Source organism: Propithecus coquereli, unplaced genomic scaffold (assembly GCF_000956105.1).
Source record: "Propithecus coquereli isolate 6110/MARCELLA unplaced genomic scaffold, Pcoq_1.0 Scaffold68, whole genome shotgun sequence".
Classification (NCBI taxonomy): domain Eukaryota; kingdom Metazoa; phylum Chordata; class Mammalia; order Primates; family Indriidae; genus Propithecus; species Propithecus coquereli.
This window is the reverse complement of record NW_012152840.1, coordinates 7,505,092-7,577,180: the sequence shown is the minus strand read 5'-3', so window position 1 is coordinate 7,577,180 and position 72,089 is coordinate 7,505,092. Positions and strand designations below refer to the sequence as shown.

Sequence of the window (72,089 nt, the reverse complement as noted above, 5' to 3'; positions counted from 1 at the left end):
AAAAGCAGCTGTGTTTTCTTTGTGTCTGTGAATAGTCATGTATGAACATTCTCAACCCAAAACAACTACCAGCTTTAATCTGAACTTATTTTCTGCACACGGGAGATAAGGAGCAAGACTGAAAGGGAGTGATAATCTCCCTCTATCTGCTTACTAAGAAAGTATCAGTATCCACACACTGGGATCCCTGAGTAGCAAACAGCAGGGCCTGTCAAGGGTAGGGGGTCGTGGGGTGGGGAGAACACAGGTTTTCACAGACTGCTCAGAATGAGGAATAACTAAGAGGACCAAAACTGTGATTCACCAAAGTGCCTGTATCTGACCGGAACTATGAATCTTTTAAAGGATAAAAATGGCCACCGGATTCTAGGGAAATGAGCTGGTTCAGTTTATAAGTAAGCCACAGAGTTAAACATTCATCATATATTGCGTCGAAAACCGATAGCTGGTACAAGCTGGTACCGTGTATTCATTTCTGATATGAGAAGCTAGACACACCTGCTATTAACAAATAATGACACGATAGTGTGAGAAATACTCAAGAAAACATACCAGAGCTGTTTAGTCACATTGTTTCATCATGCTGGTAATTATTAATGAACTCCTCACTAAGATACTTCAGAATCTTCTAAACCAGCAGTTCTCGCCGGGGGGCCTTTTTGTCCCCAGGGGACATTTGGCTATGTCTGGAGACATTTTTGGTTGTTACAACTGGAGCCGGTGCTACTGGCTTCCAGTGGGTAGAGGCCAGGGATGCTGTGCTGCAATGCATAGGACAGTCCCCCACGATAAAGAATTGTCTGGCTCAAAATGTCTATAGTGCTAAGGAAGAGAACTCTGCTGTAGACTCCAAACCACTTGGCATGAAAATGAGTATGCTAAAATCATTCACCCCGTACATCTGACCTGAATCCCAAATCATTTCTGAAGATATTAGGTGCAATCATTGTACGGGAATCCATGTCCAGCCTAACCACGTGGTTGTCACATAGAGGATTGTGGCCTGAATTCACATCCTCATTTGACTGTTTACTGAATGATCTCAGCTTGTTTTACCCCGTTGTGCCTCAAGATCCTCATCGGTAAAACGGGGATAATCATAGTAACTATTTTATAAGGTTGATGTGATGTTGAAATAAACAAACTCATGTAAACTGCTTAGAACAGAATCTGGCCCATGGCACTAAAAAGTGCAAACTTTTGTTATCATTATTGTCGTTATCCTTATTACTATTACTTGGTGCAAAAAGAAATTTAAAGATTTGCATTTATCTAGACCAGTTTCCAAAACCTCAGTCATTTGAAAAATAATAAGATTTGAGTATCATCTAAACTATCATTTACTCAAGACTCTTTTTTAAATTGTTGCACTTCGTATATATCTTCTGTGTCATTTATGGGTTTGATATCCTGTTTGTATTTTCCTAATACATATAAAATAATGCAATGCCATCAAAGTAAAGTTTTTTGTGGCTTCCACCAAAAATCTTCTCACATGTTCCACTGGTAGACATGCAGCAATTATTGGAAATCACTGGTTTATAGAGCCTCAGATTTGAAAAGGAACTCACATAGATATCCAACCCCTTTTTAATGGACTTTTGCCATTCATCTTTTTTTATTAAGGAGTGTGTGAGGAGGGTTCAGCTTCCTTGTTTTTTTATTTGTTTGTTTGTTTTGTTGAGACAGAGTCTCACTCTGTTGCCCTGAGTAGAGTGCAGTGGCATCATTGTAGCTCCTCCAAATCCTGGGCTCAAGAGATCCTCCTGCCTCAGCCTCCGGAGTAGCTGGGACTACAGGTGCACACCACAACAACTGGCTGATTTTTTTCTTTTTGGTAGAGATGGGGATCTCACTTTTGCTCAGGCTGGTTTCAAACTCCTGAGCTCAGCAATCCTGCCTCGGCCTCCCAGAGTTCCAGGATTACAGGCGTGAGCCACCACGCCCAGCCCCTGTACTTTTGCTTGCATTGTTTCATCTTCTCTTATCAACCCCACTTTGCCTGACTGTATCTTACTTTTCTTTATAAACCCTATTCCAGGGTCACCTCCTTCTGGAAGCCTTTCCTAATTTCATCTCCCCAACCCCTCAACTTATTCACCTTAGGTTAGGTTTCCCACAGCACCCAGGGATAATATTACAGATATTTAGAAAACATTATGTTAGCCCAAATTCTCTAGAAAATGGATGACTAAAGTTTACATGCTAATATATTAATAGGGAGTACAATCTCAGGACAGGAAAATTGAAGGGGAACAATATGAGACAGGAAAGAACAAAAAGCAAATACAGGTCAAGCAAATATCATGTTACTAAGTGGGCCATAGCTTCTCAAGAAAAGTCAGCGGATCAGTCCTATGTGACACGTCTCAAGAGGCAATATGAAACTACTACACCTCAAAACAATGGGGGAAGGAGGGCTGAGGCATCTATCTGTTGGCACCTTCCTGTCCTCAGCCTCCCAGTGGTCAAGATTTGAGCCATGGTATAGTAACTCCCCCACACCAGAATGAGTATCCTGGTGCACACAGGCCTAACAGCAAGTTTGCCGACATCATAGCTCCTTTCACATTGTATGAAATGATGCTCACACACCTTTTTCAACAATGATATCATAAATGGCATAAATAATGTCTGTATCACTTAAATCTTTAGCATCTGCATAGTGCCTACATAGGAGGGAAGGAGGCAGGTGAATTTGGTTTAGTTCAATAGACATTTACAGGACACCTAGAAGTTAGCAAGTGAAAATGAAATGCAGAGGTGGGTAACCATAACCTTGAAATACCAAACCTGTCTTTCAACTCAGTAGTGCAGCTATAAGGAACCTTGCCAACTTCAGGCACACTGACTCCTCGCCTTCACCTCCATCCCAGCCACCCTCTGGCAGCTCAGGCACCTGGATTAGCTACCACAGGGCAACCTCACCTTGGGAGGTTTTTCTACACAAAATTTCACCAAATTAAAATTCAGCATCATGTTTGATATTAATAATCAGGTACCCGGGTTTTAATATTGTTGATATTGAGCAGGATTCGCATGTCTATACAATGCAGTTGATTTTCGTACAAGAAAATGTTTGCATATCTTTTCAACCAAATAAAAATCCAAATATAACCAAATAAAAATAAAAGATCCTTTTAATGGTCTTTTTTGTACTAATTAATTTTAAACAAACCTTGCCCCAGTGGGACTCTCCTGAACCCCAGAATTCCCCTGATGACCTGAATCAACAATAAATGAATATCTTTTTGTAGAAAAGGGCTCCCTGAGGTCCATCCACATTGTCTCAAATAGCAGGATCTCCTTTTTTAAGGGTGAATAATACCCTCTGTGTGTGTGCATGTGTGTGTGTGTGTGTGTACGTATATACCAAAATTTCTTAATGCATCCAAATAGGGATGCACACTAAGATTGTTTCCGTATCTTGGCTGTTGTGAATGATGCCTCAGTGAACATGGGAGCACAGATGTCCCTAAGTGAAATAAGCCATGCACAGAAAGAAAAACACTGAATGATCTCACTTATATGTGAAATCTAAAAAAAATGTCAGATACATAAAAACAGAGAGTAGGTTACCAGAAGTGAGGGGAATGAGGAGATATAGGTCAAAGGGTACCAAGTGGCAGTTATGTAGGATGAATAAGTCTAGAGAGCTAACATACAACATGAGCACCACAGTTAATAACATTTTATTGTATACTGGAAATTTGCTAAGAGATTAGATTTTAGGTACTGTTATTACACACACCTAAAAGTAACTCTGTGAGGCCATCATATGTTAATTTGCTTGACTGTAGTAACCATTGCACTGTGTATATCGAAACATCATGTTGTACACCTTAACTATATACAACTATAAAAAAATGTTTAAAAAAAGAAAGAAAAAGAGTCCCCACTGATATGGGGATTTTTATATTTGCTGGGGGAAAAAGTGCCTTTTCAATTTTTTGTCAATGTTCATTTTGTACATCAACTTAGCACATACTTACTTTTTGCCTCTGTGTGTGTTTGTTTTCTCACCTATCTACTAAACACCTACTGGGTACACAGCACCCAGCTAGACATCTTTGCTCACTGATGATTTAAGAGGCTTCATGTTTTTTAGCCACTTAACATGCACCCGAAAGTAAGATGGAAAATCGTTAACGTGCTCCTCTCAGGGGACTGCCAAGCATAAGAATGTGACTAAAAAGGAGGATTTAAAAACAATCAATTCTGGGAAATAAAATAAGTCACTGGATCTAAATGAATTAAATTTCCAGTAATGCTTGATGCCATTTGTTATTTTAAGAATTCTGTCCCCAAAAGTAGTCTTGACTGTCAGGAAAGGTTGGGAAGCCTTAGTTATTTGCTAAAAAGTGATGCATAACCTTCATCACTTCACTCTTAGGCAACTTCCTTTCCTAAGGGCGTATTAGTCAGCTGGTAATTCATTAATTAGCTTCATATTCTATTAATCATTTATCTTTTATCACTATGCATGATGTACACTACAATTTTCTACAGCCTTTATTTAAAGACAGTTGGGAAATATCCAGGAGATCTGAAGCAGACTGAAAAGAGATTTTTATGGGACTGTATTACTTGATTGTTCCCTTTTGCCACTTGTAGGTAATCAAACCTCAGTCAGACAGACTCCTGAGTGCAGCCCAGACAGGCAGTGGTCCTTGGTAGAGCAAATGACCTCGCCACAAATAACTTTCAACATTGATGTTCTTTATAGAAAGTTCAGATCTTGGAGTCCGCCAGAAACATAGAGCCAAAATATGGGGAAGTTCAAAAGTCGAGGAAGTCTTATATCTGAGGCCTCTTGGTTGTAGTGTGCCCTCGTAAAGGAAAATGCAATTTATAACATAGAACAGGCTTTAAGATGCCGTAAAAATAATAAGAGTCTGAAATAAGGATCTTGTGTCCTGCTACTGACACTGCTTTGCCTGGAGTCTTGAAAAGTCAGAAACAAAAATATTCTTTTGCACATTGATGCGAGCAACGCTAACCTTAGGCAAAATTTTAGAATGAAAAGAAATTTTTGCATTGATGTTAATACATTTTAATAAGAAAGAGCTGGATAAATGCTCCTAGTTGGGATCACAGAATCAGAGCAGTCTTAAGACAGAAGCTATCTGGTCTACTCCCTCACTTTAGAGTTATGAAAATGGAAGCTCATAAAGAGGAAGGGACTTGCTCACAGCCACCCAGCTAATTATAGAGAAGCACAGTCACGTGGTGAGGTAGCCAGAGAGGCCTGGAGGTCCCTGGGGTGACCTCAGAGCAGCCACCTTCTCTCCCACATCCCAATCAAGCCGACTCTGATACTAATCAAATCACTTTGCACAAATTAAATTAAACCAATCAATTTTAAAATTGAATTAAACAAGAATTTATTTATATTAATTAATTAAGAATAAAATTACCTGAGAACAGATTGCTTCTGTTCATGTGATACATATGTTTCTGAAAATCTATGAGGTTAATTTTTAAAAATAAAATATATTTTGGACAATTTGCTCTCTTCAAATTACTCTCAGGAGTATTCAATGTGGTTGACTACTTTCCTTCTTGAACCACTCTTATCTTGCCTTTCTAGATACCACATTCTTCTAATTTTCCTCTGCTTTTAACTCACTATTCCTTCTCTGCCTGCAGTTCCCTTATCCAACAGATAAGTGTTGACACACACCTGAGGCTGCTCCAAGGTGCCCTTCCCTCCCCTCCCCTCCCCTGTTCTCCTCCCCTCTCCTCCCTTCTCCTCTCCTCTCCTTTTTTCTTCTATTCTCTCTGCTCACATTTCCCAGCAGCAATCTCAACCCGGCTTATGACTCACATGTGTGCTGATACCTCCCAAATGCCTGTCTGACCCAGGCATCATCCACACCCAACTGCCAGTTTGATGTCTCCACCTCAGTATCTAATCAAAGTCTCAAACTTATCATGATCAAAGCCAAAATCTTCATCCCCCTGCTCCACAATCTCTTCCCTCCACCAAGTCTTCCTCTCTTCAATTAATAGCACCACTCCTGCCGCCCAGGTGCTTGGGTTCAAAATCTGGAGAGACATCCTCGATTTTCTTTTGCTCTCTGTCTCCACACCCAACCCATCAGCAAGTCCTCTTGGTTCCACTTCCAAATCCGCCCCAGCTCTAAGCCCCGCCTCTTCAGTCCACACCACTGTCATCTCTCCCCTGGTCTACTGCGAACACCTCTTCACCTGTCTTTTCCACTCCGCCCCACTGAAACCCATCACCTATATCCAGCTGACGCAATCTTTTCAACACTAACTCAGATCAGATCATGCCACTCTCCCATCTAAAACACTTAGACAATTTCATCATTCTCTACAAATAAACTCCAACCCCTTACCATAGCCTACCTATGAGTCCTTCCTTGATCTTTTCCCTACCACTCTCCACCCATCATCGGCCACACTGACATCTTTTCTGCTCATCATTCTGCCTCGGGACCTCTTGTCCTCTGTCTGAAATTGTTCCCCTAGTTCTTCAAATGACTGCACCATTCTCATTCTTCAGGTCTTAGCTCCCCCCATGCACAAACAGGCCTCTCGTCCCTGCCTCAACTACAGTTGGCCTCCCCAACTGCTTGCCCTCGTATCGCCCTGTTTGTATCTGCCACAGCATAGCTCTTCTTGCAATCTGTAATTATGTTGTTTGCACCTTTGTGTACTTCTGTCTGTTTCCTCCTGCAGAATATAACCCCCACAGGGGCCCAGACTTGGTCTTGTCATCACCAAATCCCCAGTGCCTAGCAGAGCTCCTGCTAATAGACTCTCAATGCGTTGTCTGTTTAATTCACTAAACAGTGATTAGAATGTGCTAATGAATCTCCTTTAAAAGAATGCAAGTGGAGAAGAATTTTAGAATCACAGTATCACTCACACACACACACACACACACACTCATTCATATTTGAGTGTGTAGGTGACAATTTCAGTCTTCCTGCCCTGCACTAGTGAGAAAAATCTGCTCACGGTCACACACCTGCACGCACACACTTGCATGTGTGTGTTTTCCAGCCATGCTATTCATTTATTTATGGAATATTTTCACGAATCAAATTCCTGCTCAAGAAATTTCTGTATCCCTTGGAGTTTGTCATAACAAAATCTGGCCTATGACAGATGGCTTTTTAAAGAATTCAGTTACTCATTCAACAAAGACATCTTGTACGTCTGCTGCCATTATTTCCACATGAAAAGCGCCATAAAAGTCTTTGGTCAGAGAAAAGGGAGGAGGACATAGTCACTGTCCTTGGGGACACCTAGCCTCAGTGAATTTGTGTAAATGGGGAACAATAAAGACAACACAGTGTCAGGACTGGTGTGGAGGGAGGCAGCCTTCACTCCTCAATGTTAGATATTCAGGGGGTGACTTTATTTCATTTTGTTTGTGTTCTATCACTTTTTCTGATGGGTTTTCTGATTTCTTTAAAGGCCTCTTTGTTCTCACAACCTCCATATATGCTTTCTCAGGCCCTGTCCTCAGCCTCCTATTCTCTTTCTACATGTTCCACCTTGGCACACCCACCCCTCCAAGACTCTAACATCCCCTGTGTGATGCCCCCAGTCTGGTTCTCGTCCCTAACTTCTCAGCCAAGCCCGGCCCTCCTCCCTCCTCCTCCACCTGCCCTCAAAACTCTTCCCTCTGGGTCCTTCTGGCACTTCGGCTTCACGCTTCCCTCCCGGAGCAGCTCCTTCCCTGATTTCCCCGGTGTTGAAGATGCCAGCACAAAACCCCAGTTGCTCCAGGTCAAAACTGTAGGTTCCCTTTGACAGCTCCCCCTCAGCTGGCAGCTGAGTCCAGCGTTCTCCTTGAGATCGACCCTCACCTCATTTCCACGTCTCCTCCACTCGGCTTCTCCCCTGAACACACACCCCCTCTGATCACCCCCTGGTCATCCCCCAGTGGCATTTGCCACTTCCAGTGATCTCTTCACCATGCCCTCCCCCAGACCACTTTCAAGTTCTTGCCACTCCACACATCCCAGAGTAAGGCCTGAGACCCCCAAAGCCTTCCTCATTCCTTTTGGCCACCACATCTTCTTTTCCAACTTCTATAATAGTCATATAATAGTCATTTGGTACTTCAGTTATATCATGGCTTCCAATTGCACTTTTTAATATCTTATTTCTTACAAATAAATTTTAAGTTCTTAGAGGGCAAGCACTCTGTTTCTTACCTCCCTTTCTTCAGCCTCATGGTGCAGAAGCTATAACACCCCACACTTAGTAATCAATACAGATGTGTTAACAAATGAGTGCTGGGTTCTGAAATTCTGCAGTGTAGGCCAAAAGTGGTGATTCCTCTTCCCAGAAGCACTGACAAAGAGCTTTGCCCACTAACCAACCAGCAATGAAGCCGAGCTCACAATGACAAAGTCCACAGGGCAGAGCAAGTCAGAAGCAGACACTGTTGGGGTGCACGGGCAGCCGTTGACTGTGCTCATTGCAGTGGCCGGCCACAGGCAGGTCAGCCCAGAAGGACGCACAGCAAGCTGCACTGGAAGTGAAAGCTCCAAAGGGAAGGGCACTTTCCTCCTCTCTTGGTGGCTCCAATTCTCAGCCTCTGGGATACTATTCCTACCTTCTCCCATCCTCGTGATCTCTCCTTTCCTTTTCTCTTTTCTTTCTCTTCTTTCCTTTCTGTAGTGGACATCTCTTCTTTGGCCAGCCTACTATCACATTCACCCTTATTTTACTGAGAGCACCCCAATTTTCTCTGGGCAGCCACCCTTCCCTCACTCTCAGTACACATGGTTTGGGTGGGGTTCACTCTTAGCTCTAGATGTGGGCATGTAATCTAGTCCTCAAAAGCTCCTCCCCAGCTATGGTGACCACTTCTGAGATGAGTTTGAATCCCATTTGGGGCCAGAGAATCAGACCAGGATGTATATCGATACTTACGTGAAAGGAAATCTCTCATTTCCTTTTCATTCGTTTTGGAATTGCAGGGATGAAAACATGGATTCACCAGCAGGCAGCTTGCCTTTGAGATGGGGAATCCCTTGAAAAGGAAGAAAGCAGCACTGAGAAATGGAGAGAGATAATGGGTCCTGGAGATATACTTGGAGTAGCTGGATCCAGCTATGCCTGAAGCTAGCAACCTTTTCCTATTATGTGAGCAAAAAGTTCATTGTGGTCAGGTTTTTGGTCACTTGAAACCCAAAGAGTCCTACCTGATATACCTTCCTAAACCCAAATTATTCAAAACATTTTAAGTCTGGAAGTAAATGTAGAGATGAAGTCCAAATCTTATATTTACATAGCAGAAACCTGAGACTGAGAGAGTGAGTGACTCTGATGTAATCACACCCCTAGGTTGTAGCAGAGACCAGCCTAAAACCCAGGGCTTGGCTCTCCCAGGGCTGTGGTTTTCCTGCCACAAAATGAGACATGAAATTAACATATGGTTTTTCTTACATGGATGTTTTATTTCCCCAACTAGAGCACAAGCATCTGAGAGGGTGGACTGGGAGCTGTGCCCCATATTTTCCACACACCCTGCAGCCCACCACAGTGCCTTGCAGGTGGCAAATATACAAGAAGTACTTGTTAACACATCCGTGAGTTGAAGGTGACATTTAGTTCTGTGAGGTTTTTGTTTTTATGCCTGCAAAATGAAATGTGTGACTTTCAGGGGTTTTGATACTGGAAAAGTATAGGAGTATAGGAATATAGAAATAGAATTGCTTTCAGCAACTATAATAGTTTCCTGCACATTTAAGTCTTTTTGTCTTAGTCAAGCAACAACTTTTATGAAGTAGCCACCATATAGAGACACTGTGGGGATTTGTCGAGCAGTCCTGTCTCTGCTCTTGAGAATTTATTAACTAATGTGGGAAAGGGGACTATAAGCAAACGTGACAGAAATACTAACATTTTTGCTTTTGTTAATGTGGAAGAAAATATCAGTCTAACAATCAACTACAATTTTAGGGTTCTATCTAAATTCCATTACATAAATGAAATACTATTAATTCTCCCTGCAGAAAGAAAGATCAGGCAAGTGTTTAGCTTGATTGTTATATATAGAAAATCAGTATCTATATGCTTTTGTTATTTTAATTAATACTGTACGGCTATAAAAGAGTATGAAATACTTGTGGTCTTAATATCACATAGTATGCTATTTTCCCCAAAGTATTTCAAAATGGAAATTTTATTAAATACAAATTATATAGCATTACATATTTGCTGTGATTCTCACAGCAACTAATCAGTTTTTTCGTTTTCGTTTTCGATATCTTGGTTTCCTAGGGCTGCCATAATAAAGTAACACAGATTGAGTGACTTAAAACAACAGAAACGTATTATCTCACAAGTCTGGAAGACAGAAGTCCAAAATGAACATGCCAGGAAGGCCATTCTCCCTTGGAAACTTGTAGGGGAGAAGCCTTCCTTGCTTCTTCCTGGCTTCTTGTGGTTGCTGGCAATCTTGGCGTTCCTTGGTTTGCAGCTGCCACACTCCAATCTCTGCCTCCGTTGTCACATGGCCTCTTCCCTGTGTGTCTGTGTCTTCACATGGCATTCTCCCTTCTTCTAAGGACACCCATACCACCATTCTGCTTTTCACTTTCAGTATAGTATTCAATAAATTGCATGAGGTATTCACTTTTTTATAAAATAGGCTTTGTGTTAGATGGTTTTGCCCAACTGCACACTGATGTACGTGTTCTGAGCACATTTAAGGTAGGTGAGAATAAGCTATGATGTTCAGTATGTTAGGTGTATTCAGTGCATTTTTGACTTAACAGTATTTTAAACTTACGATGAGCTTATCGAGACGTAACCCCATGGTGAATCAAGAAGCATCTGTACTATATATTCTCATCCCACCAGCTTTTCTACCAACTAGCTGGCTGATGTTGCATAAGTCATTTAGCTTCCCAGGACCTGAGGTCTCCAGTCTGTAGAATGAAGGCACTGGTCTAGGTGACTTGTCTCTTCTAGTCCTGCTTGTCCGTTTATATGTCCTCCAACTTCCATACTTTTCTGGTGTCATGATTAAGCTTATAGCATTGCAACTGTCAGATTTTACAGATTTTAAATGCTCAGGAGTGCCACAGAAGTTCGCTCTTGCTCTTGGTTTGCAGCTAGAGCCCTATATAGAAGGACGAAGGAAGGGGGAGGGTCTCCCAGCAGGTGTTTCTCAATGGGAGCGGCCACTGTGGGCTTGGGGGCTGGACAGTTCTCTGTTGTGTGGGAGTGTCCCATGCAGAGCAGGATGTTTTTATTCGGGGGCCAGGCTCTACTCCCACCTCGCCAATCATTCCGGCAACCCAAATACTCCTGTGCACGTTGCCAACTGCCCTCTTTATGCACAGCATTGCCACTTTCAGAACCAAAATCCAAGAGATGCAAATAAATATGCCCAGTCTAGTAGAGGAATCCATTACATGGCACCTGTTACAATTTATAATCACTAAATATTTATAATGATATAAAAAAAAACTACCTCTCCCATCACTCTTCTTATGCCCTCTCTTCGCCCATATGGGATCTCCTCACTCTTCTTTCCCAGACAGTTCCTCTCCTTCTCCTCTCTGAGCCTCCAACCATCACACCCTCCACAAATGGCCCGAAGGTGCAGAAATGCCCCTTCCTTCCCCAGGCTGCTGTTGCTGGAAATCATCCTGCCACTTTCCTAAGTAGTTGTCCACCTGGGAAGGAAAACAGGAGGAGAAGACACTAGGGATAGCTCTGTTTCAGTCAGATCAAAACTTGACTATGGGTAAATCTAAATAACTAAGAGATGCCAAGGGGGGTGGTGATATAGAAAACTAAAAGGCGTGTCTGCCTCTCAGCTTCCTCTCTTTCACCACCCCAGAGCCATAAAACTATATCTCTTCTTTAACTAGGCATTTCCTGTGCTCAGTAACTCACACCCTTGAACAGGACTTATCTCCACAATGAGCAGTTCACGTCAAATTGCCCTGACCTCCTGACCTCTGGGACATCACTGATCAGGGTTCCTAGGAGGGGCCAGTGACATAGACGTGGGGTAGGGAGGACATGGCCCTGAGAAAAAGTCTGGGGCTGGCAAAAGGAGGCAGGGGACCGTAAAGCAGAAATTAGACACTAGGGAAAAAAATAACAACAAGTGGTCAAAGCACTGGTTCTTAACCTATGTCTTTTTATCTTCTTGCCCATTCCACTGCCAATTCTTGGAAGAAGAGATGATATCTTGTTCACCACTGTATCCCCAGCACCCAGCACCCTGCCTGGCACCCAACAGTCTCCAGTATCTCTGGCATCTTTCATTTCCTCCCATTTGTAAAGTTCTTTCCTATTTTGAGCCTTAGCGCGAGCTAAGAACATCGAATCTGTAACACTTTCTCTTTTCAAATGATGGACTCCTTTTCATCCTTTAATTCACAGCTTAAATGTTAGCTCCTTGAAGAGCTTTATCTCCGTTTAAAGTACACATACATGCACACACACACAGGTTAATCTCTGTGATAGCATCTTGCTTATCTTCTTCATAGCCCACATGACAATTTATAATTATATATTTGTTTCTTGCATAGAAATTTGACTGTATGTTTTAGGAAGAAAAAATTCATATCCATCTCGTTCATTGTTGTAGTTCCAGCAATTAGCATATCCACGGAATCCAACAGATAAAGGTTAAAATTAGAACAAAAGAATAAATACATAAAATCGGGATTTAATAAACCTATATACAATTTTAATATTTATAAATTAAAATTTAATTTCCATATGATTTTAATTATATGAAAACTTAGCATCGAATAAAAGTAGCATCTTAGACCAATAAAGGAAAGATGAATTATTCAATAACTCTCTACAATTGACTGAGTAATGAAAACTAAGCTGAATCCCTTCCTTCCTTAATCCATATCGAAATCAATTCCAAATGGACCAAAGATATAAGCATTAGAAAATGAAGCCTTTAAAAGAACTTGAAGAAAATATACAAGAAGATTTAAGCATCTCAGTGCAGAAAAGGGTTTTCTAAGCAAGTAAAAGAAGAAAAGATTGATATATTTGAATACATAAAAACTAATACTTTATTCACGTATGCATACACACTCAAAACATAGAGACCAAAGACAATGAACTGGGGAAAAATAGTTGTTACACTTGACAAAGGCCTAGATTTTATTATGAAGTGTTTTACAGATAAACAATGAAAAGGCTAATAAATCAAAAGAACAATAAAGGGCATGAACAAGCAAACTACAGAAAAATTCATATAAATGGCTTTTAAGGAATGGGATATACAATTTTAAGGATATCAAATGAAAGAAACATAAATTAAACAACGAGATACCATCTTTATCTTTAAAATTGGCAGAAACAAAAAAGTTTGATAATATTTAGTGTGGGCCAATATGTTGAGAAATGATTACTGGCATATTATCATAGGTGGGTATAAATTTCATCTTTCAAAAGTAAGCCTCACAGGTCAGCTGGTTTTGAGAGTGGTCCAGTGTTTTATATCTGTGTGGAGGACAACTTAGCAACATTTATCGGAATTTTAAATGCACATACTCTTTGGTCAGTGATTCCATGCTAAAATTTTATTCTACAGACAAGCAAACATATGCTAAGATATGTATAAGATATTCATGCAAAAAACAAAAAACAACCTTCAACAGTGGGCTGATGAAATAAGGTTTGGTTCATACCCATAATGGATTACCATGCAGCCACTGAAAAAGAAATGTGCCAATGTCATGAAACATACAAAGCATGAAACAGAATGCATTGTACAAACCCATTTGTTGAGGGAAAAAAAAGGTCAGAGAGAGGAGACAGAGTGACAGGTAAATGGAGAGACAGACAGACATGGCCATATATGTATAGATCATTTCTGGAAGGACTCACAGAAACCTTTGGCAGAAGTGACAGGAGGTCAGTAGGCTTATTTTTCATGGTACATTTTTGTATTATTAGAAAAAATTTACCACCTGCACATATTACTTTTTAAATTTAAAAACTAGTTAAGTTGTAAAAATGATCTAGTATAACTCAATGTAGCCTTCAAAAAAATTCTCTGTAATAATAATAGTTATGTTAGTAAAATAGTAAGGTTTTTTAATCTATTTGGATAATGTTTTTATTATTAAAAGGTATAAAATTTTAAATGAACACCCAAAATATAAAAGCATAACATTTTCAATAATCAAAAGTGAGGTAGTTTTAGTCTTTGAGTTGTGAATAAGTTATTCAACTTAAAAAGCCTAAGCTTTAATTATTACAAAATATTTTATTTCAAAAAGATGGCCTCCCAAGGCAACTTGGGCAGTTTCAGCTCATTTGTCACTAGGGCCACTCCCTACCCATCTCCAACAATGTATTCAAATTCAATGCCAAAAGTTACTTATTAAACGCAAGAGATATTATGCCCTAGGGAAACCATCATAAACTGTGCCTGTAGGAGGACTCGTCTCTTAATGAAATACAGAACAGACATCTTAGAAGAAAGAAAATGGGCAATCGTCATGTGAGTATTCATTGCCTTCGGGAATCACTTTTGATTTTGGTTAGCATGTGGAAGAATTTAACCTCTGAAATCACGACTGATACTTTTATACTTTATCAATATGATTATGCTTTTTTTATTAGTTTTAGCAACAGCATAACCATGCTTTTAAAATGAATTTGGACTATATTTTCCTCCATTGGTCAAAAATCTCTTAGAAGGAGCTAAAGAGAAAGAAGTGTTTAAAATGAGGCAATACACCGTGCTTTGCAGAGAGCAAATGGTTAATATGTATCTGTGGAATGTATGACTAAAGCTGTTAGTTTGTAGCAAAGCTGTGTAAAACTTTCATAGACTGTGCTCATTCAGAGTTTCCTGGGAAAGAAAGGTTCATGTAGCAAGTATACAGTAGACCAAGGTAAAAATACTCCTATAAAGCCATATAACTTGTATTAAAAAGTAAAAATATTCCAGTATTATTTCTGAACTGCATCAAACATTCAGATATTTGCAAATACTCATGGAAGAGACTTAATACTTTTGAAATGTTTAGGCTGGTGAACGGTGTGTCTATAAATTGTTAATGATTAAAAACCAACTAAAACGGTACCATTTGGAACCAACTACGCACAAGACAGATCAGAATTGAATCTTGATTTTTTAATATTGAAAAAATGCATATCAAAGCTATTCCAGGACGAATTTTTATAAAGTTTTGTGCACCTACTGCAGCTTCCCAAAGTAAGAATGATATAGTGCATGTACACTAGCAACAAAGAGAATAAAACTCCGGAATCTTCTGTAAACTGTTACTTTATCTGTAAGGTTTTTCCTTTGCTATATATTAAACCCGTGCTCAGAAGTTTACAAAGCTACAGATATTTTGAGGAGAAGCATTATTTTGAAAATCATCTGTAAATAATATTTTCATACTAGTCACAGTTATGAGCCATCCATTCAGTTTATCTTTCAGAGAAATTGAAATCTGCTTTGGAAATAACTTCTGATAGATGCAGAGGACCTCAGGCATAAGAATTGGCCGCTGCATTAGTCGCTTAGGAAGACAATTTTGTCTTCCTAAGTCACCCCCTTGAGGCAGCTGGCCTTTGAGAATGGACCAGCATTTTTATGTATTTCTTTTTTGAATTCTCAGAGCCAGTCTTACTCCCTCTCAGAAGGCAGTCGCCAGTTGCCCAAGAGGGACACCCCACCCTCGGCAGTCGTGCAGCCTCTCAGCCACCCATCAGGGAATGGAGAGCCAGAGGCCTCACAGCCTGTAAGCACTTTTATTTCCCTCCAAATCATAGGTATGACCTGCTCTCTCGAGGGCCCAGTATTAGTCACCCATGACCTGTCATGTTGGACCCACCACCAGCCACCACCTCAAAATTTGATCATCGGGCATGACTTCCAAGCAGGGAAATTTTGCCCTGGAAAATGTATGTCACAATACCTGCAGCTAATGTAAAAATGTAATCTTCTAGGGGCTCAGTTTATGTTCTCAACGGTGTCTTATTAATAGCCCCCGGGATCGAGTGTATGAGGCTACACTATAATAACCACTAGGACATTTCAGAAAATAGTAAGGGAATTTAACATATGCACAAGGAATGAATACATGCTTAAAAAGTAAATGCAAAACCTTCTTAAAGGACAAAAAATTGTCCCAGTAATGCTTAAATTATTTGCATTAGAAAGTTACTTGAATATGTACAAACTTAAAAGTAGAATGCTGGTGGTTTTGAAACAACTACAGAACCACAACAAATTTACAAACTAAATACTAATGAAATACAAGTCGATGGTATTTAAATGTACATTATTAACTTAGTGTAGTAGACAATGTTATTTTATTGAGATTAAACGGCTATGCTCAATATAAAATGGTCTTGATTGCTCTAATACTGGGTTTTTTGGTTTCCTTTCGTGTTGACTTGATTTGACTTTTTGAATCTCAGCAACTCTAAAATATGATGTGGTCAGTGAGTTATTAGTTCTGTCACATTTCTCCATTCAATCTACTGAGAAACTTTTGTTTGTGACTCCTTATAATGACAATGAGCTTCCTCTTGGCTCAAACACGTGATGTTTCTATCAAACCTCCTCTGTTCTCTATTCTTATATCATTAGCCTACAACAATTAAAGTCTGGCTATTTGCATATAAACAATCATGAACAGAAACACAAATGCAGGCATTGAACTCATATACCAGCACTTGGTCATCCTGCTAATCTGTATGTTTTATATTAATTTTTAAGTTATTATTAACATTAAATACACTTTTGAAAGTCTCCTAGAAAAGTTTTGATTTCCCAGGAATATGTCCACAGACCAGGGTCTGTAGATAACCAACAAATATTGCTGAAAAGCCATTTGAATATTGGCCAGGAAATTACATTTTCTAAAGTATTGTGATCTGGAATTCTAGCCAATCCTGAAATTAAAAATTACTTTTATTTTGTGCTTTCTCCAATTCTTCCATCATCATTAATGATTTTTTTTTAACTGAAGACCGAGTGTTTGTGACTAACCTATTTGGAGCAGTAATAACCAAGAAACTGGGTTACTGTCATTTGCTAGCTCACAATGTTCAAAGAGTTTACTTAGCCTGGAGGACATGTCCTTGTGCTCAGTGAGCTTTGCAAATAGTGTGTATAAGCAGAAAAATAAGATTCACAGAAAAATCCTCTTAGGTTTATCTAGATGACTGTTCTATTATGTGGGTTGTTTTCAAGAGAATCACTATCGGAAGAAAATGGAGAATTGGGATCAATATTGAGATTACTTTTCCATAGGAATGTGGCTGTAGGATTACAGGCAGAGCAACAGGGAGGGAGCAAGACCAAGAGGAGCTGTTGATAAATGTGGACATCATCACAAACTCAAAAGGACTAAGGATTTCTAGGAAATGATTTGCAAGGCTAATGAACAGGAACTAGAAGGGACTACAGCCTTGCTCCTCAAAGTGTGGCCCTTGGACTAGCGGCAGCATCTACATTGCCTGGGCATTTGTTAGAAATGCAGAATCTCAGGTCCTTGCAGACCTATGGACTCGTAATCTGCATTTTAACAAAATCCTCAAGAGATTCTCTTGCACATTAAAGTCTTAGAAGCACTGGACTGGGGAACAAGTTCTCAAACTTGCCTGCACATTGAAGTCACCCGAACAGTTCTAAAAGCCACTGATGCCTGGGTCCCACCCCTAGAGAGTCTGAATTAGTTGGTCTGGTAGTTGTCTAGGCATCAGGAGTTGTAAATGCTTCCCAGGTGATTCTAATGTGCAGCAGAGTTTGAGAAACACTGAATTGGAGCATACGACTAGCCATACAAGTACAGCTCTGCACACCGCTGACAAAAACAGGTGTCATCGCGCATGCTCATAAATGAAAACCAGTGTGTAAATGTTAGGACATCTGTTCAGCGGTCTGCCACGGTGTTTGTGAACATGCCAAGCTTATTAACTGTTTGTGCCAATATGTAGCCAACATAAATATTGTCCCAAATGGAGAACAGTTTGGGACTTACGGCAGGTGAACACCAGGAGAGCTCAGATGAAGGTGGACCAAGGATACCTGGGAGCTGCAGGGCAGGTGGGAAATAGGTCCAGATTCCTGAGAAAAGGGAGGCTCTGGAGGCAAGTAAAAATGTGGCTGGGATTTTGGAATCAAAGTAAGCATGGTCTTAACCAAGAGTGTGCATTAAACTGTGATCCCAAACCCAAAGAAAACACAGTGAACCCTGAGTGGAAACCAGCATAGACCATGCAGTCATACCTTCGTTATCAGGAAATCTTTTCTCCTGGAAAGTTAGTCCTTCAGAACACCACCATGAGTACAGGAGGAAACAAAGACGGCCTCTGATGTCGACACGTGACATGCACTAAAGCGTAGTTTCTTCATTTAAAGACAAGTCCCTCATTTAAAGTCTAGCTATATTTTAGACACAATTATACAACCTTGGCTTTTTGGATTTCCTGTCTATGGTAGATAAAAAGCAGCCATTTTAAAGAGGTGGTAAGACGTCTGCCACTTCTTACACTGATACACTGATAGGACAGATACACTGACAGAAGGAAGAACATGCAAACTGAAACATCTACAGGAGAATTCTACAGTCATAGGTGGCTGGGGCCACTTAGTGTAGAGATGGAATGCTGTGCATCCCAGCAGTGCATGCCTGCATTTTTGTGCATGAGAACCAAAATTAAAACCCCCAGTGATGATGGCTTAACTGGAGGTTTAAATGAGACCTTCTGAAATGCTAATGATAACACCTGACATTTACCAAGTGTTTAGTAGACCATGAGATATTTTGAGGACATGATCCAAGGTCCTGGAAGTTTGAGCTCTTCACCCTACCAAGCACTTCACATACATTACATCATTGAGTCCTCACAACAATCCTAAGAGGGAGATATTCTTATTATTCCCCTTTTAAATATGGGTAAGGTGAGACAAAGGGAAGTTAGGTGCTTTCTCCAAGGTTGGACATCTAGTAAGAGGTAAAACATGGAATTGGATTTAGGCACAAATTTTTGACAATATGCTTTGGGTTCAATAAAGTTTCATATTATAACAAATAGAAGCTAGCCTATTGGGAATTCTAAAACTACTGAACTGGATCGTCACCTTATCATTTCCTCTTTACCCTCTTCCCTGAGCCTCCTTCTCTTCCACCTCCAAGCTGGATTGGATGCTCTTCCTTGGGGCTTCCATAATGCTCTGTGTGTAACTCCATTGCTCCACTCCCATGTGGTTTTAGAGCCATTTGTTTAGTATTCCTGCCCTACACTGGACGGATAGTGTCCTGAGGGTGGGTCTTGTTTGTCTTTATACCCCCATCACCAACACAATGCCTGCTGCACAGCAAATGCTCGGTAAAAGTTTGATGAATTCCTCCATTTATTGCATTTTCTCAGTGAGCATTAACCAACTAGTGTTTTGCTCAGTTGGAGTTCAAATTCCTATACCTATTCACAGTTCTAGACCAATTCACGGATGCGGCCCTGGCATCTGTATTTTTAAAACTCCCCCGAGTGATTCTAATGTGTTTGCAAAGTTGAGAGCCATGGGTGTAATGGCAGGTATTCTTCTAGTGCAGTGGTTTCCAAATGTGGTCCCCCAAACAGCATTATTGGTATAACCTAGGATCTTGTTAGGAATGCAAATTCTGAGGCCTCACCCCAGATCTACTGAATCAGACACTCTAGGGATGGGGTCCAGCAACCTGCATCTGAACAAGCCCTCCCGGTGATTCTGATGTATGCTCAAGTTTGAGAACCACTGTTGAAGCATAAACCTCTCACAGGCCCCTGCTATAGCTATACACCAGCCTTGGCTACAGACCATTCCCACCCCCCAACCTGCAGGGATGCCCAGATGATGGTATCAAAAGCCTACTTATCTCCACACCTTCCTCTTACCCTGAATGCAACCCAGGGAACTGCCCCGTTCTGCTCCCTCCCTGCCTACCCATGCTACCTTCTCTCCCAACCCTCTCTCCCAGGTCTCATCCTGGGGCTGCACCAGGAGAAGGCAGCTGAGAAAAGAGTCTTCCTACCAACACAGAGGAAGGAAGCCAGTCTCCATTCTTGCAATCAACTTTACAATTCCAGTTCAGTTCAACATATTCTTTTAGAGAATCCACCACAAGCCAGGTACTGTTTGAGGCTCTGCAGACTAAAAGAGGAATAAAATAAAAGACCACAGTCCATGCCCTCAAAATAGCTCATAGTCTCATGAGGGAGGCAGACACAGACATAATTATAATCATGTGTGATGGATGCACCAATAGAAATGTGGCCATCATAGCAAAGTTAAAAAATAGGACAGTAGAGGGAGTGATTTTGCACAAGAGAAATGAGCAGAAGCAGATCCCTAAAGTGGAGCAGGGAATTCTTCATAGAGCAGGAACACGTGCAAAGAGAGTAGAGAGAAGCAAGTATGTTCACAGAGCCACAAGATGATGAGTGCTGTGGGCGTGGGTAGCTTTAGCCCTGAGGAGCACTTACTACATCCCACGCCAATTGCCTATGGAGCTGCCACCCTCTGCCCCTAGGCTGTGTGCGTCTGCAGGGCAGACCCTGTGTCTTAGCCATTGCTACATGCCTTGGGTTTGACACATAACACGCAATCCATAAATATTTTTGGTAGAAATATTGATGAACAAGGAGTTGAGAGTAGCAGACAGGTGCACATGGGTGAGGTCCTTGTATACTATGTCAAGTGTATTGGTTTCCTAGGGCTGCCACACAAAATACCACAAACTGGGTAGCTTCAAACAACAGAAATTTCTTCTCTCAAAGTTATGAAATCTAGGTGTTCGAAATCAAGCCATCAGCAGGGCCGTGTTCCCTCTGGAGGCTCTGGGGATATACCCTTTCTTGCTTCTTCCAGCTTTTGGTGGCTCCTTGGCTTGTGGCAACATAACCCTGATCTCTGCCTCTGTCTTCACATGGCCTTCTCCTCTGCATGTGTCTCTGAATCTCTGGGTTCTCTCTTTTCTTATAAGGGCACCAGTCATTGGATTTAGGACCCACTCTAAATCCAGCATGATCTAATCTTGAGATACCTAACAAATTATATCTACGAAGACGCTGTTTCAAAAAAAATGAACATGAATTTGGGGGGAACACTATTTAACCCACTATACCAATGAAATTGGGATTTATTATCTTAGGCTAGTAGTGATTTTAAACTTTAACACATCAGATTTTCTTGGAGGGCTTATTTAAATAGGGAGCTGAGTCCTACTCCCAGAGCGTTGACTCAGGACACTCTAAGGTGGGGCCTGCGAATGTGCATCTCTCACAAATTCCCTGGTGATGGTGACACTGGTGCTGTCGGTCTGAGGACTACACTTTGAGAACCACTGCCATAGGCACAGGGAAGCCTTAATCAATCTCAGACAAGGGAGTGACAACATCAGAGCCACTTTTGTATAGACGAGGCTGAAAGCTGGTGGCAAAATGTTTGGAGAGAAACATGACCAGAGGCAAGTTAAGCACTTGGGAAGCAGCAGCCCTGGAGAGAAAGGAAGACCCTCTGTCCCTCCATCCCCAACTAAAACAGTGACAATGGAATCAGAGGGAAGAGGACAGATTGGAGGGTCAACCCAACATAACTTGCTGATGGATTAGATATGGAAGGTGAGGGAAAAGGAAGACTACAGAGGACTCCTATGTGTCTGGCTGTGTGCCAGGTGGGTGGAGGTGCATCCCAGGGCTACAAGGCAAAGTGAGGGATTAAGTTTGGTTTGGGGATTTGCTGAGTTTGAGACATTTGTGTACACCTGGGTGTGATGCCTAGCGAGTACCTGGATCTGAAACTCAAGAGAGAAGTTTGGGCTTGAGGTAATTTGGGAAGCATAAATTCATAGTTGTTTTTGTTTTTTGAACAATTCAGGCATGTTTGCTTACAAGTAGCACACCACAGGACTCACAGTGGCTTAAATAACAAAGACATTTAATTGTCAACCCTAACAGGAATTCTGAAAGGAGACGATTCCAGTGTTGGTTCAGCAGTTTAGTCACATTGTTAAGGACCCAAACTATTTCTGCCTTTCCATCCTGCCACCCTTGATGTACTGGCAATGTCTCCCCTCCCCTCATGGCTGCATGATAACAGTCGTGTGTTCAAGTTAATGATCACGCGTGACAAAGCCACAAGCAAGAAGGAAGGGGAGAGAGAAAAAGCGTCTGTCTCCTCATGTACACTCCCCTATCAGTGAGAAAAATATTTCTGAAAAGCTCTAAGCAGATATCCCTTTCTATCTCACTAGCTAGAACTGGTCAAAAGCCCAACCCTAGACTAGCAAAGAGGAAGAGAAGAGCCATGAATCACAATTCATCCCTGGGGCTGGGCAAATCATCTTGTCAGCTAGCATGTTCTCTCTCTCTCTCTTTCCTTTATTTGTGTTGGTTCATTCACTCCTACTGAAAATGAGCTTTTTCTTTTCAGTGCTGTGGGAAGCAAAAGGGGTTAATGAGAGGGAGGCATGGCCATAGGTGGCTCAGACATCACAGAGAGTTCCAAGGCCCCACATAGCTCCGGGTTGGCTTGGGTCATGTACCTACCCCGTGGATGATCACTGTGGCCAAAGTTGGCCTTATCTATGCTTGGGCATGGGGTATATTGCTCTATCATCACTGCTTTCCTATAACTGTTATTTTTATTAATATTACTATTACTACTACCACTACTAATACTATTACATAGACTGAAATAGAAATAGAATGAAGACTTAAAGATTACGTAGAAAGGCAGAAAAATAACTCACCCTTCCAAATAATGGGGGCTTGAATGGTTGTTATGGGAATGAAAAGGAAGATAAAAATGTTAAAGAGAATTTTAAAGAAAGAATTAATAGGTTTGGAGCCAATGCATATTTAAACTCTCCTACCAGGGTAGAGAATAACATTCATTGTTTTGATACTGATTGAGACAGAAATTTGCTCAAAGCAAATTTATCCATTTCACCCGTTTCCTTTTCAGCAAATCAGAACTTGTCCACATACTGTTGGTTATATCCTGCTACACAGCACATCTGATGCCATAGTGGCCCAGCTCAGCCCCCGATATTTTCTCTTTTCTATGCCATCTGCCCACTTATCATTGACTCTTGAGGATTCCAGAGTACATCAGCCTTCTTTTTCCCTGCAAGTAATGAATCCCAAGTTTATACTCTCATTGAATTGGCAAAAGACGGCCTTTGGCAATCTAAGAAGGAAATGGATAATCCTTTTCTAATGAGAAACGTGCTTCATTTTTCATAACTCCTAGAGGCATGGTTCCTTTCACGGTTGAGAAATAGCCATCATCTCTCCAAAACCACTTTGTCCTCCAAGTTCACGTTTGTTGATGCAATACAGCAGTAATTGGATATCTGGAAGTTCAGTACTCTTCAGAGGTTTCTAACTCCCAGAACAATCTGGGGACAACCTCAAAGCAGACAGTCATGTTCCCCAGGACACAAAATCTTGTTTCCAGATAATAAATGTTATTCCGCCTCTAGTAGAAACTCCAAGTTCTCCAATCCAACACAGCACTAAAGGGCCCCTAAGAATGAGTCAACGGAGATGTCACATAGTCATGTCATCCTGCCAGTGTAGGCTGTGTTGCCCACAACAATCCTGATGCAGACAGGAAGCAGGAGGTGATGACAGGCTTCTCAGTTTGGACTGAGCTCAACTCGAACCCTTCCTCCTAGTTGCCTTAATCTCATATCCATCTTTCAGATTTGTCATCTGGGTTACTTTGCCAAAAGAACTTAAAAAAGAAAGACATCATGGTCCGCTTCTAATCTTCCCTGGTCTGTAATCACAGCAATTTGCTCTTAATAACCAGAGGCCTTGCTTTAGTCAGTACTTATGGCCATTGACCACCAGAGGCTCAGCCTTCTCAAGACCTTTTAAAAAGACATATTGACAGAATTTTTACAACCATTAGGCTAAAGCTGTAGACCCTGGACCACATTAGATCTTGGCACTATTGACATCTGGGCCCAGATAATTCTTTGCTTGGGGCAGGGGAAGTTGCCAGTTCTGTGCATTGTAGGATGTTTAGCAGAATCCTGGCCTCTGTCACGGGATATTCCATTAGCACTGCCCTATTTGTGACAACTGAAAATGTCTCCAGACATTGCCAATTGTCTCCTGAGAGACAAAATTGCTCCTGGTTGATTGAGAACCACTGTTCAGATAGGAAAGTGAGGCCATGGGGCAAAAGTCCTTCCCATAATGTCTATCCCTCTGGAGCTCTACCAGCAACTGCCATTCCTGCCCACGGGCCCAGACACTCCGCCACAGTGACTCCCTCTCTTATCGCAGGGGAAATGTCAGCTCCTCTTGAAGACTGACCCTTGCCTCCTGTTGATGACAGCAACAGCTGAGAGGCGGCAGTTTTTCTCAGAACTGTGAGCACATAGGTAATTTCTGAAGGCCAGGGTGAGAAAGGTTTCATCGTAAAAACACTTAGTATGAAGGCTGCAGTGCTCTGAGCTGCTGGTTTTCCTGCCTTGATGAGCAGTGCTCTGTAGAAAGACACTAGCTGGAAGAATCACGAGTTAGTGTGCTCGCCTCTCCTCTGGTGGGTGTAGCCCCCAAAAGGACTGCCCCACTCAGACTCCCCACACCAGAGGTCAGCACATGGCAGGCCAGTCACATTGCTTACACTTCTGAGTATGTCACTGGTACCTTCAGGAGCAATGATGCCCACCGCATTAAGGCACTAAATGTCGAAGAGCCTTAAAGTCAGGTGTCTTTGCTCCTACTCTATCCTGCAGTCACGTTTGATAAGTAAATATCACATCAACATGTATAACCCAGACAGCACAGTCTAAGAAAGCTTGTCTTTCTGGAAAATGACCTAACTATACCAATCTTTATTTTAGCCAACTTCTATGTTGGCTAAAATGCCAACATCGAAGTAATCTCAAATGTAGGAGAAAGGTCATTTTTTAATCTAAAAAGTTCCACTCATTTTTCAGAGTGCACAGTAAATCATGTTGAGCTCTGATCCAAATGGATGTTTTTCTACTTTGAGCTTTGCTTGTGAATTGATACAAATATTCCCACCCAGGTAGAGTGATGGCCAAACACTTAATAGTCACATATGTCACTGCTAAGCTGCATCTCTGAAAGGAGGGTTTGACGGCAACGAACAGCTCTGTAACCTTCCCAGCACCCTAAGGTGGGCAGAGCTCAGGCTTCCCTCCCTGCTCTCTGATCTTCCCCCACAATTAATAAACTCCTAATGGTGGGGTCCAGGTGCAAAGAGGATCTACCTTTGCTGTTAGTTGGTGTGATCATGGATACTCCTAATGAAAATAGAATAATAACTACATAATAAAATACCAAATATTCTTAAAAGATTCAAACTGTGCTTAAATATACCCAACAAAGTACATTGGCAAATATATTTTTTCTATTTAGTAGTTTTACTTTTTTTGTGCTGACAAGCATTTAAGTGGATTTTTATTAAAAAAAAAAAAAGCAAGACTTTTTATCAAATTTATTGTCCCAAGGAAACCATGCCCAAGAAACAATCAACTTAATGAAATCAATATGTCACTAATCACCCAAAATTTATGTTTAAGATGTGAATGGCCCCTCTATTCTGTCTCAGTGCGCTCATCAATCTCTACTAACCATGTCTGTGGAAATGTCAGCAGGATATTTTATGGCTCTAAATTCACGAATTTTCATAGTACAATAAATACTTTGCATTCATACTAACTGGCTTCAAAGTACAAATGTGTAACCACTTAGTGGTAAAAGAACAATTCCCTGATAGAGATGGGAGTTTGGGACTTTCTGTGAGCAAGTAGGTGACCCTGGGCAGGTAACTTAACAGCCAGGCCTCAGTGTTTTTATTTGTAAAGTAAGAGGATTGGATACATTCTATGTTTCCTAGACTTCAAACTTAAGTAAGACCTTCATGATTGTTGCCAAATATATGTGTCATCTGTTCTAATAGTTCTATTAATTATTCTCCTTAAATCCACTCACTTTAAAAAATATAAATCAATTTATCTTAAAAGGAAACTTTATATTTGTACCATAAATGGGACATTAGTATCAGTTGACATAAATGTAGATAACTAAATGAAAGCAAAAACATGTATTAAATTCTAACTAAATTTGATGTTTCCAGCTGAAGGCTCAGATCCCATCACCTGTTCTCTGACTAGAAAAAGACCTATTTGCATGGGATAGAGCAGGAGTTCACAAAGTAAATATTTGAGGCTTTGTGGGCCACGTAGCCTCTGGAACAAGTATGTAACTCTGCCATTGTAGCATGAAAGCAGCCATCAACCAAATGTAAATAAATGGATTGGCTATGTTCCAATAAAACTTTATTGACAAACACAAGTGATGGGCTGCATATGGCCCGCAGTCTATACTTTGCCACGCCCTGGGTTAGATGAGTATTAAAGACACACTATCACCAAGTAAAGACTTAATCAGAAGAGCTGAGAAAGAATTTAAAAAAGAATTCCATTCCCAGTTGGAGGTCCAGTGGGCTTTAATGCTTTCAGTGTTCCATGTCACCAAGTTGGAAAAACCTAGGTTTAGTTTCCACTCTAAGATTTTATGATAAAACTCTTGGTTTTATCTTTAGCATCTTGGATAAAGTCTAGGATTTCTTACCTTGGCACATTTTTTTTTTTATTTCAGGGTGTTGTGAGGGTACAAACATTAGAGTTACACTTTACGTCTTTGCCTCACCCAAGTGCAGGTTAAAGGCATGCCCTTCCCCCCCTACAGTGCTCCCCATGTCCTTTTTACCCCCCATCCCCCAAATCCCTGGAGAGTATTACTGCCATATGATCACCCTAGTGTTGATCAGTTAGTACCAATTTGATGGCGAGTACAAGTGGAGCCCATTCTTCTGCTCTTCTGCTTCTGCTCTTGGATAATGGGCTTAAGTTTCATCCAGGAAAGTATAAGAGGTTTTAGATCACTGTCGTTTCTTATGATTGAGTAATATTCCATTGTAAATATATATCAAATTTTAATAATCCACTCATGTATTGATGGGCACTTGGGTTGTTTCCACATCCTTGCAATAGTGTATTGTGCTGCCATAAACATTCGGGTGCAAATGTCTTTATCATAGAATGTTTTGTGCTCTTTTGGGTAGATGCCTAATAGTGCTATTGCTGGATCGAATGGTATTTCTATTTTTAGCTCTCTGAGGTATCTCCAAATTCTTTTCCACAGAGGTTGCACTAATTTACAGTCCCACCAGCAGTGTAAAAGTGTTCCTGTCTCTCCACATCCTCGCCAACATTTGTTGTTTTGGGATCTTTTGATAGAGGCCAATCTCACCGGGGTTAGGTGATATCTCATTGTGGTTTTGATTTGCATTTCTCTAATGATTAGAGATGTTGAGCATTTTTTTATATGTTTTTTGACCATTATTCTGTCTTCTTTTGAAAAGTTTCTGTTCATTTCCTTTGCTTATTTGTTGATGGGGTTGTTTGATTTTTTCTTGTTGATTTTTTTGAGTTCTAGATAGATTCTAGTTATCAACCCTTTATCAGATGTATAGAGAGCAAATATTTTTTCCCATTCTGTGGGCTGTCTATTCACTCTAATGATAGTTTCCTTGGCAGTGCAGAAGCTTTTTAATTTGATTAGATCCCACTTATTTATTTGTGTTGCTGCGGCGACTGCTTTGGGGTTCTTCTTCAAGAATTCCTTGCCTAGGCCGATGTCTGAAAGGGTCTTCCCAACATCTTCATTTAGAATTCTTAAGGTTTCATCCTGGCACATTTTTAAGTTGTCTTCCTCCTTCATTGGGATGTTAACAGGGAAAGTTTTTAATTTTTTTCAGACTAATGGCTCTTGACCCTAGCTGTACATTAGAATTGTCTAAGGAGTTATAACAATACCTACATCTGGTATATACCCATACCTCTGAGATTCTGATTTAGTAGCACCAGGTAAGGACTCAGACGTGTATATTTTAAAGCATCCCAAATGATTCTGATGTGCAACCAGGGTGGAAAAGCCACTAATATATATCTTGGCCAGGTCATCTTCCTCAGAGTCCATTATTTCCTCCATTTGGTATTAGCTCTAAGAGCACCAAACTCTATTTATTAATAGCTCAGACTGTTTCACTCCTGAAAGTCTTAGGATTTCACTTTCATTTGTGATTTCTGTTGTTCCTCCAGGTGAGGTCGGATGGAGCCCTCCCAGATACCCTGGTTACGTTTACTATTCATATTCTCAGTCTCTCTGCTTTATCACCCTAGAAGGCTTGACATCATTCTCAGCTCAAGATGTCTAGCTGAATAAGTTTTCTCTTCCCCTCCTCTGTCCCCTCTACTGCACAGACCCCTGCCATTAATGCAAACTGGAGCAAAGCCAGGATGAAAAGGGAAAGGCATTTAGTATATTCTATAACATACAAAGAAAGAAGATTCCTCCCGCTCTGGAAGGGAAGAGAAATGCCTTGGCTGCAGAGAAGACTTACTCCATCCATTCACCTGAACTTTCATTAATACATAAACATTTATCAAGTGCCCACAGTGTGCCAGGCCTTGTGCTAGGTGCTGTGGATATCACAGTGAATATGACACAAACCTCGCCTTGAAAAAGCTTACAGTCTAGGGAAAGAAACAGACTAGTAAATAGGTATAGTAGTGTATCTTTAAGGGCGTCTGATAGAAGTCTCTAGAGCGGAGTATAAGCAAAAAAGAGAAAGTCAGTGGCATGCTAGAAAATGTCTCACAACCAGCTCTCCGGGGGAAAACGAAAACCTAATTTGTGGTGTTTGCCAATTTCCATGGTGTAAATACTTTCACCATGGCTGATTTCAAGTTACCAATGAGACCTCACTAAACACAGTTGGGAAGAGATGCGCACAATTGGCTTTTGCAAGCTTGCAATGTCAGCCCCAGCTAAGGTCACTGACCATCCTGGTTTACCTGGAACTGTCTCAATTTTAGCACTGAAAGACCCACATCCCAGGAAACCCCTGAGTCCTGGGCAGTTAAACAGTTGGTCACCTTAGCTTCAGCACACCACAGGAAGAAAGTCCTCAGTTCTTCGCAGGAGGATCAAGAATGGTTTCAGAAAGGTGAGCTTCAGCATATTTTCTTAAGTAGATACATTCTCCACTGTTGCCAGTGGAATCAGTGGCAACCAAGTGTTTAAAAAATGGAGAGACAGCAGGACCTATGTTGTCAATGCAAATTTCTCTGGTCCTCTGAGGACTTGAGAAGTCACAGTGAGGAATACACTTGCAGAGTCCCCCCTCTCCCTCCCCTACCTCACACTGACGGGCCCCTTAGGAATAAGACAAATCAGCAGTCAATTTGCATAGATTCTGTCAGGCAGAAAAAAGTGACATTTTGCCTATGAAAATATTTGGCAATTTATCAGGCAGTCACCCAAAAGACGTAAGCAAATTGGGAACCTCGGCCATCTGCTGGCTTCATGCCTTTTCAGCCTTCAAAATGTTTCTGCTAAAATCCACCCCTGTGGCACCCTGTAGTCCTTTGGCTATGACCCCTCCTCTCCTCTGAGGGAATGATACGTTAGGAAATGGGAAATAGAAGGTTTGGTGTGAGATGGGGAGAGGAGGAAGAGGAGGAGGAGGAAGCATTCTGAGAGCCTTTGAAGGGCAGAAAGGCCAATTCCGGCCCCTGGATCATCATAATGAAGACTCCCTGCCCAGCACTCTCATGTCATCTTAGTTAACCTTCCTGAGACTCTGCCACGCAGGGCAGGTATTAGTCCCAGTTTACAAATGAGAAGCTGAAAACATGGTTCCATTTGAATCAGAAAAAATACTGGGAGAATTTGACAACGATGCCTCTCCTGCATACACACTTTGCCCACGGGGAGATGGCTGTCCATTTTGTCCTGTAAATAGTGGTAACCGGACTTCATTTTTCATTTCATTTTCTATTTTCTCATCATCAAGAACATTTATTGATCCCACAGCTTTGCAAGGGGTTCTTGGCTTCCCTGGTCAGTGGACAAGACTCTAGTCTCAACTAGTGTTTTCGTAAAAGACCAGCATTCCAAGAGTTGAACTGAGCTTTCGTATTATTACATTTTTTAAAAAAATAACTTTGACAAGGGCCAAAGAATCACTTGGGAAGTCAACAGTAGAGTTTCTGAATCCAGACTGTGTGAGTTTGAATCCTCATTCCATCACTTACTAGCTGTGTGACCTTGGGCAAGTTATTAACTTCTTTCTGTATCTCAGTTTCCCTCATCTGCAAAATAGGAGGTAATAATACCTACCTCATAGGGTTGCTGTGAGGATTAAATGAGTTATTATATGTAATTATCTGGGCCAGTGCCTAGCACATAGTGAGTGCTCTATATTTTGCTGTCATTCTCAATTTTAAGTTTTCTACCATAAATTTCTCTTAGACCATATCCCCTGCCGTCACTTATCTGCTAATACAAAGTGGTTTCTAATTTAGGATAAACTTATATAATCATTTTGAGTTTACTACAGCAAACTCCCAATTTTAAAGGCACCACACAAAGCACCAAGCAAAGAGCTTATTCAACACTCAACAGGAACCAAGTCAAGATGGAAGGAAGTAATAAAAATGACAGTAATAAATAACACCGGGTGTCAGTATCCTGCCAAGGATGTTTGATAAATAGCCTAACAACCCATGAGGCAGGTGCCATTATTATCATGTTTCAGATGGGAAAACAGACTGAAAAAAGATAAGGAGGGAAATTAGCACCATGCCTGGTTCAAGGGTAGAGGCAGAACCCACGTGACCTCAAAGAAGTCCCTTCCCCAAACTAGACTCAGTTTCCTCAACTCTGTAATGTTCTTAAAATCTATACAAGGCAAATTTACAGTGGAATATCATTCAGCCTCAAAAAAGAAGGAAATTTTGCCATTTGTGACAACCCGAATGAACCTAGAGGACATCATGTTAAATGAAATAAACCAGTTATAGAAGGATAAATGCTACATGACTCCACTTACTTGAGGTACCTAAGATAGTCAAACTCACAGAAACAAAGAACAGAACTGTGGTTTCCAGGTGCCAGAGGGAAGGGAAATGAGGAGTTGTTGAATTGGTACGAAGTTTTGGCTAGGCAAGATGAATTGGTTCTAGGGATCTGCTATACAGCATAGGATGTAAAGTCAACAATACTCTATTATGCACTTGAAAATTTGTTAAGAGGGTAAATGTCAGCCTTGCACAGTGGTGGAATCATAGCCAATGAGGTTTATCCGAGATACGATTATTGCTAATTGAAAACTTTTCCCAATACTCCACCATGACGACTTGAAATATAGTCAGCATTGGCAATTTTTGACAATCTCTACCAAGACTGTATAAAAAAAAGAGTAGAAAAATTTGTATTGTTGCAAAAAATTTTAAAAAAGAGGGTAGATCTCAATTTAAGTGTTCTTACCACACACACGCACACAAAGAGGACTCAAGAAAGCTTTCAGAGGTGATGGATATGTTTATTACCTCGATTGTGGCAATGCACACGTCCAAATTCGTCACATTGTATACATTAAATATGTGCAATTTATTGTATATTAATTATACCTCAGTAAAGCTGTTTTAAAATGTTTTTTCCAGGAGTTTTGTGAAAAACAAAAATCTGTACAAGGCCAGTTTAGCCAGAATCCCCCACATTGGCTCAAGGTGCCATTTCCTAGCAGTGGCAATGCTAGCTGCTTCCACTGAGGAGAATTCAGGCATGGGCCAAGGCTCTGCCCTGCACAGCCTTCACCTGCTGTGTGGGGCTCCTGCCTAATTTTTGCCCCTGCCTCATAAGCCCAGGCCACTACCTGGTTTTAGTCCTGGCCCTTGTTTTTAATCTCCTCAGCCTCCTTATTTCACACCAGCTCAGACAGCAGCTCTTTGGATCAATGTGCAGCGAGCCCTCTGCCCTCTGCTCTCTGCTCCCGGCACTTCCTGAGGGCTCTCTTGGCTCACAGCCTGGACACCCAGCAACCACTTTCAAATATTTACTGAGCAGAGTGCAGCAAGCCAGGGCTTCTGAGGAACTGCACTGGAAATATTAAACAAGCAGAATGCCACTCCCATGCATTTCAATAATACTTTCAGCGTTTGCAAATGACCCTTACATCCTTGTGTCACCAAGCATCCCACCTACGTGCCACCACCAGCGTGCTTGCTGTAATCCAGCCTTGCACTACCACATCCCGAACACGACTGCATCTAAACCTCGCTTGACCCCATGAGCAGGTGTGTCCCCACTTTAAAGATGGGACCACTAAGGCTCAGAGAGATGAATCAGCTCGCCCAAGGTGGTACAACCAGCACAGGGGAAAGCAGTCATTGAACACAGTGGGTCTGACTCCCAAGTCCAAGCTATGTGGACTGCTATGGCATGTTCAGATGTGATCATGGACAGGTCATAGTAACACACAAGCACACAGACCCTGAAAGCATCATGCTGTCACCTCTGCCTGGCTTGTCCTCCCCCCACCGCCACTCCTCCCTTTTATTGTATTGCTTGCCTAACTCCTACTTGTCTTTCTAGAACCAGACAAACATTAACTCCTCCATGAAAATTCCTCTTTCTCCTCTCAACTATTTGCACCCAAAGTACTTTCTACATCAATGCAGTTGTTGTGTGTCCATTTACATGTTTATTTCTCTGAGGCCAAGGACTGTGCTTAATAGATCATTGTGTCCCCCTCACCTGGGTAGTGGTCAGTATGCAATAGATCTTCGATGCTTCGTTGCAGGAAGGGAAGGGAGAAAAGAAAGGAGGAGGGAGGAGAAAAGAAGAGAAAAAAGAGGAGGGAGGAGAAGAAGGAGGGAGAGAGGGAGGAACTATTCAAAGGAGAGTTTAATTTGCCTGACACATATTTGTTCTTAATTAATTCACACATCTCTGATGAGACAGCCTTTCCTTATTGTCCAGTCTTGAAACTATTCAAATAGAAAATGGGGACATGAGGACTGATGAGTATGAGTGTACTGAAGTGTGAGTGTATTTATGCCTGTGTTCTGGAAAATACTGGTTACTATATAATACACAGAGCAACCAATTTGCAAACCATACACCTCAGCAAACTCCTTCACAAACTCCATCCCCAGAGTTTGCTGCAAACAACCTGGAAGAAGATTTTCCTAGAATGTTCCATTTCCATCCTAAGAGTTAAGATTTCTTTGAATTGGACTGGGACAGAAGGTGCTTGATCAGGAGTCTGTTTTTCCATTGTGGCCCTTCTGGCTGGGAGTATCAGGAACTTGATACAAGAGATGACTTTCCTCATGGGCAATCATCATGTTGAAACAGGAAATTGTCTGAGTCATTTCACAGAGTGTGTGTTTTCAGCATTCTTTCTGCCCAGGTGACACTGTTTCCTGGGATCATAGCATCTCAGTTTATTTTCTATGCCTCCTCCCCGGAGAGAAATGGATCATTCACTTCCTTGTTTTAGATGAAGGAATGTAGAGACACACGGAATGACATGTAGAGCTACTAGAAGGAAGAAAAACCAAGATGGAAAGTTCCCCAGCAGCAGGGGTGCTTCGTTCAGGCACCAGGCTGTGCCTTTTATAGCATCAACAGCATTTGCTTCCATTTTGAAGCTAAGGCACAGGTGTGATAACAAGCACCTGAGACGGGTTGTGTCCCGAGGAGATCCTCACAGCCCATGAGGTGTGAATTATCACACTTGTCAAGCAAGGTGTGGTGTTCGGCCATCATGCCAGGCCACCTGGACTCCACAGCCTAAATTCGAAACCATGTGTTAAACATGCATCTGGAACTCCAGATCCAAGCAGCAGGTGACAGATGAAAAATTGATCCTTAGAGATCCATTTACAAGGTGAAAGCTCCTGAAGCAGGAAAGGGTTTTGAAATACTCTGGAAAGTTCATTGCTGATCTGCCCTCAACAAATATTAGTTGTTTATATTTACTGAGCCCATGCTCTCTGCTAGGCTTCACTGAATTCTCCCAAGAGCCTCACAAGGTAGGCACTATTATTTTCCCCACTTACCATAAAGAAACCACAGCACAGAAAGGTTCTGTAACTTGCCCAAGGTAACACAGCTAACAAGTAGTGGCACTGGAATTCAAATCCAGTCTAACGAGAAAGCTATGTTCTTATGAATATTATAACTTCAATGGCCAGCTATTATAAACATGATGTTGTTTGGGGCATTGTAAGACATATATTCAACAAGTTTGGAAGATATCTGTGAATATGTTCTAAACCTGTTGAATCAAAATATGCAGAATTAAAAACCTATATATTATATATGATACATATGTATGTGCATATATATCTTCATATATATCCTCCAAACTTGTTAAATTTAAATATGCACAATTGAAATCTGCATAAATGTCACTTTATGAAATTCTATAAATGCCACTATAAGACAAAAAGCCAAGAGACAGCCCAAAGCGTCAGGGGAAGGACGGACATTTTTATAGCTCCCTATATAACTGACGCTTGAAAAGTTATTTCATGTAAGCCTCAAACCTTGCAAGGTACAGACTGCCCCCACTTTACAGATGAGGAAATGCTGGCTTAGAAGTTAATGGTCCAAGTTCATATGGCTGCTAAGAGACAGAACCACATGCAAACCAGGATTCCTATGGGCTCAAAGCCTAGACTTCTAAAGCCATTTTTATTGACATTTAATATCTTGTGTTGTCTTTTTCTGTTTCCTGAGTGTCAGTTCAAGTGCTGATAAACAACAAATCAAAAGAAAACAAAACCAGGAACACTGTAGAGAAAGCAAGTGAAATATCCGTGCTTTCGCCTAAAGCCTCGCAAAGTGTCTGAGCCCATCCTGGAGTCCCCTCTGTGCCATTCAGTGTCTGACTCACATTCCCACTTTATGTGGATGCTCTGCCCAGTGGCTTCAGGTTTCAAAAACTAAATCTCCTGATTGGCAAACAGGCCTGAGGCCCCAAAGTCAGCTGCCTGTCCCGCTAACAATGAACAATGGATGTGGAATGTCCGTTCTGTATACATTCCCAAGAAGTTCGGTACCCAGCTCACGGGAACAAGCCATAGGACACCCCTTCCATCAACACTGGGCATCACTGATGAATACGTCCATTGTGGAGGCCGCCCCAGCCACACAGAGGGGAAAGTGCCAAGCAGACTGTTTTCTTTTGCTCTTTTTTAAAAAATCCCATCACATGATTCCTCCACTCCGACATCAGATATCCTGCTGATACAAGGAACAAGACTGGATTCTTTTCTCAAGCGGGTTAGGAAAGATAACCAACATGGCTAACCGCGGTTCCTGCAAGGAGACGGGGCTGTGACTTCACCCTGCCCTGGTGATGGCTGTGGCCTCCGACATAGACCCCGACCCCATGCTATTTGTTAAGCAAAAAAGAAAAAAACTAAGTCTCAATGTCACCTCCATTCCTGACACATGGTTCAACACTCTCCCACTGCACCCCCAGATATCATGTTCAGAGATTTCTTTTGTCCCATCCCTCAGTTCCTGTAACTCTATGATTTTTGTATCACTGAATGACCTTCCTAAAACAGGAAGGGGATAAGGGGCAGGAATGTCATTTATATCTGCCAGAGAAAGTCCTGGGTCTAGCCCTGACACCCACTCAGACGTTGCCTGGCCAGGTGATTGTAGACAAGTCTCCACATGGCCTCTGCAAGCGCTCACAGCTTCTTCACTCAAATGAGGAAAATGTGTCCCTCTAGGGGAAGTGGCCCTGCCAGCACCATGCTTGGCAAGTGTCCCCCAGCGGAATTCCACCCGGGCCCCTTGGCCAGGGCCCTTAGGCAGGGCATAAGCTGCACAGCCATTCCCAGAGCCCTGTATCTCCGTTTCGATGTATCAGTTGTGAAGTGGGACAGATAATAAGTGTTCCACCAAATTCTCTGCACTGATCAGGCTAAAATGCATACAGAACAGCTTGTGAATTAGTCTGTTAGGAAGAGATTTCTGTGCCCTCGTTCCATTCTGCCTCACTTCCCAAGCCCTCCATTATATGCTTTATATGCATATTCTGATGAAAAGCAAAAATGCCATTTACTCCTTTGAGGTTGCTACTTTCACACTCAGAGAGCCATCTCCTTAGCAATGTGATTCGAAAGCAGGGTGGGCTTCATAAGTGTGCAGCCACACAGGGTCCCATGCTCAGAAGGGCCCTGTGCTTGGTTCAATGCTCTGACGTCACCGTATTGAGATTCTTAATCATGTTTGAGCAAGGAGCCCTGCACTTTCACTTTGCACTGAATCCCGCAAACCATGTAGCTGGTTGTGCCGACAAACCTTAAAAAGCACCAAATAGCTTTCTTATGCCCCACAAAAGATTTGGATACGGAAATAGGATGTATCACCCCTCTGCCAGAATGTGCAGGCCCTAGTCATAGAATGTGGGGCAGGATGGTGCAGTGGGCAGCACCTGGGCTTTAGGAGGCAAACTTCAGACAAGCTCCCTAAGCTGTCTGAACCCAGGTTCCTCGCCTGTAAGACAGACTACTAACGCCAGCTCTTCCCTGTGGATGATGAAGAAAGGTCTGTCAATGCCTGGCCTGAGGCAGGTGTTCAGCAAATGTCAGTCCCTCTCCCTGCTTGTTTCAGGAGCAGATCCCTCAGGATGAGCTACACCCTCACATCCCACAAGGCAGTAGTGTGTTAGGGAGTCCTGAAGATCCCTTCTGCTCTAGGAGTGGATGGTTCTCCACTAACCACGGCCTAGAACTCAGCCCTGCTCCAGCCCGTGGATATTAGTCAGGACACTTTGGGTTGCAAGGGCAGAAACCCAACTCATACTAACTTGGACCACAGAGAAGTTTGTTAGTTAATGAACTGGGAAGTGCAAGGATACAGGCACTGGTGCATCTGAGGATTTATACAGTGTTACTCAATCTCTCTCTCTCTCTCTCTCTCTCTCCTGCTCCCATTATATAGTGCAGTGGTCCCCAACCTTTTTGGGGACCAGGGACCATTTTCATAGGAGACAATTTTTCCACAGATGGGGGTGGGGATGGTTTGGGGATGATTCAAGTGCATTACATTTATTGTGCACTTTATTACTATTATTATTACATTGCAATATATAATGAGATAATTCTACAACTCACCATAGGTTGGGGACCCCTGAAATAGTGGACAAAATCCAAATGGTCACCAACAGCCCTAGACTCACACTCCCTCAGCTTAGCAAGCCCAGTAGGGAGAGGCATGTCTCTGTTTCAGTATCTATGTGTCCACCAAAGGAAATACTCTAACTGATCCTGCTTAAATTTCATCCCCACTCCTGAGCCAATCCTGATTGGCAGAGTGACAGGGCACGCGCCCATGTTGGTGACTGCAGGTAGAGTGATGGGGCTGAAGCCTCATGACTGACAGCACCAGCGAGACCACATGGGTGGGGGAGGGGAAATCCCCCACAGGAACTAGGCATGTCCTGCAGATAAATGCAACACGCCCGCCATGCTGTGTGTGGTTTACTGCTCACTCCCACTAGCACCCAAGGAAATGAAAGGCAGGAGAGTGGAATTGGGTGGTGCTGGCTGTAGCTCCTAAACCAGCCTTCACTGAAGGATGGGAAATACATGGATACATGTCACCAAGGAGAAGCTCCAAGAGGGAAGGCAAACAGCTGGGAAAACTCAGGGTATGTTCAAGGCTACTAGCTGCATAACTGCAATTAACCTCACATCTTTGAATTTTTGTAATAGTCATGATGTATTTATTTTTATGGTTACCTTCTGTTTATGCAAGCAATATTGGCTTTCTATTTTAGTGTTCATTGAAAGTTTCCTTTTTAAAATAACTTAAGTAAAAACAAAGGTCAGTTGAAAGAAAAATAATAAGCAAATAATACTGTAGACATAGGTAATTGTGGACAAATTAGTGCGTGTGTTATGCCAATGAATGAAGTGTGGGAAACAGCTCTGCCTCATACATAATCAGGACTTCCCTCCCCAAAAGCACAAAAAAGCCAAAAGCTGTGCTCTTGCTGGTTCATATAGTATCTCTGACAAACCAATCCATGTCTCTCGTCCTATGGATGGCAAAGATCTAGGCCGCCAAACAAATCTGTAGTAAGATCCTAGAACCTTCAGTGTCTGGCCAGCAAAGCCTACTCCTTAGACATAGCTGTGTCTTGTGGCAAAAAGAGAGAAGCAGCACTCCAGGACATTAGCACACAGTGTTATTCTCTGTTTCAGAGACAGACACACAAAGGTGGGGTTGATATGAAAATCGCTCATCGCAGAGTTGGCCAGAACGATTGTCTTGAGAACAGAGGGGACCATTCTCCTGTGGCCATCCAAGGCCAGCTGGCCCCAAGGAGTACCAGCCACCTCTCTAGGGCCAGCGTTTCCCCAGCTGATTTCCACATGAACCCATGCGTAAAGTGTCAGCTGCTCCCTTGTTTGGATGACCACGTGGTCTTCCAGTTAGCTACCAATTTTAGCCAGAAATAATTTAAGAATGCCTATATTGTCATCTCACCTTTTCAATTATTTTCTCCAGGCCAAAGCAAGAAATCATGAGGGTTTTGATGTGGATCGAGATGCCAAAAAGCTGAACAAAGCCTGCAAAGGAATGGGTACGAGAGATATTTTGTTTGCTAATTTACTTTTGAAGTTGATTAGGCTTGATCTCATGTCCAACTTCCCCATGATGTTAGGAAGACAACCTCCCACTTATCTTGTGTTATTCCAAGCTAGCTCAAGTCTATCACTTCTAATGATCTCTTTATTAAAGTTCCAGAAATTATAATCAGACCCTATTACTTTTCAGCATCCTATGTAACAGAAGTTGGGTATTGTGACATTTAACTTGGCCTCAAGGCAAGGGAAACTTCATGAGAAGTACAATTCCTGCAATTCTAGTGCCATCCAAACCCCCTGCCCCTTTCATGGGAGGTGGTGGGGAGCCGGGTCTGATGTGAGCTGCATTAGGGACCTGGGAGTGGCATCTAGAAGTAGATCTGGTGTGTGCAAAATTGTGGCCAAGATCAAGAGTCAAAACCAGAGAGGCTGTTTACACCCAGGCCTAAGGGCCAGTACATGGCCAAGAGCTGAGGACTCAGTGAGAGGTCAGGAGCAAGGTGAACCCAGGACCAAGGCGGGGCGAGGGAGAAAGCATCTAGGTTACAGCCATGAAGAGAGGCTCTGGGACCCAAGGAGTCCGCTCAGAAAACGAGATTCTAGTCCCCAAGGCCTGGCAGAGGATGCAATGCAAAGCACAGATAGAAGAGTTTACCTTGAATGGGAGCAGTAGAGAGGGGCTGTGATGTCAATACCTTCACAGGTGGTGTTGGACAGAGCTGAAGGTGCTGGTGACCTGACATTGCTCAGTGGGTGGGAGGCAAGGTTATCTACTGAAGACAGGGCTTGCCCATGCAGTAGGGGCCTGAGTGGTGGTTTGGAATCACCCATGAGTAGGGTGACAGAGAAGGGGACATGACCAGCAAAAGACTGCTGATCCATGACAGAGCCCCGCTGAGTAGGGAGACCACAACTTCCCATGGCTCCAGCCCACATGGCTGTGTGATTTTCTCCTGCTGCCTGAAGGAAGGAGAGGAGAAATGGAGGTTAGATTGACCCTGGCTTTGGGGATCAGGGGTTCGAAAAGAACAAGCAAGTGAGGTCATTGAAGGGGATAGAGGGGTCAAGGCAAGGTTGATTAAGTTCCTGAATTTTCTTTTTTATATTTATTGAGAAACAAAGATTTCAGGTATTGGGCTAAGCACTTTAAATTCAAAATCTCATCAAGTCATTCTCCATTAAGTTAAATCCATTTTTCAAATGAGGAAACTGAGGCCCTGAGACGTTCAGTAACATACTCCAAGTCATAAATCTAGCAAGTGGGGAATACTGGGCTTGAACCTACTCCTGTCACTACTCTAAATGCCACCAATTTAGATCCCAGCGAGGCCACCTCAGCTGCGCAGCTGTCATTCTGGAGAGGGTGGGGATGGGGCTGAGAAGACATTGCCCAGTGCTATTGACAGCTGGGAGCAGCCATTAGAGTCCACAGGATGTTTTATTGAATTATTCCTTTGCTTATCGTGATATAATTCACACAATGTAAAATTCGTCCCTTTGTAATGTGCAAGTCAGAGTTTTAGTTTATTCACAGGGTTGTGCAACCATCATCACTAATTCCAGAACATTTTCATCTCCTCAAAAAAAACCTGCACCCATTGGGAGCCCTTCAGCCCCAGGCAATCACTAAGCCATTTACTTCTTGTCTCTAAGGATTTGCCTATTCTGGACTTTTCATATAAACAGAATCATGCAATATTTGGTCTTTTGTGGCTTCTTTCACTTGGCATAATGTTTTGTGAAAACAAGTGATAGTTTTTTTACTTAGAAGTAAATTAGTGGAGATTTACTCTCCTAGGAATGGATGTCATGGTAAAATAGGGCCATAAATTTGTGTGACTCCAGAAGAAAAAACTAGGATCCATGGTGGAAGTTCCAAGGAGACATAGTTTGCTTTAATATAAGAAATTTATCTAACCGTAGAATAGCTGCCTTGCCCAGGAGATGTTGAGAAGTCTCAGGGATCGGGGAAGATCTGGTGGGGAGTGGCAGATGGGATTTCTACATAGCAAGTATTCTTGGATAAATCACAGAGAGAGAAAGAGAGCGAGGGAGAGGAAGAGGAGAGAGAAGGGAGGGAGAGAGAGAAGGGAAAGGGAAGGAGGTGGAAATGAAAGATGACAAACAGGTGCTTATTTGGGGGCATCAGAGGGCCCGTTCACACCCTGACTTGGCTAATGTCGTATTCGGACCATGCCACCAGGAGGCAGGCTTTGCGTGGACCTGGCAGGATGTTATGGCTGAACCAGCCTCCCAGGTGCCTTCCAGGTGAGGCTTCCCTGCTTGCTGCCTTTACATGAGGTCCTGACACCTGGACGTGGGATGAAAACAAGAGCCCAGGTGGGTGTGGGAATGATTCAGTTGTGATTAGTGATGAATCCCCGTGTTTGTAGCCACCATACAAATTTAGTTCAACAAGCAAAGATTGAGCACCTACTGAATGCCAAAGTCACACCGCATTCTTGCCACCTTTGGGATGTGGCCACGATGTGGGACCAACGTTGTACTGGTTACTGTGTAGATCACCTTCTCTATGCCAAGTGATAAGCTAGATGCTGCACACACATCATTTTGTTAAATCTTCCCAACAACCCGGCAAAGTTGGTGTTATAATGACTTAACAGATGAGAATGCGAAGACTCAGAGGTTAAATATCTTGCCCAAGTTCATAGCATTATGAAATGAGAGGTGGGCAGTTGGAAACTAGGACTGTCTTGGAGAACACCGATTTGGTTGAAAATCTAGAATCCCACCCTCTATTATAAGTACAAGCTGAAGCAAAATGACATTGTTGGTAAGCATTGTCTGCAAGAATACGCATCAGTCTCACTGATGTACCAGCCGTGCCAGGGCTGGATTTAAATGTTTAGGGCTACACTGTCCAATACCCACAGAAGTGAGCCATACAGATGATTTTAAATTTTTGAGAAGCCAAATTTTAAAGGAAGAAAAAACAGGTGAAATTCATTATTTTAATAATATATTTTAGTTAATCCAATACTGCATCAAAAATATCACTTCATAAGGTAATTAACATAAAAATTATTAATGAGGTGTTGTAAAATATCCTATATACTCCCTGCCCACTCATCACCTATGCAAGTCAAGATAATAGTCATACCATAAAATAATTTTATTTTTTCAAATGACACAAAACAGGCAGATTTCTTGATTTTTTTCTTTCTTTTCTTTTTTTTTTTTTGTTTGTTTTTTTAGTTTGTTTGTTTTTTGCATCCCTGCATTCTTGGTATCCTAAGTCCATGCTTGGTCTGGGTCTTGAGCAACCCAGAACAGCCCCACGACCTTTCCCTGCCATGGGCACTCCTGGGCAGCCCTTCCTCTCAGGGCTCTGTCCCCTCTGCTCTCCCAGGCACTACACCACCAGGCTGGGCCCCGACCTGCCTCCTGTTGGATGGTCCTAGCAGGGCCCCACTGGAGAAAATGCCCTGATCCTGAGAGTGTGTGCACCCCATGTCCATTTTTGCTCTCTGAAATGGAAAAGAACGTTTGCCATTCTCCCACACAGTGTTGCTGAAACAGGCTCTAGAGGTAAAAGATTAGCTGGTAGTCCACAGCTTTGAGTCCTCAGGGGGTCTTATTAATATGCAAATTATGCCTTAGCCTGTGGGAGGGGGTTGCTGAGATTCTGCATTTCCAATAGGCTCCCAGGTGATGCCGATGCTGCAGGTCCTGGGACCACCCTTTGTGGGGCAGGGCAGGCCCATCTGAGATGAGCGGAGGTTAAGCTATGTCACTCCAGCTTCAGAGAAGCCTAACCAGGCCTAGAACTCAGATCGTGACAGTTGGCCCAGCACTCGCCACATGCCAGGCATGGGCACGAACTTCAGCCCCTGTTCTGCCACTTACTGGTGCCATGATCTTAGTGTTCCCATCTGCAAAATGGGGCTAACAGTGTCTCCTTGCAGGGAGGCCACACTGAGCTCAGCACCCGGTGGCCCCAACTATATGCTGGGATCCAAAATCCACACAAAGCCAGTTAGATCAGCATGAGCATCCAGTGGGCCTCAGTGATGTTCTCTATCACTGAGGTCAAATCGGGTTGAATGGGGCCCCCAGAAGATATATCCACCCAGAACCTGTGAACATGACCTTATTTGGAAAGGTCTTTACAGATGTCATTTAAGTTAAAGATCCTGAGGAGAGATCATCCCGGATTACTTGGGTGGGCCCTAAATCCAACGACAAGTGTCCTTAGGAGAAACAGAAGAGAAGGCCACACACAGAGAAAGCCATGTGAAGACGGAGGCAGAGACTAGAGAGACGCAGCACAAACCAAAGAACACCAAGGACTGACTGCCGGCAGCCACCCGAGGCTGGGGGAGGCAAGGGACAGATTCTGCCCCAGAGCCTCTGGGGAGGAGTGTGGCCCTGCCGACACCGTGACTTCAGAATTGTCAGGGAATAGATTGCTGCTGTTTTAAGCCACCAGGTTTGTGGTAATTGATGCAGCAGCCTCAGGAAGGTAAGACAGAGGACAAGGGAGAAGTGAGGACCCACTCAGGCAGGCAAGATTCTCCCCTCTTCATTCCTTCATCTGCTGGGGCCTGGGCAACCCAGTGGTGTCGGCAGGAGGGAGTGGCCCTGGGCACCGGAGCTGGGGCTGCAGCCTCAGGGCTCAGCGAGGGGGCTGGCGCTGGCACCTGGAGCTGAGGGAAAGCTGAGTCTCTGCCGTGTGCCCGGATCCCTTATCTGGCACACACGCCTGGGGGACTTCAAACCCTGTGGCTTCCGTCCTGCTGAATCTAGGCTCAGTGTCTTCCCAGAAAACTGCTGGGACAGCAAACCAAGGAGGTTGGCTTGTCACCTGGTTGTCACCTGGTCCTGACCTCTGCTGTGTAATCACAGTGTCTGATCCATAGTTGGGATTGAAGTCCCTTCTTTTCTCATTTTTTAGTTTCTCCCAGAACCACTGGGGACTGGCCCTGGTGCCTCGAACCATTGTAAATGTTTACAGGAAACTGCTCAGCAGCACCAACTGCTTATATGACACACATATTGTGAAATGCAGAGTGAGGTCACCGTTCAGTGAATCGCTTTGTGGTCGGGCTCCCAGGATAAACGTGAGACCTGGACTCAGCAGGCTTGAGGAAAATCTGGTATCATCTTCATGCCCTCCTCCCACCCCCAGCCTGTGCTGGGCCATCTCAGGATCGCTTTGCTCCCTGGTTTCTTTTTTTTTAAAGTATTCCAGGAAGGAAAATCTAGAAAACATTATTTTTTAAATATTAACTCAAAGTTTATGGGTTGTACATGGCATCAGAGTAGGGAGGATGTTTTTTGTCAGTCCTTGCCACATACGGCCCATCTGAGTATCACATGCAACTCATACCAATGTAGAGACAAAGTTCTCTCACGATGGTGGGCAAACTTCTCCATCCATCCATTCATTCGTATATGCATGTGGTTAAGCACTCACATTCAGGAAGTCATCTGATAAATATTGAGGGCCTTCTTTGTGGACATAGCAGTGAACAAAACACTCTGCCCCTGTGGAACTTGTGGTGTGTCGTGGCAGAGACGGGAAGAACAGGCAGCATGAGGGACACCGGGGAGGGCTGCCTTGTCTGTCCAGAAGAGGCCGGTGAGTTGAGTCCTGAACAAGGAGTGGGGGTGAAGCTGAGGATTGGAGATAAAGGGGCTCCAGGCAGAGGGAACAGCCCATGCAAAGACCCAGAGGTGAGAAAGAACGTGTTCTTTGCTCTAGAAGCCGAGAATCATTTATATAGTAGGTGGAAAGGGGCCCTGGGAGAGGATAGGTGGGGAGGACAAGAATTTGAGAGGCAAGTAGGAGGTCCTCCTGCCACCTGCCAGGATCCAGGCCTGCGATGCTGAGGCCTTTAACGGGGACAGGTGCAGCTCGAATGGAAAGAAAGGGGCAGGTGCAAGAGATATTTACGAGAAAAAGAAATCCCCTTGGAGGTGAAATTTCTGGCACTCAGAAGTTTGAAAAAATAATCATAATAATGTCACAGAGTGAATAACTAGATACACGTGACGGAGGTGAAGCTTCAGGTGGAAAGGAAGGGGGACAACATAAGTAACAGTGCTGGAAGCAAACCAGAATGACGCAGGCAATTAACTGCTGCTATGTGTGTAAGTGAGCTCATCCTAGAATTTTCTACTTCTCCAGTTGGAACCAAACAGCTAAATCTTCCCCGAACTGCAGGGGTGGAAATACCCCTTGAGAGTAAGTGAACAGTTCAAGGACACAAAGCTGGTGGCCACGCCAGGACCAAAGCGCAGCTCTCAACCCCCTGGTCGGGCCTCTTTCTAAGTTCCCACTCTGCCTTTCCAATGATGGCTCTGAGGGCTGGTGCCTGAGTCGAGGTAAAGGCAAAACACTTCAAGTTTTTGCCAGGATTCCTCTTTCTTCCCCTCCCCATGTCCAGCCAAGTCCCCTCAGTCCCTTCCCCAGTGCTACGGCCTGGATTTTTCCTCCTCCCAACCCTTCCATCAAAACGAATCCAAAGGCATCAGCCCCGTTCCCTGTTCGTTCAGGATCCTGACCGCTCAGCTGGGTGGCAGCCACATCCTAGGCTCACCCGCTAACCAGGGCCAGGTGGCAGGGAGTGGCACTGTGACAGCACACACCACCCTTTAGTGACCACTCCCTAGGCCCAGGCACTGGGCTCAGAACTTCGGTACTTGCAATCTGACATAACCTTTGCAGGGATCCTAGACATCTACAAATACACAGCGTGCTGTGGAAGGCCAGAGGAAGCAGAAACTTAGCCCTTCAAAGGTTTATAAAAGTACTTGGTCTACCCACAAATGTGGCTGAGATGCGGTGAGTGAGCCTTGTGTCAGCGCATGCAGAGAGTAGCTTGAGCCCAAACTCAGGAAGTCTCAACGCCACCATAAGGGATTCTGATCTGATTCCAGGAGTCCTGAGGAGTCACTAAAGGTATTTAAATAATGGTGTGAAATGAGCGCATGCATGCTTCCGAGGGTGGACTGTGGCGCTCAGAGCCGAGCATCAGGCAGACTAAACACACTTAGGGCCTGTTGGGCAGCAGCACTGGGAATGAGGAAGAGGGACAGATCAAAGAGTGGTCTCGTAGTGAGACACATGGGGCTTGGTGGCATCGGAAAGTAAAGGAGACGAAAGGAGGGCCCTCGAATGTGACTTTGGATTTCTCAATTTGGGTGATGTCATGCCCAGAGATGGAGGAACAGGGTGGGGAGTGGATTTAAGGATAGACCAAGAGAGTTCAGTTTTAGCTACACCGGAAATTGAAATGCCTGGGGAGATCCCAGCTACAGCGAGCTGGGAGTAAGATCTGAACTCGAAGGAAAGGTTCGGGCTGGAGGCGCTGACCTAGGATTCATCAGCAAAAGGGCGACGGTCACCTGGAGGAAGAGTGACTGCAACTAGAAGGGAGAACTGGAAATGGAGTTAACAGGGCAGGGGAGAGAAGGGGCATCAAGGATGCTGAGAGGAAGGCGGTGGAGAGGCGGCAGGAGCAGCAGGAGCGGTGTAGAGCAGGGAAGGAAGGTGTTTCACACAGAGAACGCCCAGACAAATCCAAATGCTGCACAACGGTCAGGTACACGCAGCAGCTGAGAGGAGACGCTGAGCTGTGCCTCAGTTTCCCCGTCTGAAAATAAGCGTTTGGACTAGACGGGCTCTGACGTGCCTTGCAGTGCCTACGGTTGCGGAGCGCATGCTCGGACCCCGGCGCGCTCCGTCGTCGGTGAGCAGCCTGCGGAAGGCTGGCCCCGAGCCCGCGTGCGCGGGAGGCAGCGCGGGCACGCAGACATGCGCATCCCTGGGGTGCACGGGCTCCCCGCGCACGCTCGGCACCACCGCGGGGCCCCGCCTGGGCCCTCTCAGTTCATTCTCGAGGCAGCCTGGTGTACTATTACTCCCACCTCAGCGGGAGAACGCAGGCTTGGCATGGCAAACAGCTCGCCCCTTGTCACACAGCACAGGCGCGGCCATGATTTGAATCCAGTCTGAAGAAACCGAATTTAGGGTTCGATGGTTAAATAGTCTCGTTCATTCCCACGCCGGTAATACCTGGGTCATCTTTCTAATCCTGTTTCCATGTTCAAACCAGTATGTTCCTCCCTTCTTTCTTATTCCTTATAGTTTTCAGTACTGATCAAATTGCAATGAGCATGTATTACTTTGAGCATCAGGAAAAAACACTTTTTAGAAAGAGCACGACTCAAAGGTGTAACAGGATTTTAAAGGGGCAACCATTCTTCGTGGTCCCAATTAGGACTTTTCTCCTGAGATTTATAAACTTAGGTGGGATTGATTTTGTAGCAATTTGGACCTATATTGTGATCTCATCCACTTAATTATAAGTACCCAGATGCCAAGGAACAGGTCATACTTTTTCTTTCATTTTTTTAAAACAGTTTTATTGAGATATAGTCCACATACCATATAATTCACTCATTTCAGTGTGCGATTCAATCGTTTTTTATCATATTCACACATAGGCGCAGACATCACCATAGTCAATTTTAGAACATTTTCATCACCTCAAAAAGAAATCCTGTCCTTTAGCTGTCATTCCATTAGGCACCTACATACCCCCAGCCACTAGTCTACTCTCTGCCTATTCAAATTTCCCTATTCTGGATTTTCATATGCATGGAATCATATAATAGGTGGTCTGCCATGATTGGCTTTTCACTTAGCATAAGATTTTCATGATTCATCTATATTATAGCATTTATCAGTATTTTATTCCTTTTTTCTGGCCAAATACAATAACCTTCCATTGTATGGATACCCCACAATTTCCTTACCTGTTCATCTGTTGATGGACATTGGAGTTGTTTCCACCTTTGGACTATTATGAATAATGCCGCTATGAACATTCGTGTACAAGGTTTGCGTGGACGTATGTTTTCATTTCTCTAGAAATAAAATTAAAGAACATACCATACTCATCCCTCTTTCTACCACCATGCCTAGCAGTGTGCTCCATGCAGCATGAGGCTTCATGGATATTTAGCTGAGTGAGTGAAAAGAATACAGTTTTCAGCACAAGACATTAAAGCTCAAGGGTCTATTTGGTTCCACAGAAGCCTCTGCCCACCTTTGAGCTGTGAGTCCTGGCTGTCTCAGACCTGACTAGAATAAACCTCCATCTTGTTCCTTCTTCACTGTGGCTTTGTTTCTTTCCCCTGCCCTTTAGGAACTGATGAAGCAACGGTCATTGAAATCTTATCCAGCAGGACATCCGATGAAAGGCAACAAATAAAACAAAAGTACAAGGCAACGTATGGCAAGGTGATTCCAGGGGTCCCTGGCAAGTGTGCGCACAGTCTTGACTTTGATCTTCTCCGCTTTTTCTCTGTTCCCCAGGCAGCAAGATACCTGTAAAGCTTTATTGAGTCAGCCGGAAGGAAAACTGAAATAGCTATTTAAAAACTTTAATTGCCTTCAGAAAAACTGAAATTGTTTTGTTAACTTAATAGCCCATAAAATCAATACTCTTAACTCATTATATTTTGAATTGACTTCATTTTTCTATTAAGCCCTTAATTTTTTTCCATTCAATTTGGACTAATTCCACATATTATAGATAGGCCCATGATTTGAAAATCAGTTTCCACAGGTGGATCTTTATGCAGGAATTTTTCATTTATTTAGCCATCTTCAGGAAAGATATTTTCTTCATAAGTGATTGTTACAGAAAACTAAAAAATAAACTCTCATTTCATCAAGCATCCACACTTTTTTCTTTGTTTACATTTTTTTCTTTCATTATTTTTGTTGATGATGCTGTTATGTGTAGAATGTTTCAGATATGCATTAGGCCTTCTTCTCCTCCTCCTCCTCTTCCTCCTCCTCCTCTTTCTCCTTCTCCTTCTTTTCATCCTCTTCTTCTTCTCCTCCTCCTTCTTCTTCGAGACAGGGTCTCACTCTGCTGCCCAGGGTGGAGTGCAGTGGCTCAGTCAAAGCTCAGTGTAACCTGGAACTCCTGGGCTCAAGCGATCCTCCTGCCTCAGCCTCCCTAGTAGCCGTGACTATGCGCCACCATGCCCGGCTAATTTATTTTTTTATTATTATTATTATTTTGTTTTTCTTTTTCTTTTTTTGTAGAGACAGACAGAGTCTCAATATTTTGCTCAGATTGGTCTTGAATTCCTGGCCTCAAGTGATCCTCCCACCTTGGCCTCCCAAGGTGCTGGGATTACAGGCGTGAGCCACTGAGCCCAGCTCTGTTTCTTTATTAATATATAATGAACATGACTTAACCTTTTCTTAATGTCATTAGGACTATCACTATGCAAAATGCATATCAACTATTTTGCTGTATTCATCCATATTTATAAAACATTTACTGTTTCAATCACTATATGTACAAATAGAGAGAGACAGATGGATTTTCCTACTTACTTGACATTGGGCAGGTAACAATCTCCTTAGGCCTTGGTCTCCTCACGTATGGAATGAAGATGACAACTTACCTCCCTCCTCCTGTTGCTGGAAGAATCAAACAGGATAGTGCCAGCACATACCAATAAAGGAAAGCTGTGATGGGGATGATTATTTCCATTTTACAGATAGGAAAAGTAAAGCTCATGTGTCTAAACGACTTATGTAAACATCACACACTTACTTTAAAAACAAAAAAAAGAACCAGGACTCACATCCAAGTCTTCTGGTCTTCAAAGCCAGTGTCCACCCCTGGAGGACCCAATGCCCTGAGTGGCGTTAGTCACTTATGCACTAAATGGTGCAAATGGCTATGCTTTTATAGTTTCTCTGCTTCTCTCCTCATTATCAGGCTTGTCAATGTCATTTTCGATGAAAATAACTGAATCTTCAGTTCACCTGCATTTAATTGAATGAAATGAAGTTGAATTTTCTGCCTTGTCAACATGCTTCATTCTAGCAGCCTCCCAAGTCATATGTCTATATCCACCCTACCAATATGGAAAGTCAGATACAAGGCTTCTTAATCATTAGTATAAAATAAATGTAAATGGGTTTAAAACAAGGGCCTAAGGGATCTGCTAAAAATAAAGGGGGCATGTTCTAGCACAAAACCTCGTGACACCTTCATCTGCCAATCATTTGCTTACTTTCTGGTTCTCAGCTGCGTTGCAGAGAGCTGAGACTGCCAAAGAGATGATCTAGAATCCCAACATCACAAAGCTTGAAGACGTTAAGGATTATCACATCTGAGTCCCCATGACGGCTGAGCTCCAAAGAGAATAACCACCCCATGATAACAAAGCAACTTAGCAGGAAAACCAGGAATAGCACAGAGATATGCTGAGCCTGCTTCTCTTCTCTGTCCAAACAGAATGTAAACACAGGAGGATTAGTTTTCGTGCTTGTGGCTTGTAAGAGCAGGCAGCTGGGATTTCTCGTCTCTGCAGTTCGTTATAATGCCCACCTGGCTGGATCCGCGTCGTACAGCACTGACCGCAGGCCTGCCTTCACAGGTGCAGCGCTAGCTGGAACAGCTGCCAGGGCTGGAGGCGTAAGATTACAGCTCCCTTGTAGGACTGCAGATCCCAGGGCTTCAGACAAAAATCTTCTGGGTTTTCTCCCAGGCCAGAGCTCAGAGGTTCATTTGAGAAGCAGTTGATTTGCCTCCTCTTGGAAAATTCCTTTCAGAATAGGATTATCAAAATAAGCATTTATTGAACATTTAAAATGTTGCAGACCCTGTGCTCGATGTTCACATGGATTGTCACATTTAAGTCTTCCGACAACCCTATGAGATAAGTCTTACTATTCTTCCTAGTTTTCAGAGAAGGAAACTCACAGTTGGTGAAATGAAGTACATTTCCATGGTCACAAAGTCACTGTGGCTATGTTCTTAGCCACCACGCCACATTGCTGAGGAGCCAGGCCCACCTGATGCTGTAGTTTGTGTCCTTGAAATGCCAGCTGGTCAATGGGCCTCCAATCTGCCCCTCTACATGAAGGTCTTCGTTTAGGTTGGGGCATTGACAGCTGTAGTCAGACTGACACCATTGACCTTTTCCCTGTTGAACCATCTCATTGGAGGGGGACAGGTGGGGGAGGGCAGTCAGCTCACCTGTGATAAGAGGGTGCCAGGGAGAATTTCATGTACTTCCCTTCCGCTACCTGAGTTCTTTCTCACGTGTGTCCCTTCCAGGATTTAACAAGATAACTAAAATGACTACACAGGTGGTCAGTTTTCCCAGGTTTATTCCTGTCACTCTCCTGTACTTATTAACAGTGCCCCCTTTCACGCTTAAAAGCATCCCAATTTGGATGACAAATTATCTGGTCCCCTTAGAGATAAAAGACCTCCATTTCAGTCCTTTCTAGCCAAATGTTTGGAGGCAAATCCTTCCTCTTTGGAGGTTCAGTAAATGGAAATAATGCCCAGACCTCTTCTGCCAGCTTTGCAGGGCTGTCTTGAAGATTGGCTGAGAAAGCTCCCTGAACCCTAAAATGTTCTGCAAATGCTGTTGTTATTGTGATTCATCCTCGAGGTCTCCAGGCCTAAGCAGGGGAGCTCCTCTCTGCCTCTCTGCCAGGCTTGAGGGGAGAGGGGTGGGCAGCCAAGAGCAGGTGCCTGGCTCACTCCCCGTGTGTCCACGGCAGCTATCCTACTGCCCCTGAGCCCTTGCAATAGTGCGAGCAGACACCGTCCCTCTCCTGTCCTGGGCCAGTCCCAGTCGCATCTCTCGCTGTCTTCCTACAGGACCTGGCGGAGGTGCTCAAGAGTGAGCTGAGTGGAAACTTTGAGAAGACAGCCTTGGCCCTTCTGGACCTCCCCAGCGAGTATGCCGCCCGGCAGCTGCAGAAAGCTATGAAGGGTCTGGGCACGGATGAATCTGTGCTCATCGAGGTCCTGTGCACAAGAACTAATAAGGTCAGTCCCAGCCGAGCCCCCAAGGGAGCGTCCACACACCCGTCAGAGATAGTTGCAGCCCCTAGAATGGAAACTGCTTCCCACCATTCTATCCATGGGGTGAGCAAGCGTCTAGGCAGAAACGTGTCTGCTTGGCCCCTGTGGGAGGGACATCTCTTCCAGTCTCCTGGAGGTCAGTATTGGTGTTGCTGCCCATGGCTAGACAGAATGGATCCTTCCAGAAGAGCTGTGTCAATCCAGCGTCTGTTTTTGTAAACCGATGCACAGTTTTGTGTGCAGGGGGCACGATTCTACTTTACCGCTCCCAGCCTGACTTTGTGGTTCTTCCGGTGTGAATAATGCAATAGGTAGTCCAAGCATGTTTGTGTTGCTGCCTTGGCCGTGACTGTCATCCAGCACCGAGTACAAAAAAGACTGTAAGGAGGCAGGGAGGTGGGTGGTGCTGGGGGATCTCAGCGAACACCCCCAGTGGCTGCCAGCACTGCCCTGGAGGATTCTGTGTCCTTCTATCAGCAGACATCCTGTCCCTTGGGCATGTGCCACCATTGCAGGCGCTGAAAAGCATTTTTTAAGGCCGAGTGGAAGCCCATTTGTCTTTGGTTCCAGGAGCCAGGAGGGCCAAGGAATTCATCAAGAGTAAAGAGGGTCCACAAATCATTTAGAGGAGACCCCCTCCCTCTTCCACGACTATCCATCACAGTAGAATGGGGAAGCCCAGCAAGGAAACTACCAGAAAAACCCAACATTCTTGAGCCCTCCCAGTAGGAAATAGGAGCAGTGGTTGGAGCAGACAGCAAGGCAAAACTGAAACGGCTCTGACGCCAAAATGGCACAGGAAGGCCCGGGTGCTGGCCACCTCGCTCACTCTCCTCTGCCATTTTTCCTGAAGTGCTGCTGGGATCCAAGCCACAGCTGCACACCTTTTCCCAAGCATCCCTGGTCTTCTTTTCTTCCTACAAGATAATAAAAGCCCTCCCTTTAGGATTGTGACTCAGAGGAGGGTTAGCACAGACCTCCCCCACCACCCCCGGTGCTATCTGAGGCCAAGAGTCACACGCTTTCCCCACCCAGCGTCAACCCTCCCACCCACCGGGCAGGGAGGTGGCCAATGCCAGGGCAGTCAGCACCTGCCTTTGTGAAAAGGTTATTTTTAATATTCTTTTTGTAATCTTACTTGACCATAGCTTTTCCCCTCTTAGCCTAGTTTCTTTAAGGTCCTAGCATCAACCAACAAGCAACGCCTTTCTTTCAATCAAATAGATCTGATGGTAAAGACAAGGAAAAGCAGCAGAGAGCAGGGGCCAGGTTCAGGCAGATCCTGATGGTGGGTGGCAGGAGGAAGGGGAGGGTGCTGCACAAACACAGGTGTCTGCATCCCTGCTTCCACCTGGCCTTCTCCTCCCTCCTGCCATCAGAGCTCAGCAGCAAGGCTCCTCACCTCTGTTCCCTGCTACCTTGTCCCATCGCCACCCACCGACTTCCATTGTAACCAGCTTGTGGACGATGCTGTGGGGAAAAGTCTGCTTTTAGAGACAGGGTCTCACCCCATCACCCAGGCCAGAGTGCAGATCAAAGCTCACTATAACTCTGAATTCCTGGGCTCAAGCGATCATCCGGCCTCTCAGCCTCCTGAGTAGCTGGGACTATGAAATGTGTGCCACCATGTCCAGCATATTGGTTTTTTTTTTTTTTTTTTGTAGAGTCAGAGTCTCACTCTATTGCCCAGGCTGGTCTCAAACAATAGGGCTCAAATGATCCCCCCGCCCTCAGCCTCCCAAAGTGCTGAGATTACAGGCATGAGCTGTCACACCCAGGGAAAAGCCTGCTTTTATATGCTGCCGGTTAAGGTGTAAACTGAGGCAGCTCCTGAGGCGGTCTACTTGGCACAAGACGTTGAGATATAAAGCAATTCCTCTCAGTACACACCCTGGAGAGAAACTTGCATTCCTGCACACAGCAAGTGATTTTACCAAATGAAGCCTTGTTTGAAGGAGAGAAACTGAAAATAACCTAAGCATCCATCAATAGGAGGCTGGCTAAATAAACTGTGGCTTATTATAGGATGGAACATTTTGTGTCCCTTTAAAAAACAGTAGGTAATTATCAACGTACAACCATAGCTGGATCTCTAAGACATCATTATTGAATGAAAAAATAAGTCAAAGAATGATAGGTACAGTGTTCCACTTCCTAAACACATGACAGGTACACAAACCAATTCCATGATATGTATTTTCCTTAGAATGTATATATGTACACAAATGCAAAGAAAAATACTTGGGAAGATACACACTGAACTTCTCACACTGGCTACCTGAGCAAGGAGGTGGCGAGAGAAAGTGTTAGCTCGGCTGTAATAATTCCGCTTTTAACAAAGGAGAATGTGTGCACTCCTTACTTGTGTGTTTGAAATGTTTGCACAGAGAGGGCCCCTCCACACCCCCAGGCCTGTGCCCCGACCCACAGGGATGACCATCTCAAGTGGAAGTCACAAAAGCGTCCTGTGCCTCTTCTCTCTGCGTGTCTCTGTGTTGTTCATTGATTAACTCCACCTTGGAGCACTGATTTTTTTTATTATTATCTTCTGCAGGAAATCATCGCCATTAAAGAGGCCTACCAAAGACGTAAGTGACCTTTTGTTCTGGCTTTGGATAAAGTATATATCTTTCAAAACACCTCTGGGAAACTAAAGAATCTGCTTTCTTCCCTCCTTTTTTCTTCCTCAAAAGTATTTGACAGGAGCCTTGAGTCAGATGTTAAAGGTGACACAAGTGGAAACGTCAAAAAAATTCTGGTGTCCCTGCTACAGGTAAGAGTAAAGAGGTCTCACCTACTTTGTGATCTTAGGAAATGATCCTTGGCCATGTGGAACCATAAGGAAAAGGCAATGTAAATAAACATTTCCTTCTTTTATTCAAAATGTCCCGTCGGCCTAGCTCTTGTGAAATTATTCCACTGGGATTTCTCCCATAATAACAATCTACCTAGTCAGTTGCAGTTTACAGTCGCTTTTTATTAATGAATTAGCTCATTGGGCATCACCTCCTTGTTTTGCCAATGAGGAAACTTAGGCCTGAAGAGGGTGGGGTAACCTGCCCACATTCACACAAGAGGTAAGACACAGCCCAGGAGCAAGAACCAGACCATCTGACCCCAAGCAGAGCCCTTCCCTCAACATGACTCTGCCCTTACTTCCAGGATTCACCCCAGGTCTAGGCCTGCAAGAACCACTGCAAAGAACTTGGCCAGGAAATCAGGGCTTTCAGAATTGGCCCTGCTAGGACATAGTCTCCCAGGGCCCCAGACAGACAGCATCTGTATTCTCGTTGACTCACCTTTATGAGCTTTGTGCATTTCCTCTGTTTTGTTTCTCCCAATGTGGATAGACTGACAGCAGAGAACAGGAGAGAATAGGTTTTCCCTTGCTGCATAACAAATTGCCACAAACTTAGCAGCTCAAAATTGTGAGATTTATTATCTTACAGCTTCCATGGATCAGGAGTCCAGGCATGGGTTAGCCAAGTCCTTTGGTCAGGGCCTCAATAGGCCGAAATCAAGGTGTTGGCCCGGGTGCTGCCATCTCATCCGAGGCTCAGGGTCTTCTTCCAAACTCACTGGTTGTTGGTGGATTCATTTGCTTGTGGCTATATGCCCCTGTCTTCTTGCTGTCAACCACAGACCACTCTCAGTGTCCAGAGACCATCTGCCCCTCCCTGCCACATGGCCCCTATGGGCAGTTCACAACATGGCTGTTTGGTTTCTTCCAGGCCAGCAGGAGCTCAGCTCTCTGACGTCTTCCATCTCTGAAATTTTAAGAGCTCTCCCAATTAGGTCAGGCCCACCCAAGATTGTCTCCCTTTTGCTGAACCCAACTGATTAGGGACCTGAATCGCATGTGAAAAAATCCCCTCTGTCAGAGAACATGATGTGATCACAGGTGTTACATTTCATCACAGTCATAGGTCTCACCCACACTCAGGGGGAGGGATTACACGAGGACGTGGGCCAGTGGGCCGTCTTAGAATTCTGCCTACCACAAAGTTGGAAACCCATGACCAACCCTCGGGTTCTTTCTCACTAGGACCCTGAGTGGTAAAATTTGATATTTTGAAACAAAGACTACTTTCTTTCCAATGATCTCACTCTAGGGGACATCACAGGTTGCTGTCAGCCTGCTCCGAAGTCAGTGGGGTTTGTGAGTGACTGGTTTCTACAAGAAAAGAAAAAAGTGTTGCCACAGAAGCTACTCTGTTTATCAGTTGTGCCCAAAAGATGGCAGCAAAGAGCAGATCTTGCTGCGTGGCCACCCCTCTGCAATCACCCCGTTCTCCGGGACTTTCTCTTTTTGCTTTCTGTAGTCAAGCAGGAACTCAAGTTAATAACAGTGTGTCAATTTTTCTAGGCTGATCGTGATGAAGGAGATGACGTGGACAAAGATCTAGCTGGTCAGGATGCCAAAGATCTGTATGATGTAAGTGTGTGGATGTGCCAGTCTCCACACATTCTTTTTTTAAAAATTTATTAGAATTATTTCCAGCAACTGTTTATTTCATGCAAATGAGAATTTCTTAGGAAATAAGTATAACCTTTAAGAAATAAAGATCTGCTTAGATCTTTATAGATCAGCGGTCCCCAACCTTTTCGGCACCAGGGACTGGTTTCATGGAAGACAATATTTCCACGGATGGGGGGCAGGGATGGTTTCAGGATGACTTAAGCGCATTGCATTTATTGTGCAGTCAAACCTCTCTGCTAATGATAATCCGTATTTGCAGCTGCTCTCCAGTGCTAGCATCACTGCCTCAGCTCCACCTCAGATCATCAGGCATTAGATTCTCATAAGGAGCGCACAACCTAGATCCCCACATGTGCAGTTTACAGTAGGGTTCCTGCTCCTATGAGAATCTAATGCTGCTGCTGATCTGACAGGAGGCGGAGCTTATGTGGTGATGCAAGCGATGGGGAGCGGCTGTAAATACAGATGAAGCTTCGCTTGTTCACCCGCCACTCACCTCCTGCTGTGCGGCCCAGTTCCTAACAGGCCACGGACCAGTATCAGTCCACAGCCCAGGGGTTGGGGACCACAGTTATAGATCGTGTAAACAGTGTTCATAAGCCCAAATGAATGATTCCTATTCTTATACTCTAGGGTTAACCACATCAGATCCATTTTGGAACAAAGAAGGGTATAAATAATATAAATAAATACGTGAAGTATATTTGTGAGTTAGAAGCTTAAAGAGCGTAGGCAACCCATCTGACTTGTATTCAGTGCATGTTTTATAATTTCCTGCAAGGGAAGCCTGGTCACAGCACTATGTATTTCGTCTTTTTGCAAAAGTCTTTTTCAAAATGTTTGCACTTGACCCTCAAGGCAGGGGAAGGCCGCTGGGGCACTGACGAGCTTGCCTTCAATGAAGTCCTGGCCAAGAGGAGCCACAAGCAGTTGCGAGCCACCTTTGAAGCCTATCAGATTGTGAGTAGTGAAGTACTGGGGCGAGAGAGTTCACTGTCTTGAGCTATTTCCAAAAGAAGCCAAGGTCTGGGATATGGACCTGGGGGATCGTTTGCAAGAGTAGTCCTCAACTGGGGGTGATTTTGTCCCTGCCCACAAGGGATATTTGATAATGTCTGGAAACATTTGGGGTAGTCACAACTGGGGGTGGTGGGGGAAGCAGTGCTACTGGCATCTAGTGGGCAGAGGCCAGGGTGCTGCAAGACATCCCACAGTGCACAGGGCAGCCCAGACCGAAATGCAGCACCAAGACCGGGAGAGCTGCCTTACGGCAGAGGCCGGGGAAGCAAACAAGTATCATGTTCAGGGGCAAAGCTCTAGCGTCAGAGGGTCCAGGTGCAAATCCTGGTTCTACCACTGGCGAGTGACAAACCTCGCCAACTTCCTTTGTAAAACCAGGGACCATCAGTATCATCCTCACACCCTGACAGAGTTATTTTAAGAGTTAAATAAGATAAAGGCTCAGAACAGTAGCCAGCATGTGGTGAGTATACAAATGTTCGCTATTATTACTATTCCAGCTTACAGTTGGGCTAACAGTGCCTACCACTCTCAATGCAGATGTGATACACCTCCAAGATATGCTCCTGAAAAGATGTGTATCATTTATTCTCTAATCCTATGATAAATTTAGGCCAACAAGGTGTGTTAGCTATTTGAAGGCACTTAGCAGTAAGTCCTTCTCTGAAAAGCAATCTTTAATTGCAAAAGGCCTTTAGTGGAGTATCAGATTTTGGGGGGCCTCCTAGTTTATATCTGTAGAGTGACACCCATTCAAAGCATTTCTATGCCTTGTATCTCATTTCAATTTCACAATAGCCGTTCACAACGTTCATAACGTAGGCTGAACGGCTATTGTGACCCACAACGGCTGGACAAGGAAAGGCTGTTGAGTAAGCAACCATCTGTAACTCATCAGGACCACACAGCAAGTCGGTAGCAGAAAGTGGAGGAGAACTCCAAGATTCCCCAGCCTGAGCTCCTACCTCGGCTGGAGCTGGCTGATCCTCCCTCGAAATAGCATTTCCTATGTGCCGCCAGCAGATAAAAAGACAATAAAGCTTTGGAATTTTATCATTACTGTATATAAGCCTTTAGGGCCCACTGCTTTCATATCATGCCCAAAGTCAGCATCAAAGGCAGCCAACCCTGCACTCGCCTGGTCTCTGTGCCTGCTGAGCAGCCTCCGAGGTAGGGGACTTCTCCATGACCAAGATCCTCTCCCATGTGACGGGGCCTCAGATGGACTTTGTGGGTACATGCGAGTGTGTGTGTGTGTGTGTGTGTGTGTATCAACTACTGACTACCTGCAAGGACACTCTCTAGGCCAATATCTCAAAGTTGATCCCAAAACAGCAGCATCAGTATCATTAGAACCTGTTAAAAGTGAGGGTTCTCAGTCTCTACCCAGGCCTACTGAATCAGATTCCCTGGTCTTGGGGTCTTGCCATTTGTGTTTTAAAAGGCCTTCCAGGTGATTCTGATGCATGTTATAGTTTGAGAAGTCTGCTCTAGGGTGACTAGCTGTATGACCTTGGCAAGTTATTAGAGGTTCTGTGCCTCGGTTTCCCCAACTGTAAAATGGAAATAATAGTACCTACTTCACAGGATTAATAAGGATTGAATGAATTAGCAGAAGTAAGCACTTAGTACCTGGCATGCAGTAGGCACTCAATAAACATTAGCAGTTGTCAGGAGTCTCCTTATGTGAACCAACACTGCCAAAAATCGAAGTTAAAGCTCAAGTGCATAGGAAGATAATCTGTGGATTTGATGATTCTTTACATGAAACCAGCTGTGAAATGCTGTAATGCTATCTATTCATCCGTTCCAAAAGCCTTGCACAAGCATTGTTCATCTTGATCTTTATTGTTATTTTTTAGTTCGCCCTGCTTGTAGGACCCAGGTTTTCTGATGTCTCTGACCAAAAGCACAGAGATGCTAGCGCAAGATCACTGGAGATGCGGCGCAGGTTTTCCTGGCGTAGAGTCGAATTTTACTTTTAGACACAAAACCTCAGGGTTTTGCCATTTATTTGCTCTCTAACCCTTTGGACACTCTCAGCAACCCCAGGCCAAGCGACAGAGCTTCCCAAACAGCTGCATCATGCGGGGCTATTACAGTCCCCAATTTTACCAAATGTGAAAGACTTACGTAGTTATAAAGCCAAAGTAAGTTCCCCAAACAGGGCTCAGCACCAGCAGCAGGTACACATGCCCACAGCTGGCCTTGCTGCTTCCCTGTCATGTCCTCGTCACTTGTCCCCACCGCTGTGCGCGCTCCTCAGCCCACTCCAGAGGCTTCAGCCCTTTAACTGCTGCTGTGAAAGCAAGAGCACAAGGGCTCCGCTGTGGCATGCTGTCCATTTGGGGGAATGGATTTTGAAAGACAAGAATGTCTCCCCCATTCTTCTAACCTCCCTACAGGCATTGCTAGCTGTTTACCTCGAGTCTTAGATTCTTGTTTGGAATCTACCCTCCTAATGTGCTTTTGTACTGAGATCAGAAAGCCTCGTTCTGTCCAAAGAGCCCTTAAGAATGAAGTATTCCAGGCCGGGCATGGTGGCTCACGCCTGTAATCCTAGCACTCTGGGAGGCCGAGGCAGGTGGATCGCTCAAGGTCAGGCATTCAAGACCAGCCTGAGCAAGAGCGAGACCCCGTCTCTACTAAAAAATAGAAAGAAATGATCTGGACAACTAAAAATATATATATATAGAAAAAATTAGCCGGGCATGGTGGCACATGCCTGTAGTCCCAGCTACTCGGGAGGCTGAGGCAGAAGGATCGCTTGAGCCCAGGAGTTTGAGGTTGCTGTGAGCTAGGCTGATGCCACGGCACTCACTCTAGCCTGGGCAACAAAGCGAGACTCTGTCTCAAAAAAAAAAAAAAAAAAAAAAGAATGAAGTATTCCTGTAACCAAAGTGAAAAGCTTGCAAAGGACAGACCCGCTAGCTTGGGCCAGTCGATTGCTTTCAGATTGTGTGTTCCATGAGCCATAGAGCCACCTCGGTAGCTACCAGGAGTGGAACGGGGTGGGAAGAGAAGAGGGGCCAATACTACCTCGTTGTATCATGTGAATAGCGCCCCCTGCCGTTGTTCAAGGAGGAGACATGAGAGGGCAGGAGCACGACACTCGTGCCTGGGCAGGGGTAAGGAGCCCGCCACCTGCCCCCAGCATGGCTCTGCTTTTCTGCTTTTATCTATTTTCTAGGCTGAAATGCTACAGAAAATTGAAAAACCCTGTCCTAGCATGGCGTCAACAGTAGAAACAGAAAATGGTTTAATGTGAGGATATTTTTTTAAGTAAACAAGACCTGTGTGAATAAAATGTCCTCTTGAAGTACAATTTCAGTCTATACAACAAGAACTCTATTTCTCGGAAAGTGATACCAGTCGCTTCCAAAATACCAACTCCCACATCAAACCCAAGAAAGGCTGGGGGCCACTAAGGAAGTGACAGGATTGAACCCTGCCCCACTTCCTTCTAATCCAGTTCCCACTGCCACACACCACGGCCTCTAGGGACACAAACAATGCGAGGAGACCAAGTACCGGGGCTTCGTTCGGTCTGGCCCTCCTCCTCCCAGATATTGTGCTTGCCTCGCACAGCATCTTTTGTTTACCTGTGTTTTCAAAATAAGCTATAATACATAAACTCTACTGGTATGAATTCAAAGTCCCCAATTCTTAATAGAATCAATTGTGTCATATCCTCAAAAGACAATTTCTAAGAAGTTTCAGTATTTCTAAATGCTTAACTGTGTTTCCTCAAACCCTGCAAAGCACTCTGCTTTCTCTTTATTTGCCTGCCCTGAGCTTGGCCCAGGCAGTATTTGTGTTAAGGATAGTCACGATTTACTCTGAACTTCAGCTTCTGTAAATATTTGGAAGGGAACCCAGTGTGTAATGCTGTGCAGAGCGACATGTGAGCCGGTGGTGAATATAGGATCATTTGGAATCACCCCAGAGTGAAGAAAGTGGCATTCAGATGTGGTCAGCCCCCCACCTTCCCGCCCTTGCAGATCCACCCTTTCGGGAACTTTAGATCAAGTCCTCACCATGAAGTTCGCAGCCCTTACTTATTTCACCCAAACTGTAAGTGACTGAGAGTTCCCAATCCCAAGGAGATGAGGGAGGTGCGGATCAGATTATTATAGCTGCAGCCTGCCATGACCTCAACACTGGAAAGAATGAACACACTGGAAACTAAAGTACTACATAAATATAAAGAATTGTTGTGACTGTGTATATTCATTGTTCCCCCACTCCCTAATTTTACAGTTGAGGAAACTGAGGCCAAGGGAGTGGCATTGCCGGGAGTCAAATCCATTAGCGATCAAATCTGGACTAACTCGGCAATGAGGCCGCCTCTCGGATGGGTGGCAACCACCCCAATCCTGCAAGGCAAGAGTCAGGATAGGAGTTCCTTGAAGCCACAGGACTAAATCTGGAAACATTTAGTGCTTTTCATAAGTGAACAACCCCAAGAGTGCCAAGGCCAAAAGCAAACCTGAAATAACGGCTGGCCTTTGATTTTTCTCTCCAGCTCATTGGCAAAGACATAGAAGAAGCCATTGAAGAAGAAACATCAGGAGATTTGCAGAAGGTCTATTTAACTATCGGTAAAGTAAAGTTAGGAGAGTCTCTGTCTTAGGTTGGGCTCCCTGGAACCAGACTCAGGCAGAGGTTTGCATGAAGGAAGCTTTTGGGGAGCCATTTGGGAACAACGCTACTAAGCAATATTGGGCAAGGGAGATAGTGAATGTGATGTGGTTGCAACGGGGGGTTCGCCAGTCCCACAGGGTAGCTCTGAAGCTGGGACGTCCAAAGTGGAGTGAGGGGGCCAGGCCCTTGCACCCCACATCAACCAGTCATTGCAACTTTGGGTAAGCCAGCTCTCTCCCTTGGAGGGAGATTCCTAGGGAGGGAATCAGCTGTGAGCAGCGGCAGGCAACCCTTGAATGAGTGCCTCCATCCTGAACAGGGCATCTGGTGCACACCACAGTGTCCACTACAGTTCCACTAAGATCACGGGTCCCTGAGAGCAGCTGTCAATAGCCCGGGACCATTATCTCGTTTTAGGTAGCCTGATGGCTCATTGGTTTCCTTTTCCATTTGGTTCCCTTCAAGGTTTGCAAAAAATGAGGTCTGTTTAGAAAGAGCAGAGGGAGACGAGATCTTGGCAGTCCCAGGCAAACCCCAGGACGTCCTTTCCAGGTGTTGCCTGAAGGCAGGAAATAGCAGAGAGATAGGCACAGGGTTGTGTCTGGCAGGCTCTTTTTTCCTCTCTGCAAGCCCTGGAATGAAGGCTTTGTCCATTGTCCACACTCCTGGGTAAGGAGTCCAGGGCACCATCCCAGATGGCACAAGAAATGGAGAGACATACCCTCAGAAGAGGAAGAACCAAACAAGCAGCGTTGGAAGTTAAAAATGTGCCCCAGTTGCCAAACTCCTTTTTTTTGGTTTTTTGGAATATTTTTTTAACAATGTCAGCAATTGATTTTTTTAATCCACCCTCATTTTGCATTCAAATTAGCTGGACCTCTACTGCGATGCGCAGAGGTCTAAATGTCCCTAGAGTCACTGGTGGGACACCCTAGGTACACACACAAGCCCTAGTGTAGGATGACTGTCCTTACTTCTTCAAGGAAGAGTCTCTTAAGTGGATGGAGGGGTCTGCACATGGCCTGGTTCTGAGGCTCCAGACCCTTGCTGTACGGCACTCGCAGTGCAGAGAATCAGGAAAACACCAGAATGTAGTCAGAAGATGGTAATACAGCCATTCAATGATTTAACATTTTTCAGCACCTGCCTGGGCCCAGGGGTTGTGCTAGGTGTGAGGATCAGAGGTAAACAAGGCCCAGTTTTTGCTCTTAAGGAGCTTAAAGTCCAAGGTGGATACACACAAATCAGCAGATCAGGCTAAAGATAAAGATAAAAAACAAACAGACAAAAAGCAAGGAGGATACAGAAAAAGGAAAAGACAAGTCCCTGGGGTTGGGACCATGAACTGCAGGAGTTGATGGTGCTCCAAAAGTAAAAGTGATTACAAAGGACCTTGATGGCTGGGTGCAGTTGCTCACGCCTATAATCCCAGCACTTTGGGAGGCCAAGCCAGGAGGATCACTTGAGGCCAGGAGTTTGAGACCAACCTGGACAACATAGTGAGACCCCATGTCTACAAAAAATTTAAAAATTAGCCGGATGTGATGGTACATGCCTCTCATCTCAGCTATTCGGGAGGTGGAGGCAGGAGCCTTCCTTGAGCCCAGGAGTTCAAGACCATGGTGACCTATGATCGTGCCACTGCATTCCAGCCTCAGAGACAGAGCAAGACCCTGTCTCAAAAAAAAAAAAAAAAAGACCTTGAGAATAAACCACACAAAGAAAATATGACTTTATGATAACTATATTTTCTAGGCATTTCCTACCATACTCCCACCTAACTCATAACAGTATCTAGGAGGAGGGGCTGGGGCCACGCGACTCCCACCCCTTGCAGCCTCTGGAGCAACAGTTCTCAGAGTGAGGTCCATGGACCTCCTGCATCAGAATCCCCTGTTGCAATACAGTCTCCTGGGCCCCACTCCAGGTAACCCGCTGAGAACCTCCAGGAATGGAGCCCAGGAGCCCACACTTTTACAAGCCACTCAGGTGATTGTCTTGTGCTCAATGAAGTTCAAGGAGCCCTGCTCTGAAGGCAAGGAGGAGCAAGATACAGAGCACACGGCTGGCTGCCCTTCCCTCCCCTGGCCACGGACAGTTTATCCCACATCTTCCCTAGCCACCCTCACCTAAGCTTTTGAGGGATTCCTGCAGCTGTTAACAACAGAGCTTGTTCCCCAGGCATAGAATATATACAGCAGAAACGTGGTGAGTTTTCTTTCCAAAATATAAGGAAGAAGGAACATCAAGAGAGGAGACCCTATGTAGGTATGACACACGCTGGCTTTAGGCAGGCAGTGATTTCAGCATCAAATAGTGCTGCACGGGAGAGCATCTTCAGGAAACCTTTGTGGAGGTTACTAGCTCACATGATCTGGTGACCACAGTAAGTCTCAAATATGCTACTTCCCAAGGTAGCACGCAGGTTCCTGCCACTACCTCCAATCCAGCAGCCCTTGGATTGTTCTTAGGAGAAAGGGACCAGACGTTTTGCTATGGGCTTTTCTTTCCCACTGAAACTCCAATGGCTGGCATGTGGCCTATAAAAGGAGACTGACCACCCCCACTCTGCTCCCCTAATCCTGCTCCTCCCCCTTGCTCATAAGCATCGATCACACAGGCAATCACCTAGGAAACGAGAGCCCCGTTACAGGACGTATTAAAGTTGCACATTTCACATTTTATGCTGAATTTATTACTTATTATTAATCCCTAAAATCAAACAATTCTAAGTGTCCTAGAGAAATGTCAACAACCTAAAGAGTAATGTGTTAGTCTAGATGGATCCATATGAGCCTGGGAGGAGGGAGAGGAATAATAATCTATTCCCAGGAGTGGAGATGCACCCTGACTCCTGGTGGATGAGTAGAAACCAGGCTTCATTAAACTGCGGGTAGATCAAAGCTGGCAGGCAAGGGAGGGCCAGAGAAGAGTGCGTAGCAGCATCACAGGGAGGCCATCTTCAGAAGGGATCAAACACTTCATCAAGCCCACATCCCAGATCGCAAACTAAGAAGATCGTGGGGAACCTGGAAAAGATTCAGAGATGAGGCTCACAGAACAAACCGAGTGAGGACAAACAAAGGGTAGGAAGGTTGTTTGGCACAGGAAAGCAGGCCACGGTCCAACCGAATACATTTCCGAGATTATGGAGTTTTATTACTGGAGGTTGCTGGCCAATCTGTTTCCCCTCAGAACCCCGCTCCAGCACCAGAGATTTCACTTAGATATGAGGAGTTATTTCTGCTGGTGAGAGCTGTGTGCTTTGCAGGGAGAGTCCGAGGCCGCCACAGCTCCCCTCCTCCAGAGGCTCTTCAGGGAACAGGAGGGGGTCTTATGCATCTGCAGTGGCTGTGACCCGGCTCTGCTTAAAGATCCCAGGTGCCCTGACCAAGGAATCTTCCAAATCTCATTCCACAGCAGTGTGAAGTCAGCTCCTTTCAAACCTCTGCCCCATCATTCAGTGGGTTCCCAGGGCAGCCAGGTGACACTCAGAGAGTCTCCATGTCATTCAAAAAAACGTAAAAGCCTCACATTCTCTTTTCCCCTGCCCCACCCAGTGAGATGTGCCCGGGACCTGGAGGGCTATTTTGCTGAACGTCTGTACAAATCCATGAAGGGTGCGGGGACGGATGAGGAGACGTTGATTCGCATCATTGTGACCAGGGCCGAGGTGAGACGCACTCGACTCCAAAGAGTCTGCTTCAACTTCTCTTTTTCCCACCACTGATGTTATCGACAAATAGTTTCTATTAAGTGCCTATTTACAGAAAAAGTAAAACACAGATGGCCCCTGCCTTCCCGGCATTTGTAGAAGACATTGTGCTCCGGTTCAATCTGTTTCTTTTTATGAAAATACAATAATGATCGTTGCTTCTATTTCTGTCCTGTGTGGCTCCGGAGAGCTCCTGGCGGGTGCAGAGGGGACCCTGCAGAGCCGTTCTGAGGGAGAGCAGCTACGCACGGCTCCACTTTACGGAAAGCAAAACAGACACCTAAGGAGGGCACCCAGCTGCAGAGACAATAAGCAAACGATTTTCTAACTCCAGAGCCAGGCCTTTACGTAGTCAAACACACCACAGAAGCACGATTTTGCACAAGAAACACATCAGTATGAGACAATGTTTCTCAACCTTTTTTTAAAAATTATTGTTCCCTAAGGAGCCTTTTCAGAAACTTTGTTTTCCCTAATTGCCACACCCCCAGAAATGTTAACACCACAGATAATACTATATCTCTGTTTATGGACCATATGAATGTCAGTGATTTATACATAAAAAGGTTAAGATTTGTTTTTACCCCCTAAGAACCAATTTTCGCCCCCTCTGGAGATCATGTGTATAAGGAAAAGAAGGGTTCGGTGGCCAAAAGCTTTGGCCCAGCTCTCAATATTCCCAGCTAGTGCTTTGAGGTATAGGGCCACAGACAGAAGGGGACACAAAATAAAGGGGACACGGCATGTCGTCTGCAGTAGGAGAAGCCTTGGAGAATGAAGTGAAACTAAGCGCTCGAAAACCACAGACATCTCCCCTTAAACAAATGTTCAATGAGCGGGGAGAGATACCAGCCCAAATTCTGATCCATGGCTTCTGGACAAATAATACTTAACATCTGACACTGTTTTTAAATATAACTTCGCAATGAGACAGTTCTTTCATTTTTATTTCTATTCCTGGAATTTCTCCTCCTCCTCCTCCGCTACTGACCTTTTTCTTTTTCTATTAAAGTGCATTTCTCCCTCTCCTCCCTCTTCCCCTTTGCCAGTGTCTCTGCTGCTCTCCCATAGTTTCTCTCCTCTCTCCCTCCCTTATCTCTCCAGGTGTCTGCCTTCTCTGCGTCTCTGTCTCTGAGCAATTCCTCAACCCCCAGCCAAAGTCAGAGAGGTCCTGAGGGTCTCCAAGGGGGCAGGTTGGCAACAGAGCAAATCCCCAGGGAGATTGGATCCACCCAGAGAGAGGGCTTGTGGGGGTTCTGGGCTCACTCTGACACAGACCATGGAGTGTTTTATTCCAAGGTGCTCTGTCCCACCTCAGAACTGACCACATGCCCTAGGTCATCTCATCATGTGGACAGTTTCCCCAGAAGCCTTTAGGCCCAGCTACATATAATATTAACAGTTTGGCTGGATCTCCTAATCCCCAAAGCCACATGGTACTAGCACAGAGCCCTAGGACTCCACCTCCCCCAGCACTGGGCAGGCAGCCAAGCAGGGGGTACCCAGGCCAGAGGAGAGAGGGACAGACTCCATCCCCTCCTGTAGTCTCTTTCCCCTGCTCAGCATCCACTTCAGACCATTCCCCACACGCACGTTCTCCTGTTCTCACCTTCTCTCTCTCTCAGTCCAGCTTCTAACTGGGGCAGGAGAAGAAAGAGCCAGATACCTGAGCCACACTTTGTAGGTGTGAGGTGCAAGGTACAGTCTAAACCAAAAAAGAAAAGAAAAACTGCTGGTTAAAGGGAGCTCTTTGCTGCTTTTATGAGACTCACGATGTTCTATCTGGAATTGTATCTTTTCTGGTGCAAGTTCTCCCTTACTAGGTTGTAAGAATCTTTTGGCAGAGCAGTCTTTCCATTCGTTTTTCTCCTGAGTCCTGTCCTCACTTTCAGGACTTTGTTTTTTGTGGGTTTTTTTTCAAACTTTCAATGAATTAGATTCAAAATAAGTCCTACAAATTGATATCGATTTGAATTTTGTTGACTGGCATGTATATCCTCACTGATCAGGATATGAGGGGGAAAAATGCTTAATTTCAAGTCTCTGTGTTGACAGTTTTCTTAACCTTATAACCAGGAGTCAGCCAGCTAAAGCCTGCAGGGAAAATCAGCCCCACTGCCTGTTTTTGTATAGTCCTGCTACATAAGGATGATTCCGTTTCAAATATTAACTAACTGTAAAAAACTCAAAAGAAAAAATATTTTGTAATGCACAAAAACCATAGGAAATTCAAGATTTAGTTTCCATAAATCAAGTTTTGATGGAACATACCCACATGCAGACACCTCTGCAACCTCTGGGGAGCTGAATTCAGCTCTCCATTTCTCATCCACAAAATGGAAATAATAATATTAATAGCTCTGCCTCAATGTTTTGGCATAAACGAGCAAAGGAGTGCAGTGTAATGGGTTTAGAACTGTGCCTGCTGTTTATGGTGAACACACTATAATGTTCTTGTCCCCATTGTTGTTGTCTTTCCTACAGGTGGACCTTCCGAGGATAAAAGCAAAGTTCCAAGAGAAGTATCAGAAGTCTCTCTCTGACATGGTTCGCTCAGACACCTCTGGGGACTTCCGGAAACTGCTAGTGGCCCTCTTGCACTGAGCCAACCCAGAGCAATAGGAACACAGGGAGGAACCACCTTTGTCAAGAGCACATTCCAAATCAAACTTGCAAATGAGACTCCGGCATGAAAAACCCTCAAGTGTCCTGGTTTATTTTCTTGGCAGCTTAAGCAGTGCAGCCAGGCCAAGCTGTTTAAGTTGAGGGCGGCCATGTCAACATGCTTGGGCAGGTCACCTTGAATGCTAGCTTAGCTTAGCAAGTATCTGAGCTCCCTCTTAACTTTCCTTTAGCATAGTAACTGAATGCTTTCTAAGCACAAATGAAATCAGCAGTTGATGAAAAAACTATGCATTTGTAATAGCATATTTAGAAGACTGTGCATCACACAGAGGTGTGTATGTTCTGGGTAAAGATTGCATGGTTAAGGTACAGGAAAGACAAAATTAAACCATTTGTTAATTTTCCTTCTGTATGTTTAATTTATAAGCCTCAATATTAATTAAAGTTGTGGATTTTGTCTCCATTAGCCACTTTTCCAAAGGCTGGCTTAATTAGTTTGGGCTCTTGTCCTAGAAACATATGACTTGTGAAATTCAAACATATTTGGGAAATTTAAACAATTACATTTATTAATCACCAAGGACAAGGAAACAATTCACTTGCTTATGTGAAATGTAACTAAGGGTAAAATCCCTAATCTGCTACCTGATTCAATTGGGTTTTCTCACTTCTCTAAACATTTGATTTACTTGAGTCTTCCTTCTGATCTTCAAATGTAGTTAGGCTGAGCAAAGTGCCAATAGGATCAAGGTCAGAGGTCTACCTCTCAAGCAGATTGGTTCTGCACCAGTAGAATTTCTGTTCCAAGGTGCTGGTTCATAGCCACGTGTTGCTAGACGTGGAGGGATCTGTAAAGAGAATCTGGACCCTTGGTCCAATAACCATAGTTACCATGCACTGGATGACTATTTGTGCCTGTACTACCATGTGGCATAATTTCATACTTAATCCTTCCCACAGCTCTATGAAGTTAATATTACTCCCATTTAGCAATTGAGGAAACCGAGACATTAAGTAACCTGGCTAAATTCATTCGCAAGCAATAGTATTAGGATTTGAATCCAGGCCTGGCTGACTCCAGAAATCACGCTACCAATCACCTTTCATGGAAAAATAACTTGAAGTCCATGGGAATGGATCTGTATTCATTCACCTGCTTAATTCTCTACTGTTTGCCAATCACTGTGCTGGGCTCTGGGGGTACAGAAATAAGTAGAATACTGATTAACCCTTGGGCAATTCGTTCCCAGGCCAATAATGTAGACAGATGTCTCCTTTATTCAACAGAATGCTGTAAGTGCATTAATAAGAGATGGTAAAGGGCTCTAGCCATGAGCAAGAAGAGGGAACACACAGCTCTGCATGGGGGAGCTGGGAAACGCTTCACAGAGATGCACTTGTGCTGGGTTTTGGAGAATGCGTAGAAGCTCTCCAGAGGAATAGAGGAAGAAGGGCACAGGCAGGGGCTCAGAAGCGTGAGTGAGCAGGATGTGCTCAGGAGGAGGTGAAATCCCCTCTCCTGGGGCAGAGATGTGGTGAAAGGAAGGAGTGGGCTGGGGAGGTAGGCAATGAGGTTGCTGAAAATAGGTTTGGATCGCATCAGCGATGGTTCTGCCTGCCAAGCGTGGGTTTGGTCCTTTGGGCTATGGCAGTCACTGGAGATGTTTGAGTGGAGAATGTGACCAGATTTGGACTTGGGAAATCACTTTGGTGGTCTGATCAACATAGAGCAAATAGCCCCAATGCTCAATCTACAGATGATGTCTGGGATAGATGTCATGTGTATCTTTTGGGTGGCTATAAAATGGTGATTGACAAATTAAGATATTACGTTAACATAGGTGTCTTCAGCATCCTTGGTTTATCTACCTAACAGTCATTGTCATCCTTATGAGATTTAACACATAAAAAGTTATTTTCTAGAGCCAAGCTCAGTGACATAATATACTCACGTTTACTTATTTGTTGCCAAAGTTGGTCTTTGCTTTTATAACCAGAAACAAAACAACCTGTTCTTGGGATCTGAACTCATGGTAAGGGCAGAAAAACAAACCGATGGCCTGAAAATAGATCTATTAAAAACAGAAATAACTTGAGATTGCTAATGGCCATAATTCACATGAGGAAGAGTGAGAAGGTATTTCACCGGTGAGAAACTGAGACAGAATAAGACAGAGATGCAAAGTCATTTGCTCGAGGTTGCAGACGGGAAGTGCCAGGGCCAAAACTCAGCACCAGGTCCCTCTGACTCCAATGTCTGTGCTTTTGCCAGTCTTGCTCATGGTCCATGAATAATTTTGTCAGAAATTTTGCCGAGCAAGGCATGGAGGTACCTCTCTCCATGGCTGCTGAACACTGCTTGTCGCCTGCCAGCAGGAGCCAGTGTCTATGTGAGTGGCTGAGGTCTGGCCTGCCTAGGAGTGCCCCACCCTGCCTGCTCCCAGGAAGGTGGCTCAGGAAGGTCTTCCTTTCCCTTCCACACACCCCTGCCCCACCCTGCTCAGGACCCTCTCACCTCCCCCAAAGCCCCCAGCCTCAGAGGGTGGGCCTGCCTGGGGTGGGCAGGAAGAAGGAGAGGACAAAGATGGAAAGAGGAGAGAGGAGAGCAACACTATTTTGTCATCCTCCCATGGACAGCCCTGTCCCACATACCATCCCCTTTGTCCAGGGCCACTGCAGGAGCGCCAGCTCCTGCCACCCAGGTGTCAGATAGGTGGGGAAAGGTCAGGACCCCACCTCCAGGCCTGCATAGGTACATGTGTAACTCAGCCCACATTTCCCCAGGAAATTCTGTCCCAGGCCCTGGTCAGGCTTCACTCTGTTGCTCACTCGCAGTGAGTCAACTGGGCGTTGCAGGTGAGCAGACTTCGAGGCGCTGGCCTGGGTGAACCGTGGCAGAAGCTGAGAGGGCCCCTGAGGAGCCCAGAGCATCCCACTACCAAGTGTGGGAGCTCCAGCCCTCTGCAAATTCCTCTCTGCAGCACTGGGGGTCCCAAGTGGCACCCGCATGCAGACCTGCCCTAACATGCACATCACCCTGGCTTCTTTCCCTTTTCTAGCTCTGTCCTGAACTAGGAGGGGACTGTGAGGGCTACTTGGCCCACACGGCCAAGGCCTTTCCACAACCTTGCCCACAGGGCCCTGGGAAGAGGCCTGCACCTGCCCTGGAAGCCAGCCCAGGGCCCTGTGGGCAGGGGCTTTTGAGGTCTCAGGTGCCTAGTGCAAGGCCTAGGAAAGGGGGTCCAAGCGGCAAGTGGGGGTGTCTCCTCAGCCCCATGGACGCCCCACCCCACAGTTCAGGGCACTTTAAGAGGAGGGTCCACACAGCGCACTCGAGACAGTGGGCCCAGGGTGGGCCCCCAGTGACCTGGAATCAGGTCACTGCTCCCGTGAGCCCCTCCGAGCGGCACTGCCCACCTGCCTTCTTATTCTTCTCTGGCCTCTGACTTTCCTGTTTCTTCTCCTTTCAGGAGACCAGCTCAGCTTGCTGGGACCCTGCATGGGCCTCGATCACATCACATGGGCAAAATACCCTCCTACACACACACACACACACACACACACACACACACACACACACACACACAATACTTCCTTCTGCTGCACGGGTGACGCCACCTAGCCTGGCCTTCTGGAGCCTGACTGAGACTGGAGGTGAACATTTCTTTGTCATCCATCTCTAGCCCCTCCCGTGTCATGACTCTCAAGTGCAAGGGGCCGGATGGCAACTGGGTCACGCCTATTGCAGTCCTGCAACGAGCTTGAACCGAGAGCCTGCCATGTGCCAGGCACGGCGCTGGCACTGAGGATTCAGGGTGAGCCACCCCTCCCTGTCCTGCCCTCAGGAAGCTTCTGGTTTGGGGGAGGAAAGAACTATCAATCACCAAACCCAGCCAGAAAATAATCCCACATTATAAAGCCAGCCATGACAGAAAGAACTGGGTGCTGTGACGGATGGTGCCGGGGGCTGGGCTGGAGGGTGGGGAGAAGGGACCAGCCTTACACGGGGCAGCAGTGAGGCTGAGGAGAGACTGAAGGATGGGACACACACAGCTTGGCAATACGGGGTGATGTGGCAGGAACAGGGGCGGTCTGGGGACCCTGGCCAGCCAGTGGCTGACGCTGTGTGAGGGAGGACAGAGCGCAGGCGGTCAGCGAGGCTGTCAGGGACCAGACGAAGCAGGACCTCACAGGCCATGGTAAGGTGT

General features: G+C 44.4%; 1 protein-coding gene across 2 annotated transcripts; it reads left to right on the top strand.

Annotated features, from left to right (window-relative positions):
• The first annotated feature begins 14,405 nt into the window (after positions 1 to 14,405).
• ANXA13 (annexin A13) lies at positions 14,406 to 68,282 on the top strand. Of its 2 annotated transcripts, XM_012660812.1 has the most exons (12): positions 14,406 to 14,485; positions 15,618 to 15,740; positions 38,434 to 38,509; positions 47,690 to 47,784; positions 51,191 to 51,361; positions 53,952 to 53,985; positions 54,091 to 54,170; positions 55,764 to 55,832; positions 56,736 to 56,837; positions 61,423 to 61,498; positions 65,102 to 65,214; positions 67,741 to 68,282. In XM_012660812.1, exons 1-12 carry the CDS (start codon positions 14,471 to 14,473, stop codon positions 67,858 to 67,860), a joined length of 1,074 nt encoding a protein of 357 aa, XP_012516266.1. In that variant the 5' UTR covers positions 14,406 to 14,470; the 3' UTR covers positions 67,861 to 68,282. The 2 variants fall into 2 exon arrangements, with proteins under 2 accessions (XP_012516266.1, XP_012516267.1); XM_012660813.1 differs by lacking the exon at positions 15,618 to 15,740 and having other exon boundaries at positions 14,411 to 14,485.
• Positions 68,283 to 72,089: the final 3,807 nt, after the last annotated feature.

Excerpts from the sequence above, each read along its gene's own strand:
- ANXA13 (XM_012660812.1), top strand. Across the intron at positions 54,171-55,763 it reads TTCTGGTGTCCCTGCTACAG|GCTGATCGTGATGAAGGAGA; the intron begins GTAAGAGTAAAG and ends CAATTTTTCTAG. Across the intron at positions 55,833-56,735 it reads ATGCCAAAGATCTGTATGAT|GCAGGGGAAGGCCGCTGGGG; the intron begins GTAAGTGTGTGG and ends TTGACCCTCAAG.